This window comes from Tachyglossus aculeatus, chromosome X1 (assembly GCF_015852505.1).
Source record: "Tachyglossus aculeatus isolate mTacAcu1 chromosome X1, mTacAcu1.pri, whole genome shotgun sequence".
Classification (NCBI taxonomy): Eukaryota; Metazoa; Chordata; class Mammalia; order Monotremata; family Tachyglossidae; genus Tachyglossus; species Tachyglossus aculeatus.
Genome location: NC_052101.1, coordinates 95,058,523 through 95,119,470, shown reverse-complemented (window position 1 = coordinate 95,119,470; position 60,948 = coordinate 95,058,523). Strand labels below are relative to the sequence as shown.

Genomic DNA, 60,948 nt, shown 5'->3' with positions numbered 1-60,948 from the left:
ATACGATTGAATGAATGAATAAGCAAACCAGACCCTTTCTATTCCATTTCATTTTGACTTCACCATACGTTTACGGGGAAAAAAGTATTTTTAATAAGTTGGAGAAAGAAAGTTCTAACACAACTGTATAAATCATCATCATCATCATCATCATCAATCGTATTTATTGAGCGCTTACTATGTGCAGAGCACTGTACTAAGTGCTTGGGAAGTACAAATTGGCAACATATAGAGACAGTACCTACCCAACAGTGGGCTCACAGTCTAAATACAATTGAATGAATGAATAAGCAAACCAGACACTTTCTATTCCATTTCATTTTGACTTCACCATAAATTTACGGGGAAAAAAGTATTTTTCATAAGTTGGAGAAAGAAAGTTCTAACACAACTGTATAAATACGATTGAATGAATGAATAAGCAAACCAGACCCTTTCTATTCCATTTCATTATGACTTCACCATAAGTTTAAGGGGGAAAAAGTATTTTTAATAAGTTGGAGAAAGAAAGTTCTAACACAACTGTACAAATAATAATAATAATAATAATAATGGCATTTATTAAGCGCTTACTATGTGCAAAGCATTGTTCTAAGCGCTGGGGAGGTTACAAGGTGATCAGGTTGTCCCACGGGGGGCTCACAGTCTTAATCCCCATTTTACAGATGAGGTAACTGAGGCACAGAGAAGTTAGGTGACTTGCCCAAAGTCACACAGCTGACAATTGCCAGAGCTGGGATTTGAACCCATGACCTCTGACTCCAAAGTCCGTGCTATTTCCACAGAGCCACGCTGCTTCTCAAGAATAGTAATAATGATGATGGCATTTATTAAGCACTTACTATGTGCCAAGCATTGTTCTAAGCCCTGGGGAGGTTACAAGGTGATCAGCCTGTCCCACAGGGGGCTCACAGTCTTAATCCCCATTTTACAGATGAGGGAACTGAGGCCCAGAGAAGTGAAGTGACTTGCCCAAAGTCACACAGCTGACAGTTGGCGGAGGCAGGATTTGAACCCATGACCTCTGACTCCAAAGCCCGGGTTCTTTCCGCTGAGCCACGCTGCTTCTCGATAATAATAATGATGGTATTTGTTAAGCGCTTACTATGTGCAAAGCACTGTTCTAAGCACTGGGGGGATACAAGGTGATCAGGTTGTCCCACGTGGGGCTCACAGTCTTATATCATAAATCATAAATTATAAATCATAAATACGATTGAATGAATGAATAAGCAAACCAGACACTTTCTATTCCATTTCATTTTGACGTCACCATAAGTTTACAGGGAAAAAAGTATTTTTAATAAGTTGGAGAAAGAAAGTTCTAACACAACTGTATAAATACGATTGAATGAATGAATAAGTAAACCAGACACTTTCTATTCCATTTCATTTTGACTTCACCATAAGTTTACGGGGAAAAAAGGTTTTTTCATAAGTTGGAGAAAGAAAGTTCTAACACAACTGTATGAATACGATTGAATAAATGAATAAGCAAACCAGATGCTTTCCATTCCATTTCATTTTGACTTCACCATAAGTTTAAGGGGAAAAAAGTATTTTTCATAAATTGGAGGAAGAAAGTTCTAACACGACTGTATAAATACGATTGAATGAATGAATAAGCAAACCAGACACTTTCCATTCCATTTCATTTTGACTTCACCATAAGTTTACGGAGAAGAAAGTATTTTACATAAGTTGGAGAAAGAAAGTTCTAACACGACTGTATAAATACAATTGAATGAATGAATAAGCAAACCAGACACTTTCCATTCCATTTCATTTTGACTTCACCATAAGGTTACGGGGGAAAAAGTATTTTTAATGAGTTGGAGAAAGAAAGTTCTAACACAACTGTATAAATATGATTGAATGAATGAATAAGCAAACCAGACACTTTCCATTCTATTTCATTTTGACTTCACCATAAGTTTATGGGGAAAAAAGTATTTTTAATAAGTTGGAGAAAGAAAGTTCTAACTTCCTATTCCATTTCATTTTGACTTCACCATAAGTTTCTGGGGAAAAAGTATTTTTCATAAGTTGGAGAAAGAAAGTTCTAACTTCCTATTCCATTTCATTTTGACTTCACCATAAGTTTAAGGGGGAAAAAGTATTTTTCATAAGTTGGGGAAAGCAAGTTCTAACATAACTGCATTATAAATTAATTGCCCCCGTTTGCCCTCCCCTCATCACACTCACGAGGCTTTTGCCTCATCATTCCAGCCATTGGATGACTGAACCTTGAAAGGAGGGGAAGAGGAGAAGCAAATCTAGACTAGTGCAATTACGGTGTATATATGTTTGTACATATTTATTACTCTATTTATTTATTTATTTTACTTGTACATATCTATTCTATTTATTTTATTTTGTTAGTATGTTTGGTTTTGTTCTCCGTCTCCCCCTTTTAGACTGCGAGCCCACTGTTGGGTAGGGACTGTCTCTATATGTTGCCAACTTGGACTTCCCAAGCGCTTAGTACAGTGCTCTGCACATAGTAAGCGCTCAATAAATACGATTGATGATGATGATTTCGCGCCTCAGCACCGGCTCCTCAAATAAGAGGCACTAGTGGCTCCGCCCACTCGCCTGGCTTTTGCGCATGCGCCTTCTGGCCGGCAAGGAACGACCTGCCTGTGGCAGGCATGCGCAGTACAGTCTGGGCGAGTCAGAGGAGGAAAATGGCGGCTTCTTCTGTGTGCCGGGCGGGCGGTGCTGCTGGTAGGTCCTTCTTTCGGGCCTGCCGCTCGGTAAGTTATTTCTTCTTCTTCTTCTTCTTCTTCTTCTTCTTCACGGGAACCGTCGTATTGATTTTGGTAATGTCGGAATTCCGCCCAGTAGCGCACCGGAGCCCCTTGGCGGGTACGGGGCCCCGCTAGGCCCAGCAGCCCTTGAGGGAAGGTCATGGCGGCCTGAGGGGGTTCCGAGCCCAGCTTTCGTCCTGCAGTCATTGAGGGAAGGTCATGGCGGCCTGAGGGGATTCCGAGCCCAGCTTTCGTCAGAGGGGCTCGGGAAGCTGGCTGCCTTGGCCGCCTCGGCCCATGTGGCCGATTAAGATCATCAGGTTTGTGCCTCCCTCTTTCGAAACCCTTAGGGGTCACTCGGGTCACGGTGGGGCCTCGCCTCCCTGGCGCTGCGGGACACACTGAACATATAATAATAATAATAATAATTATTATTACCAGAAGCAGCGTGGCTCAGTGGAAAGAGCACGGGCTTTGGAGTCAGAGGTCATGGGTTCAAATCCCGGCCCCGCCACTTGTCAGCTGTGTGACTTTGGGCTGGTTACTTGACTTCTCTGGGCCTCAGTTCCCTCATCTGTAAAATGGGGTTTAAATCTGTGAGCCCCACGTGGGACAACCTAATCACTTTGTATACTCCCCAGCGCTTAGAACAGTGCTTTGCACATAGTAAGCGCTTAATAAATGCCATCATTATTATTATTATAATGGTATTTATTAAGCGCTTACTACGTGCAAAGCACTGTTCTAAGCGCTCAAGGCGATCAGGTTGTCCCACGGGGGGCTCACAGTCTTACTCCCATTTTGCGGATGGGGTCACTGAGGCCCGGAGAAGTGACGTGACTTGCCCAAAGTCACCCAGCTGACAAGTGGCGGAGTGGGATTTGAACCCATGACCTCCGACTCCAAAGCCCGGGCTCTTTCCACTGAGCCTCCCCCAAAATCCATATCCTCCCTCACCTCCGTTTTTGCAGGCACCTTTTCAAGTAGGTTAAAGATTTAGGAAGGATTTTATACCTATTAAGTAAGGGCCAGGTGTATGCCCGGGGACCCGGTTCCGACATTTCAGCGTCTCCGGGTTTAATACACATTTCCTTGCTTTTTCAGTGGTGTTTGGCGAGGTGTCTCACCCCGCCTAATAAGATATTTTTTTCTTTTGCCTCCTATTTGGCTGCCTTCTTGAAAGGCCCGGTAGAAGCATTTGAAGGGGTTTGGTTCCACAGGGTGACCTTTTCTGAACGTGGTTGAGACTCATCCTAAGGCCTGTCCGAGATTCAGCTATTTTGACATTAAACGCCTTTTCATTTTCCCTGGTCTCTCCCAAAAACCTGTAAAGGAAAATAATTGAGGATTAAATTAAAATATAATAGAAATTTTGGATGTGTTAACCATTTTGGAATATTGCTACGGAATTCTCTAGACCCAAAGATTTTAAAAGGATTCAAATACTACAAGCCCTAGAATGGTGAGCAAGGCTATAAGTCATTGGGAGATCACTGTGGTCTGCTTTTTCCCCTAGTAATAATAATGATGGTATTTGTTAAGCGCTTACTATGTGCAAAGCACTGTTCTGAGCGCTGGACAGTTGCCTGACTTATGAAAACGCTATGAAGCTTGTATTAAGCGAAATATATTCTTCCGACTTGTTAGTAAGGGGATACAAGGAGATTCTTGCATGTGCTGAAAATCCGGAGCTCGAGTTTGGGGCCTGGATTTGGCCTGATTTGCTTGTGGACAGGAAGGGTGGGCATTTCCACGTGGGCATGCTGCAAATGGCGAGGCTGAGCAGCTGCTGCACAATTTAGGGGTCGTTGTCTCTCCTGGCCTGAAATAGGAGGGAAGTGACTGGTGGTTTTAGGTCAACCTGTTTTTCCCTGCTCTGAGAGTGCGGGCCACTTCGGCGGATTGATGGTGTTTTCTGCAGCCATTAAATAGAAATGATTATTGAGCACTCCTGTGTGCAGAGCGCTGGACCAAGTGCTTGGGAGAGAACATTATAATAGGCGTGAACCTGTGATTTTCAAGGAGCTTACAGTTTGGTGGGAGAGAGGGCTTAAATTCCACAAAGGAGTATAATGATGAGTAGGTAATAATAATAATGGCATTTGTTAAGTGCTTACTATGTGCAAAGCACTGTTCTAAGCGCTGGAAGTGCCACAGGTGGTTGTATTTAGCTGATTAAGTGGGGCAGAACTGCTGAAATGAATAGGGGAAAGCTTCCTCCCCTTAATGTTTGAAAAGTGCATACAGGAGGAGAAAGAAATGGGGAAGAGACTGTGAGCCCCATGTGGAATAGGGATTGTGTCCAACCTGATTATCTGTGTCTAATCCAGTGCTTTAGTAGAAAGAAGTGGGAAGAGACCGTGAGACCTGTGTGGAATAGGGATTGTGTCCAACCTGATTATCTGTGTCTAACCCAGTGCTTTAGTACAGTGCCTGGCACATAGTAAGCACTTAAATACCATTAAAAAGTTACAGAAATATACAGCGACCTGTATATTTTTCCAAAGGAGTCATAATGATGATAATAATAATAATGGCATTTGTTAAGCGCTTACTATGTGCAGAGCACTGTTCTAAGCACTGGGGAGGATACAGAGTGATCAGGTTGTCCCATGTGGGGCTCACAGTCTTAATCCCCGTTTTACAGATGAGGGAACTGAGGCACAGAGAAATTAAGTGACTTGCCCAAAGTCACACAGCTGACAGGTGGTGGCACCAGGATTTGAACCCATGACCTCTAACACCCGAGCCCGGGCTCTTGATTGTATTTAAGCTCTTACTCTGTGCCAAGTACTAAATACCGGAGTAGATACAAGATAATCAGGTCAGACACAGTCCCCATCCCACCAGGGGCTTGCTGTCTAAGTGGGTGGGAGGGAGAGCAGGTATTAAGTCTTCAGTTTATAGGTGAGGAAACTGAGGCACAGAGAAGTGAAGTGACTCCCGCAGTTATACAGCAGGCAAATGGTAGAGCTAGGATTAGAACTCAGGTCCATGCTCTTTCCATTAGACCACGCTACTTTCTTGGACCTGTTTTGGGCAGGAACTAACAATGTTTTTAGGTTGCTAGGCCAAGGTGAGTGTGATGGAGGCTTTATGATGATGGCTTCTTGGGATCCGTTGCTCATTCATTGTCGCATTTATTGAGCGCTTACTGTGTGCAGAGCATTGTACTAAGTGCTTGGGAAGTACAAGTCGGCAACATCTAAAGATGGCCCCTACCCAACAACGGGCTCACAGTCTAGAAGGGGGAGACAGACAACAAAACAAAACATGTAGACAGGTGTCAAAATCGTCAGAACAAATAGAAATTGAGCTATATGTGCACCATTAACAAAATAGAATAGTAAATATATACAAGTAAAATAGTGTAATAAATCTGTACAAATATATATATACAAGTGCTGTGGGGAGGGGAAGGGAAATACAATACAATTTTTATTGTATTGTATTTTTTTATTGTGTTTTTATTTTTTATGGCATTTGTTAAGCACTTACTACATGCCACGCATTGTTCTAAGTGCTGGGGGAGATACCAAGTAATCAGGTTGGACACAGTCCATGTCCCACGTGGGGCTCACAGTCTTAACCCCCCACTGGAGAAGCAGCATGGCATATTGAATAGAGCACAGGCCTAGGAATCAGAAGGTCATGGGTTCTAATCCCAGCTCTGCCAGTGGTCTGCTGTGTGACCTTGGATAAGTCACTTCACTACTCTGTGCCTCCGTTCCCTCATCTGTAAAATGGGGATTAATCAATCAATCAATCGTATTTATTGAGCGCTTACTGTGTGCAGAGCACTGTACTAAGCGCTTGGGAAGTACAAGTTGGCAACATATAGAGACAGTCCCTACCCAACAGTGGGCTCACAGTCTAAAAGGGGGAGACAGAGAACAAAACCAAACATACCAACAAAATAAAATAAATAGAATAGATATGTACAGGTAAAATAAATAAATAAATAAATAAATAGAGTAATAAATATGTACAAACATACAGGTGCTGTGGGGAAGGGAAGGAGGTAAGATGGGGATGGAAAGGGGGACGTGGGAGAGAGGAAGGAAGGGGCTCAGTCTGGGAAGGCCTCCTGGAGGAGGTGAGCTCTCAGTAGGGCGTTGAAGCCCCTGCTACCTGTGTGAAGACAGTTACCTAGAGGGGGAATGCCTAGGAACTTTGGGCCACAATCATGAATGTAGGATGGTGTTTCCCCACCCCTTCCACCCAAAGCAACAGTTCAGATACCATTGTCCAACTGCTCAGACAGTAATAAAATAGTCAGTAAATCCTTTTATGTCATTCATTGTTCTTACTATCAATTTGCTGAAAGGAAAGGATTTAAGCACTGAAAGTGAAGATTCCGCTTCTAACTTTTTATAAACACAATGAACGTGGTGGGCCTGGGAGTCAGAAGGACCTGGGTTCTAATCCCAGCTCCATCATTTGCTGTGTGACTTTGGGCAAGTCACTTCTGTGCCTCAGTTACCTCCTTTGTTTAAAAAAAAAGGGGGGGGGTAAGAATGTGAGCCCAGTGTGGGGCAGGGAGGGACCATGTCCAACCTGATTAATTTGTATCTACCCCAGTGCTTGGCACATAGTAAGCGCTTAACAAGTACCATAATTTTTTTAAGATGTCCCCTCTGCCTTTCCTTTGGGAAAATACAAATAGCAAACAAGTAGGTGTATTTGGGCTTTTAAAATAAGTGAAAAAACTAGATTTCACTGTACAGTACTTTAAAAGACCAAGTTCTAGAATCATTTTGATATGTTTTTAAGTAATCCTTTGGTGAGGTCAGTTTACTGTGTGACATTAGTACAGTGCCAGGCACTCTGTTAAGCACTGGGGTAGATAAAAGCTAATCAGGTTGGACACAGTCCTTGACCCACACGTGGAGCTCACAGTCTTAATCCCCATTTTACAAATGAGGTAACTAAGGCCCAGAGAAGTGAAATGACTTCCCCCAGGTCACAAAGCAGAGGAGTGGCAGAGCCAGGATTAATAATAATAATGTTGGTTTTTGTTCAGCGCTTGCTATGTGCCAGGCACTGTTCTAAGCGCTGGGGTAGATACAAGGTAATCAGGTTGTCCTTCGTGGGGCTCACAGTCTTGATCCCCATTTTACAGATGAGGTCACTGAGGCACAGAGAAGTGAAGTGACTTGCCCAAGGTCACACAGCTGGCAAGTGGCAGAGCTAGGATTTGAACCCATGATGTCTGACTCCCAAGCCCAGGCTCTTTCCACTGAGCCACGCTGCTTCTTACAATAATGGTATTTAAGTGCTTACTATGTGCCGAGCACTGTTCTAAGTGCTGGGGTAGATACAGGGTAATCAGGTTGTCCCATGTGAGGCTCACAGTTTAATCCCCATTTTCAGATGAGGTAACTGAGGCACAGAGAAGTTAAGTGGTTTGCCTGAGGTCACACAGCAGACAACTGGCAGAGCTGGAATTAGAAGCCATGTCCTCTGACTCCCAAGCCCATGCTCTTTTCCACTGAGCCATGTTGCTTCAACCCGTTAGAATTAGAACCCAGGTCTCTGACTCCCAGGCCTGTGCTCTTTCCCCTAGGCCACACTGCTTCTTTTTCAAAGCGGGGTATAAATCCAAATGCATATAGTATTGGGAGGCATAAGGGTTGTAAACTGGACTGTAGTAGTGACTTCAGTGGCTTCACCAGACCTTTGCCCCATTGTTTCATTGGAGGAGTGTGATTTGTCCTTTTTTCTCCTTGGACTGTAGTTGTCAGTCATCTGACTTGTTGCCCAAAACAATACTCCCAGGGGAATGTTAGGGGGAATGTCTCCTGGCTGTAACATTCCCGCCTAGAGTGAAATGTGCTGGGAGCTGCCTATACCCTCCTGCTGGGCACCCTGAGAGCTAGATCTTCCCCACCCAGAAGCCAAGAGTGTGGGCAGGAGCCAGGTACCACCTGGCCTGTAATCTCTCCCCACCCCACTCATTGGAGCTCTTTGGGTCCTTTGAGGGGTGGCTTGAGAGCTAGGACTACCTCCACTCTTCTGCTAAGTCCTGCCTCCAGGATGATGGGCAGAAGCCTATTATCCCAACATTGGGAATGTTGAACGGATTGTAGCCGTTTGACCCTGCCTAGAGTCAAGGGGACAGAGCACCATCCCTTTGAGTAATCCACAGTTGTAATTCTTAATTTACTTTATCTTAGCTTTTTTTCCCCTTTTGTCGTCCTTGTATTCATTCAATCGTATTGAGCGCTTACTGTGTGCAGAGCACTGTACCAAGCGCTCGGGAAGTACAAGTTGGCAACATATAGAAACGGTCCCCACCCAACAATGGGCTCACAGTCTAGAAGGGGGAGACAGACACCTATCCACCCTATCCCCTTTAGGTTATGAGCCCTTTGTGGGCCAGAGGACTTCCTGAATGATTCTGTTCTGGTGATTTTTCTGAAGCAGTTTGTTTTGGACTTCGCACGTTGCAGGTGCCTAATCAGTATCATAATATATTTATTTGAGCTGGTTTTGATCGTGTCCTCACTGAGTCATTTTCTGATGATTTTCTTTCTTCAGCCATCTCTTTTGAAGCTGCCTGCAACTCGTAGCACTGCTTCCTATGTCCAGGCACTCCAAAACATTCCAGAGACTCATGTCAGCACTCTGGACAATGGATTCCGTGTGGCATCAGAGAACTCCAATCAGCCTACCTGCACAGTAAGTAGGGTGGGTTCAACAGGAAGCTGTGGTCTGCATCTGTCCTCTTGGTTTAGATTACACTCAGGCTTCTGAGTTAAGCCTCCTTTCCAGTCTTCTGATTAAAAGGGTAGATAGGTTTGGGACCCTGCCAGCCTTATAGGGAAGAGCACTCTGTGATTTGGGAAAGGCTGCAGCTGTCCTGCAGCCAGACTTATCACTGAACAAATCAGGCAAAAGTGGCAGCTTGCTTTAGAATGGGCCTGGAATGGGACATCACTGTATGGATTTTTCTGCCCTTGCAATTATGTATATGCTCAGCCTGAATAGCGTTACGATCTATATCCTTTTATCCTGTGGTTGGCTTGACATGATTAATAGCATTGACTAAGTTGAAGGCAAAATGTAAAAATGTGGCTTATTTTGCCAGAGATGAGATGTTGTTCTAGCCTAGTTCTTGGTGACAGGGTCAATTGTGAGACGCTGGGCAAGCTAACGATCGTTTTGTTCATTCCTCTGCTAGGTGGGTGTGTGGATTGATGTAGGTAGCCGTTATGAAAATGAGAAGAACAATGGAGCAGGATACTTTGTGGAACATCTTGCATTTAAAGTAAGTCAAAGCCACATTTGGTACTTCCATGTGGCTTCTGAACCTTTAGAGCGTCTAGTGTTTGGTGTTTCATGCCAGTATCAATCACCTTTTACTTAAGTAGCCATCGATTGTCATTCAGTTCAATTCTGCCAGAATATGTGTGTGTTCAGTACTTGTTTTGGCTAGACCATTATTGGAAAATGAGGGACTTTTTGTCTGCTAGTGCAGCCCTGGTTAGACCCAGGACATCAGCAGGGGGTCAGAAGAAGTGGGTTATGTGCATTGAACACCGGGAGTTTTCCTTAATGCAGGGTGTTGGATGAACCCAGCCACCTGTTTTAGGAGAACTGGGTGTAGTTAAGGGAGATATTATTTTAAATAGATTTTGAGTCCTGTTTGGGATAGGGACTGGGTCTGACCTGATTATCCTCTGTCTTCCCCAGTGCTTAGAATGGTGCTTGACACACAGTAAGTGCTTAACAAATACCACAATTCTTCTTCTTAATTTTTAAATGAGACACAGCATGGCCTAGTGAAAAGAGCACAGGCCTGAGAGTCTGAGGCCCTGGGTTCTAATCCTGGTCCCCCACTTTTCTGCCGTATGACCTTGGACAAGTCATCTCACTTCTCTGTGCCACAGGTACCTCTTCTGTAAAATGGGCATTAAAACGGTGAGCCCCGTGTGGGATGTGGACTGTGTCCAATCTGATTTGCTTGTATCTATCCCAACGCTTAGTACAATGCCTGACACCTAGTATATCCTTAACAAATACCATTAAAAAAAGCCCTACAGTAAGTACTAAGAATGCAACAAAGATACTGATCTTCCATTTTTTTTAATTAAAGGGAAGCTATTGTATTTAAATTATTTTGTGATAAATGGCTCAACTTCTGATTTATAAAAATGATTGCTCTATAGGATTTCAAATTTTGGGGAAATAGGGAGCAGTCATTTTTGTAGCCTGATAAGGAAAAAAAGGGCTGATTGGTCATCCTTTTTCTTGAAGATGAGTGTGGACACCATTTTTAATGCTAAGCACTATTTTTAAAAAAAACTCCTGCCAGCTCTCAACTTTTCCCAGGTCAACCTCTGGCCCTGGCAAACTGGAAAGTCTGGAAAATTGGTAAGGGCCTTTCATAGCTTAGACTGGTGGTTTTTGGCTCAGGCATGCCACTGTGTCAGCCATACAGGCACTCTGCTCAAGCGGCTGATGTGGTAGTGCATCTGAGCCAGAAAACTTCCCGTATTCACCGCACGAGCCATGATATTAGCTATGGTGCTGAACAGGGTGTTGTGTTCCAGGCCCTGCTCACTACGCTAGACCTGCTTGCTGTGACTTGCTGCAGAGTCTGGAAATCTCTCTGCTCCAGTATGGCTCCTTGCCTCCCTTTGTGTCATTCTCTCTCTTCTTCCCCCCATCCCTCCCCATTCCCCCCCACCCCCCGCCCCCAAAACGAGAGCAAGGATGATCTACTCCTGTATAATAGAAAGTACACTGTATTTGGTTATTCTGACTATTCTTCTCTTTACCCACCTGAGTTAAATCTGTGAAAGCCTCCAGTTCATAAGTGGTATTCCATCATGAGGGGAATTCAGTAATAGCTATAATAGGTGACAACTTGTTGCTGAGAAGTAGCTGTTAACGTGGCAGTTCCCACTGAGCCTCATCTGAGCTCTTTGTGATTATCCAAACAGGCAGGAATTTTTTAGTGATAGGATGTGTTCGTTTCAATGAGTGTTTTGGTAGCAACTAAAGTTATTTGAATTAATCACTGGCTTCTTTCAAAAAGGGTAACCCTTAGAGTGTTCTGGCAAAAGTAATATCCAGACTGAGGGTAGTTCTGTCTTGTGCTAGGCATCTTGGAGTAGAGGTAATATGTTTTTATTTCTCTCTTGGTTTCTTTCAGGGCACAAAGAATCGCCCTGGTAATGCCTTGGAAAAGGAAGTGGAGAGCATGGGGGCCCACCTCAATGCTTACAGCAATCGGGAGCATACAGCGTACTACATCAAAGCCTTGTCCAAGGACCTTCCCAAAGGTAGCAGCATCATGTCCAAACTATGGCCACCTGGGGATTGGATGGCGGGGAGATTAAGGCTTCCATTTTAGGTAAATAGCTCAGGTAGGCTTTGGTCCTGTGGATCCCTGTTCCCTTCCATCACAAAAACCTCTTAAAAGACAAGAATGGAAGGTCATTTTTTTTTTTCTTAAAGAGCTAGATGTTGCTGACCTAGGCAGTTCCATTAAGTTTTAGACCATGGGGGAGAGGTCCAGAATGGAGTAGTTAGGCATTTTGAAAAGTAACACCACTAACCATGGGGTGGATTTCAAAAGGGCAGAGAAGCAGCGTGGCTTGGTGGAAAGAGCACGGGCTTGGAAGTCAGAGGTCATGGGTTCTAATCCCAGCTCCACCACCTGTCAGCTGTGTGACTTTGGGCAAGTCACTTCAGTTCTCTGTGCCTCAGTTCCCTCATCTGTAAAATGGGGATTAAGACTGTGAGCTCCACGTGAGTCAACCTGATTACCTTATATCTCCCCCAGCGCTTAGAACAGTACTTGGCACATAGTAAGCACTTAACAAATACCATCATCGTCATCAATCATCACACTCCAAGCCTCCTGTGGGGGGCCACTGTTGGAGGCAGACCACTGGCCTAGGTGGCCCATTGCCATATTGGTTCAGACCCTTGGTTATGTTCTCTCCGAATAGCCTTCATGTCTTCTTCCCGAGGTCTTCTACTCTTCACCTAGTGTGTTTCTTTCAGCTGTAGAAATCTTGGCTGACATCGTGCAGAATTGCAGCATGGAGGATTCTCAGATTGAGAAGGAGCGAGATGTCATTCTTCGGGAGATGCAAGAGAACGACAATTGCTTGCGTGATGTTGTGTTTGATTATTTGCATGCAACCGCCTTCCAAGGCACTGCACTTGGTCAGTCTGTTGAAGGATCCAGTGAGAATGCCAAGTGAGTAGGCAAACCTCGAGTGACAGGTACCAACTTTGCAAGTCCACGTCCACTTTGTATTTCTTCTGTTGAAGGGATTACCGAGTTAGTTTCACAGCTTTGCCTTAGTATAGTAATTCAGCTAATTTAGCTGTCCTGCCTCATCCCCCTTTTCCTTTGTAGTGGTACAGGTGCACTTCTGTGTGTGTTTATTCTCAGCTGCCAAGGCTAACATGACTGGAATTTCAGTCAGCTAAGGTAAATTGTTGCTTGGAGGAGTGAAAATTTGGATAGCCAGGCCTGTCAGACCAAGGAGTAGTAGACCATTCGTTTTGGTGTCTGTTCTGAAAAGATTGTTCATATTCTCAGACAGTTGACCCTGGAACAGCCTGGAATTTGAAGAGCTTTTCTTTTATTCTTGTGATTAGAGGGGGGAAAAAGAATTCCCTCTACGGGGGGCTGAACTGAATTATAGGTGCCAAAGAGTATGTTCAGAGAGGCTTATTTCCCTGAACAATATTGTTCTGTTTATCCATAAGTGTAGATGAATATCACACTCAAAAACGAGTCTGTTGCTGGTGAGATCTTATATCTTTTACTGCAGATGTCCTAGAGTGGCACCAGAGAGGAGCAGTGTGGTTTAGTGGGAAGAGCACGGGCTTGGGAGTCAGAGTACTTGGCTTCTCATCCCAGCTCTGCCACTTGCCTGTTGTGTGACTGGGAAAGTCACTAAACTCCCTTGTGTCTCGTCTGTGTTACCTCATCTGTAAAATGGGGATTCAGTGCCTGTTCTCCCTCCTACTTAGACCGTGAGCCCCATGTGGGACAGGGACTGTGCCCGACCTGATTAATTTGTATCTACCCCAGTGCTTCAAACAGTGCTTGACATACCGTAAGCTCTTAACAAATACCAAAGTAATAATAATGATAATAATAGATGTATTTGAATGCTTGCCTATGGTATTTTCCCTTCCCTACTCGACTGTGAATCATTTTGGTATGCTTTTGAACTTCGAAGATCTCAAACTTGCCACCGCCATTTTTGTCCCCCTTCAGGAAATTGACCCGGGCAGATCTCACTCAGTTTATTAATATTCACTATAAGGCCCCTCGGATGGTTCTGGCTGCTGCAGGAGGTTAGTATCTCTTCTGTTGCTACCAACTTCCAACTTTCCGCACAAGGTGACTTTAGGTTGGATGGCCTATTTTTACAGCCACTTAATACACTGTAAATTCCTCAGTCGTGCTTCTTGCTGCTTTTGTATGTTCTCCAAGGGCCTAATACAATGCTCTGGACACAGGACCTCAATTGGTACCGAAGGTGATATTAATGTTGAAAGGTATTTCTGTTCCTCTTAGTTTTCTAAGAAGCAGCTTGGTGAGTGTAAAAAGAATATATTACATGTGGTTGCAGTTCTTTCTGAGCCTGTTGGAGTCTCTTCACTCTGGAAAGTAGAGGTGAATTTCCTTGAGGGAAGAATTTTTTCATGGGGTGTGCCTGGAAACCTGTCAAAATTGTGGCATCACTCTAGCTTCTGTCCTTTTTCTGTATTCCCCCATGATTTCTCTTGGTCAGATCCCCTTTTTACTGTGTTACTGCCATAAATTCTCACTTGCCCCCATCCTGACCTTCACATCTATTCCTTTTGACTTCCAAATCCCTGCACTAGCTTAGCCTAAGCAAGTGGGTATCTCTTGGGGAACCCTGCCCTGGCTAACCTGAAGAAGTGTGTTGTTGCCTACGTGAAAACTCCACTCCACATACCTTGAATTCATGTGTCTCCCCTTTTCCTAGTCCCCCACTTCATGCAACCACCACTCCTATTACCCAGCCCCTTTTGGCTGCCTCCCAAGGGCCTGACCCAGGAAGGAGTTTGTGAGGAAATCAGTGTTCTCCTGGTTTCTCTCCTGGCTCGTGTGATGCAGAGTGTGGATTCTTTACTTTTTCCACTCTGCCCCCTCACTCTGCAAGTGTCCCATCCATATTGTAGTGCTTCTGACTGGGCCACTGTGCAACAATGAGAATTCATTGCCCAGTAATTATGGCATCTCTTGGAGCTTATGGTTTGGCTGGGTGTGACATCAACACCACGGGCCTGGGCGAGGCCATGTGACCTGATGATGGATGCCTTGTGGACATGTTTTCTGGATACGTATTTTTTCATCAGAGCGCTAGGTGACGGGGCTGGTTTTGTAGTCGGGTGATGCTGCCCCCTGAAACAACTGCCTTTGCCCACCTGCTTATACCCTGTTCTGATGCTCCTGCTAGTCACCTGCTCTGGTCCGTCTAATTGTGTAAGGGACAACAGCATGGGTTTATAGGTTTGCATCCCCCCTTTTTTCCCAATTTTTTGTCTTTGGCCTTTCCCTTGGTTTACACAATAAAGTAGAAATGGTCCTGCCTTCCCCCCACTACCCCCCTCTAAACCACTCTGAATATCTTATTCAATGATGACTAACCAAGTAGGTGAAAGCATAGTGGTGACCGCTGCCATTGAGGTCTCAGATATCCTGTGACCGAAGACTGCACCTGTTCTTCTTGCAAAGTTTGCTGCAGGGCACAAGTGTTCTTGGTGAGTGTGGGTGATTCAGTGCAAGCCATCACAGCTACTGCAAACGTAACTCAAGCGCATGTCTTCCTGGTGGTAGAGCATACCTCTCTCTTCTTAACACTGGTGTCTGAGCAGTGCTCACCCAAATGGCAGGGAACCAGACAAGGTTTACCATTGTGTTTTCGTGGACAAGTGCAAGAAATTCTCGAAGACGTTGGCAGTGACATCTTTGAACCAAAGGACAACTCTAACATATCTTTTTACTCCAGAGTATGTAAATGGAGCCCTTAAACTGATTTGAAGGTCATTGAGATATTTTCTCTGGGGTAGGGATTGGGACTGTGATATTAAAGTGAAATCTATTCAAGTAGTACTCGGGGTCAGAAGCTCTTCTTGACTTGTTCCTTTGCCAGGTGTGGAGCATAAGCAGCTGGTAGATCTTGCCAGTCAGCACTTTAGCGGAGTCCCCGTGGAGTATGCAGAGGATGCAGTGCCTGTCCTTCCCTTGTGCCGTTTCACTGGAAGTGAGGTAAACTCCTCTGGAATGGCGTTGTCTTAAAGAAGTGTACACAAGTGTGAAGCGACTCAGGCTTCTATTGCAAGATCACCTTACTCCTGAGGCCTTATAGAGTAAATTTGGTGGTCGAAATGCATGATTTTAAGGAAGCGGCTATGGACCTTGGTGTCTTATGCTTCAGACCCAGGATTAGGCAGAATAGGGCTGCAAGCAGGGTATGCCCCCTCTCTATTCCTTTTTCTTTTGACTTCCATATCTCCATGCTGGCTTAGCCTAGGAAGATGGAGGCCTTCTGGGGAACCGAGGTCCCCCCGCCCCAAGCTTCCTGGCTAACCTGGAGAAGAGTGTGGTGATGTCGTTGTGAACACCCCGCTCCACATATCTTAAATTCATTTTTTCCCTTTTCTCACTCTTCCACTCTATGCAACCGCCACTTCCATTACCCAACCCTTTGTGGTTGCCTCCCAAGGGTCTGACCCAGAGTGGAGGAAATTGGGTGATGCAGAATGTGGATTCTTTACTTTTTCCACCTTGCTCTCACAGTGTCTGCAAGTGTCCCTTCCATACTGTACCTCTTCTGATTGGGCCACTGTGCGATGATGAGAATTCATTGCCCAGTAATTACGGCATCTCTTGGATTGGCTGGGTGTGGCGTCAACACCACAGGCCTGGGTGAGGCTGTACGACTTGATGATGGGTGCCTCGTGGGCATGACCTCTGGGTACATCTTGTTTGAGAAGTCTGTTCTCATCGAAGCACTGGTTTTGCAGTCGGGTGACGCTCTGCTGCTCCTGAAATGACTGCCCTTGCCCACCTGCTTGTGCTCTGTCCTGATGCTCCTGCTATTCACCGGTCATGTCTGTCTATTTTGTAAAGGACAACAGTGCAGTTAATTTTTTTCCCTGTTGTTCTTGACTCCCCCTGCCCCCTTCCCCCTTTGGCCTTTCCCTTTATTTTTTATAATAAAGTGGAAAAGCCCTCTGGTTCTCAACCCTTACTCAGCCCCACTGAGTATCATACTCACCAGTGGTTTACCAAATGGGTAAGCACACAGTGGTGGCAGCTGCTGCTGGGGGTCTCGCGGTTACCCTGCGCTGACTATCGGCAACACCCGACCGTACTCCCTGCCAGCCATCTCATTGTGCATGCCATGGATGATTCAGTGCGGGTCCTGCTGACAGTAGGACATATCTTTCTTCCCTTAAACATTGGTGTCTGAGCAATGCTCACCTAAATGACGGGTCCAGAAAAGGTTCACTGCTGAGTTTTCATGGAGTGGAAGATTGTCTCTTGGATGCCATCTTGTCACTAGCATCATCTCTGCACCGAAGAACAACTCCCTATAGCTTTACCCATCTAGACTAATTTCTAAAACTAGTGGAGTCAAAAACAACTCACTGCCACAATTCAAAGGCATGAACAAACAGAAATTGTATCATCCGAACATACTGAGCGTTGGGCCGGGTTTCCGTCACCGAGGAGGAAAAGGCTGGAGTCAGGGAGACGAGGGAGGAGACGCTTGAGAGGCCCCTGACCCGGAACTGTCATCTACATATTCTTTCCCAAAAGAGCTCTGCACTTGGGCGCTTAATAAATACTAGAACTACTAACTGCTGTTAGGGTGGTAGTTGTTTGGGAGGAGAGGACCTTGCAGATTCAGGTAATGTGGAGGAATACCAGCAGCATTTAGCAGTTGAGTGAATGTGAAAACTGAGAGTGAGGAGTTGTTTGATTCCCCCTCTGTCACGTTGTGTGACCTGAGACACTTGTCATTTGGAAAATAAAGATAATGGATGAATATCCCTTAATTACCTCAGGAGGATACTAAAATGCATTAATTCAGCATATTGCAGGGTTTTTTTACGCGAGCCACTTAAAAAGCTTGACAAACATTGGGAGTCAGGTCTGAATTTTGCAGAAGTTGACATCGTGCCAGTGTGGTAAGTGGCAGGATGTGGTGAGTAGGAGAAGGTAGTGGAACTTCACCAAGATAGGATAAGTGTGAGGAAGTGATGATGGTGAGCTCATGTGAGAGTGGTGAGAGAATCCTCCCAAAATTGTGTTGCAATTTAACAGTCTAATTCAGTGGTTCCCAACTGTAGCTTACCAGGTAAATCAGTACTAGATGCTATTACCGATGCATACTTGTCTTTCTCATCAAATTCTGTTGGAGAATTACTGTAAAATTTCTGACAAGTGAGCTGTGAGCAGGGTTACTCCATATCTTGAATCTGAAATCTTAACTTTCAAGTTGAGAGCAGCATGGTCTAGTGGAAAGAGCATGGGCCTGGGAGTTAAGGGACCTGAGTTTTAATCTTGGCTCTGCCCTTTGCCAGCTGTGTGACTGTGGACAAGTCACTTAGCTTCTGTGCCGCCTCAGTTTCACCATCTCTAAACATCTGTTCCATCTCCCCATTAGACCCTGAGCCCGGTGTAGGACAGGGACTATGCCTAGTCTGATTATCTTGTTTTTACCCCAGTACTTAGTATGGTTTTTGTCACGTAGTGAATGCTTAATCAATCAATCGTATTTATTGAGCGCTTACTGTGTGCAGAGCACTGTACTTAGCGCTTGGGAAGTACAAGTTGGCAATGTATAGAGACAGTCCCTACCCAACAGTGGGCTCACAGTCTAAAAGACTTAACAAATTCCATTAAAAACAAAAATCTGAAATGGAACATTTCTGTCTGTGTGACACTCTCAATATTGCTGGCTATTTCACAACCAAAGAATCTTTTTAGGGTGTGGTGAAATACCCAAGATTGTGTGTGAGACTGTAGGATGCCAGTAAAAGGCTAGGAACTGTATTTTGTAGCGCCCAGGGTTACGCTGATATTTTTCTGTAGTTGTTTTTCATATGCTTTTGAAGAGACTAAACTCCTGACTGCCCCCTCCATTTTGGGGTTGTCTCTCTTTCAGATCCGACACCGAGATGATGGTTTACCTCTGGCTCATGTTGCTTTTGCGGTGGAGGGACCTGGCTGGTCCAATCCAGACAATGTCGCCCTCCTTGTTGCCAACTCTATCATTGGTCATTATGACCTTACCTATGGAGGAGGCCCGGTAAGAGACTGTTCTTTAGGGTGGAGGGTTTGAAGGTTCTGGAACAACTTTGGGGCATTGGTGTGGAGAAAAAAGTAATTAGCTGGGCAGTCACTTTGAGTTGTAACATTGGTTTCTTTCCCCCTTTGGAAGATTCCTAAGAAACAGAGGAGACAGGGCAGACACAATTTGTACGTATAGCCAGTAGAAATGAGAACAACAACAAAAGTAAACCAAAAACTGTAGTGAATGAGACTGTACAGGCAAACCCATGAGTGCCAAAGGTGGCTGATGGAATGAAGAGATTATTGCTCCCAAGCTGTCTAGTGTTTGTTCCTGATGCAATTTGAGAAACCCAAGTTTAGAAAATATGTGACCTCATCTGGCTTGGACATTCTTCAAGCTGAGCCCTCAAAGATGGTACTTGAAAGAGGACCAGAAAACCTACAGGTCATCCCATTTAAGGAAGAAAGAAAGAAACACCCACTGTCACTGAACAAGTGCTTATTCCTAATTTTTTCATGGCAGCCCCAAGCTGGGAGGGAGAGTGGGAGAGACAGACAGACCCACACTATATAGGAAAGCCTGCACAAATTCTGTGGAGGCAGGATATCTATTGTAAGAAAGAGAAAATTCGATCAGAACTTGTATGTATTTGGTTGCTTCAGCTCTCTTAGAGGCGGATAAACGGTATTAAGGTGACACTGCGGCAACATAAACTGATTCTGACTTTTTAAATTTGGTTACAGCATCAATCCAGTCCTCTGGCCGCAGTTGCTGCAGCGAATAAAGTCTGTCAGAGTTTTCAGACCTTCAACATCTGCTACTCAGAAACGGGTCTTTTTGGAATCCATTTTGTCACTGATAAAATGAATATAGATGACACAATGTTTTTTGCACAGGGCCAGTGGTAAGTGCCTGATCAGTTTCCATTTTGGGGTTTGTTGGTTTTTATACTGTCCGTCTCCTTATAAGCTCCAAGGGGGATTGTGTGGGCCTTTGTTTACACGCAGCCCCCTCCGCCAAAGAAATCATCCTGCATAAATGTAAGTTGCTTTTAGCTGAAAATTTGTCAGTGTGCTGCAACCTCCCTGCTCACCAGTGCTAATGTTTTAGATGCCTAGCAAAAAGAAGGGTAGCAATGTTATACATAAGAGCCTCGGGGTACATAGTGCTTTTCTAGGTTTAATCAGTTCTTCCATAACATGTTTTTATTATGCATTTTGAATATAATACTACTAGGGAATTAGGAACAGCCTTCCCAGAACATCTGTTAATCTGGAGAGAATGTGATGTTGAGGGGGGAAAAGCCACATGCACAAGCATACGGTTACCGATTAAGGGTCTCTCAGAGCGTAACCCCTGTGTTATGGAGCTGTGTGTTCTATAAAAATAATGTACAGATATGATTCCCGCTCTTCTGGAGCTTACAAAAACCATTCCTTTATTACTTCAACTCACCCTTGCCAATGGGCTCCAAAAAAAATCATTCATCTAGTAGCTACTTCCCTTTTTTTCCTACATTTTGTGTCCTAACGTACACTCTGGTTGTCTTCTTTCTGAAGCAACGTTTCTGCTGTCTTTATGGTAACTGGTTAGAATGCTGAACTGATGAAAAGGGTATTTCATAGGGCTCATAAGAAAAGCCTTTGGATTGTCCTCTCCAACCTGGCCAAGGTGTCTAAGAGCCATTCTTCCCTTTTCTCCCACCTGTTTAGGATGCGCCTGTGTACCAGCGCGACAGAAAGTGAGGTGACCAGAGGCAAGAACATCCTGAGAAATGCCTTGTTGGCCCAACTGGACGGTATGTTTCCAGACACCGGAAAGCCATAATGGAAGGTTTTTGGTTGGATCTGAGTTTGTTTTAAAGAAGGAAAAGTGTGAGCCTGGCTGCTGATCTGTGTTTAGTGTTAATATGCCTGGCCAGAATAGTGCTACATTGTAGGGCTATTCCGGGCATCCTAAGAAAATGTTGTTTCTTAAGCACTGTGTTGTAGAGAAGTAAAAAGCTTGATCGCTACTTGATGCTCAAGTCCGCTAGTTACCAGCCACATTGGTTAGAGCTGAACAGCATCTCTGCTACTACAGGTTGACTCTCTGCCAATCTTTCTGTGCCGCCACCCCCCACCATCTGCCCTCATCTCCCTCCTGATCATTTTTCCATCCTGCTCCCATTAGAGCCCCCCCTCCTACCTCCCAGTTCATGTTGGTTTGGCCCAAGGCTGAACCTGACTGGGCTTCAGGCTGGTTTTGAATGGCCTCCAGCATCCCACGCTGTAGGACAGAGGGCCAGGGTGCTGCCAGAGTAGAAGAAAGCCTGACCCAAACCCACAGTGGATAAGCATTCACTTTGGAGAGACTTGCAGCAGAGCCCTAGTGAGTTGTTGGGCCCATGTGCAGCAGCACTCTGAAAGTGAGTTCTGGGTCACTTCCCCTCAACTGTCTCACTGCAGGACTCTGGTAAATTCTGAACCCGGCCAGGTTGGGCCTTGGATTTCTGGCCTGTTTAGGGCAGCAATCACTGTCTCATCCCCATCCTCCTCCCACCAGCTTGCCTGTGAGTTTGCAAGAAAGGAGGCGGGGGTCAAGATTGCTAGAACAGATGGATGCTAGACAACTCAGGGAGTTAGAACCTTCCCTAATGGGTTCTTTAAGTAAGAGGTGAGGCGGGGGCGGGCGTTGCCATTTGAGAACTAGAATTAGCTGTCACAGCTTGCTGTTCTTACCTTTCCCCCATGTCCCTTAGGTTGCCTTGTTGCCCCTCTGAGCACTCCAAGGGAGTGGACGAGAGGACTCCTTCCCCAATAAAACTGACATAGCTTACTGCCCCGAGCTCCCCCATCTCAGCTTCACAAATGAATTGTGAAGTTGAGGCCAGAGATATCAGGGCTGTTGGCTCTGTTGGTTTTTGGTGTCAGGTTCCTTGGGTTTCTGTAACATCTGCTGTTAAGTAAGGTAGGGGGAAGAGATTTGGGCAAAAATCTCTCCCCAGTTCAGGAGCCATCACCCGATGGATGCCCTGAGTTGCTCAGGGAATCTCCAGAGCTCTTTAGGAGATTGCACCAGAGACTCCAGCATTGTTGACCAAGTTGGCCACCCTCCAATCTTCCTTGGCCACCTGCAGCATGGTAGGGAGATCCAAACTTGTAGGGGCCCTGATCTGACCCACCCCTTGTTCTCAGGGGAAGTTGTCCGGAGAGTAGGGTCAGGGATCCCATTTGAACTGGAAAAGCCCACACAGGCTTCTTGACAAGCAAACACACTGGCTTTTCAACTTGGGGGTGAGATCTTGGGGGCCTTCTCCCTTAATTGTCAAATCAACTAAAACAAGCAGTAAGCAGGGAGAGAGAGCATCTGAGGGTGGTGCTAAATCTGAAACTGGCAGAACCGTCAGCCGTGTTTGGTGAACTAAGCTATTGGGCACTGGCTTTGAGACCATGGAGTCGTTCTGAGGTCCTGGGATATCTGGCTGAGCCTGGATGCTCCGGTCTCTCTTGCGTTCTCCAAACAGGTGGGAATTCAGTTTCCCAGAACTGCAGTGATCCCCATGAATGAGAGCTTTCTCGAATTTGGTTATCAAGCAGGCTTTCCCTGGGCATTTCTTCAAGGTAGCATTTGTGGGTGATAAAAAAGATGATAGTAATTATTCATTCGATCATACTTAATAATAATGATGATGGTATTTAAGAGCTTACTGTGTGCCAAGCACTGTTCTAAGCACTGGGGTAGGTACAAGGTAATCAGGTTGTCCCATGTGGGGCTCACAGTCTTAATCCCCATTTTCCAGATGAGGTAACTGAGGCACAGAGAAGTTGTGTCTTGCCCAAAGTCACACAGCTGACAAGTGGCGGAGCTGAGGTTAGAACCCACAACCTCTGACTCGCAAGCCCATGCTCTTTCCACTAAGCCATGCTGCTGCTTTTATATTTTAATTTATTTACATTTATTGAATGCTTTTGTGCAGAGCACTGTACGAAGCTCTTGGGAGAGTACAATATTACAGAAGCTTTCGAAGAGGTCCTCCAGCAAGGACCCCCATTTCTAGGCTATACTGCTAAAGGCACGTGTACCCCTGTTGCAGGTACCACCCCAGTATGTGAGGACATTGGACGCAGCCTCTTGACCTATGGCCGCCGCATTCCCTTGTCGGAGTGGGAAAGCAGGATCGCTGTAAGTATTGGCTCTTGCCAGAAGAGTTGGTTAGAGCTCCTCTTTATTCCGGGATAGACGTTTCCGAAGAGGACTGTAAACCTGTGTCCCATTTTGGGGCCACTGTTTGGGTCTGTGCACTCTCATTCATTCAGTTGTATTTATTGAGCGCTTACTGTGTGCAGAGCACTGTACTAAGCGCTTGGGAAGTAGAAGTTGGCAACATATAGAGACGGTCCCAACCCAACAGTGGGCTCACAGTCACTTGCCTCATCAAGTAGCGCACCAAGGTTTGGCGTGTGGGGGAGTGATCCAGATTGGACAGAGGTCAGAATTTAGCTGCCTACAAACGTAGATTGTTGATTTGGAATCCATTTTTGAAAACATAGCTTCAGGGGTCTTTGTTTCTGGGTGTGAGACTTGTTGCCAAGAACCATAGGATGCCTATTGGTTACAATCCTTGGCCTGCCTTCAAGAACCATTTGACGTTAATGACTCAGTGAATGCCCTTGAATTAAGACCTATTCATTCAACGCAGTCCAACATACCCCTGTGTTCTTCTGATTTGACCTAATCTTGTCATAAACCTTCAATTTCTTTCTCCCTGCCTCGTATTTTTCTGGACATTCTGACAGGGCTAACTTGGCTGTTCATCAAGATGGCCAATTAAAAGAAAAATAGGACTTAGATGCCAAAATACGTGTATGGAGTAGAAAATGGATTATTCAAACCATGGTTATCTTCATTAGTAGCTATTTGAACTGGGGCCATTTGAGGTAACTGAGGAAAGAATCTTGGATAATTGAAATAGATACATTCCTCCAAGGTGGCCAAACTCAGCTAAGGTTACTTGAACTCTCAATTATCTGAATTAACCTGAGTTTCATTTAGTCTGAAAATCAATCTCAGATTTCTACTTTGTAGAGCCTTTTTTTAACCTGCAAAGTCATGCAATATACTTGTCTATAATTTCATAGAACAGGGGTGTCAAACACATGTATTACTGAGCAGAATTTTTTATGAATAGCTGGTAGACCCAGAGTGGAGGCAAGATAAGGGAGTGGCTATCTTTCTCTTTTGGTCTCCTGAGGATATGTGCACTGCTATCATCACTTCAGAGCTTTCATCGCTTCCTTTCAGAAAATAGGTGGGGAGAACAGTGAGAGTAAAACTCAGTCATTCTGTCTGCAAGCCTGGTCCTCTGGGCTCTGTTCTGAGCAGCAAGCTGACCTTGCAGTATTTTCAAAAAAAGGGAATGTTCCATACTCCTCCTCCCTGTTAACCCAGAATTGTGGGTCTCTATGTCCCAAGAAGGCTTAGCCAAAGACCTGAGTAGGCACAAAGACACACCCTCTCAACTTCCCTCTGGGTCCGAAGGCCCCATATTCTAGTTTACACTCAGCTCCTTGTATCTGCAGGTGCTGCCCAGACACTTTCCCTGACCTGTGATGGCTGCTGTGCTGTGCTCTTGGCAACCATAATGTTGCTAGGCAACATGCCTGACAACAGTATAGTTTCTGGTTGGATAATAGGGGATATGGAGTTATACCCTGGAGCTGGAGGTAGGGATAGGATGGAGAGGGAAGAGAGAGAGCAGCTCCGATTGCTCCTGATTGCCGACTTGGGTGAGAGCCTTTGGGCCTGTCTAGGTCCGGTGGCAAACATCTGACATCAAGCAGTCTGGCCTTAAATTATCCCAAACCTATTAAAGAGCAATAGAAGAAGTGTTGTAAAGTGATTGGTGTCTCAAGGCAGATCAACTCTGCAGTGTGGTAGGGATTTTGCCAATTCTAGGTGGGAACTGGGATCAGCTAGAGTAGATACAAGATATTCAGTTCAGACATAGAGGGAGAGGGAGAACGGGTGTTTAGTCCCCCATTGTTTCAGGTGAAACTGAGGCCCAGAGAAGTGACTTGCCCAAGGTTCCACAGAAGGCAAGTGGCAGAGTCAGGATTAGAATCCAGGTCTTCTGATTCCCAAGGCCATATTCTTTCCACCAGGGCATGTTACTTCCACTTGGGGTTCAAGAATTCTGCTTTCTGAAAGGGTGCCCTGTGATAACCCCATAAAGCATCCGGAGAGAATAAGGAGGTGGCTTAGGTTTACTCGAGCTCAAAAGCATCTGTGGGGCCACAATCCTTTACCTTATCAGTGGCTTGTGGGGAACATCTTGGGCCGCTCGTTTCCTAGTTCCTGCACAAGGGAAAGGCGGCTGCAGGGAGGGACGACGACTGATGCCAGGGGACACCTGCACTTCAGCGATCACACCCCTTTCAGCATTGCCAATGTCATTTGCCTCATCTCATGCCCAGCACGTGCCTGGGGAGGGTGATGGCAGGTGAGGGTGGAAAGAGAAGGGAGCCAAGGAGGGGTGATGGCGGGTAGAGTTGCAGGAAACGGGGTAGGTAGGATAGAAGCTAGTGAGAATTAATGAATTGGGCTTCTGGAGAAGTACTTTGCAAGGACTTCTGTGATCACTATTCCACCTGCCTGACATTTCTGTGATCAATTAAAAAAATTATATAATGGGCTTTCCACCAAGCTAGTTCTCTTCCTCCCTTCAAGGCCCTACTGAGAGCTCACCTCCTCCAGGAGGCCTTCCCGGACTGAGCCCCATCCTTCCTCTCTCCCTCGTCCCCCTCTCCATCCCCCCATCTTACCTCCTTCCCTTCCCCACAGCACCTGTATATATGTATATATGTCTGTACATATTTATTACTCTATTTTACTTGTGCATATCTATTCTATTTATTTTATTTTGTTAGTATGTTTGGTTTTGTTCTCTGTCTCCCCATTTTAGACTGTGAGCCCACTGTTGGGTAGGGACTGTCTTTATACGTTGCCAACTTGTACTTCCCAAGTGCTTAGTACAGTGCTCTGCACACAGTAAGTGCTCAATAAATACGATTGATTGATTGATTAATAATGGCGAATGGTTTGAAGTTGATAGTGTTTAGGTAAACAAGTTTTATAAAATACATGAAAAACTGTATCGTCCTTGAAAGGGATAGTTTCATTCTTTGCATTTATTTGATTATCTTGCTGGTAGCGCTCTCACAATGGTCATGGATACACTTCAGAACCACTGACTCCAGCTGTTGAACTGTTTGTAGTAATCACTTGCGTCTTCAGTGTAATGTTGAGGTTGGCAAAGGAGGGTAGTTTATAATTATTCACTTTGTAGTAATTAGTCTGTAATTGGGTGGTTCTGACAGCATTGCATTCTCTTCCTCCTCAGAGATGTTAGGAGTGGACAGAAACTGCTTTGCCAGAGTTAGGAGTAATCTTCAGCAATATCAATTTATAGGCAGATAACTCTTTACTTTTATGTGTGTATGTGATTGATTCTCCTTTAGGCTATTGATGCCATCACCGTCCGGGAAGTTTGCTCTAAATACATATATGACCAGTGCCCTGCAGTTGCTGGAATTGGTAAGTGACTCTGTCCTGTGGGAAGTCTAGAAAAACTGGGCAGTGCCAAGCTTGCTTCTGAAGTTGTATTAAAACCATCAGCCCCATTGTGACTTTGTGGGAGAATTGTATTTCTGTGAAATGGAAATTAATTCAGGGTTGAGAGGTGTGTGTACGTGCGCCCGTGTGCACACCGATAGACAACCTCCACTCCTGTCCCTGCACAATCCAAGCTGCTCCAGTTATTTTATAAAAAACAGCTAAGGTGTGAGGCTCCTCACTGTGCTGCTCTGACCTGCTCCCTTGTCAGTCATGGGGAGTTCCCTCTCAGGAAACCTGCCCCAGCGGATCCCCTTCCCGCCAAAGTATGTGGTGAATTCTCCTCTCCCACACTCACCTCCTAGGGTAGAACTTGGCTCTGTGAAAACAGAGCAGAGCCCATTAGTATCCTATTAGTTGGTCTCAAGTGGGGTTTGGTGGGGGCTGGGGGTGTCTCGGGGTTTTTGTGTCATCTGGGACTTTAGTCATTGTACAGTTGGAGCAAGCAGGAAGTGATCTTGAAGGAACAAAGCTAATGCCTCTGGGAAAGCTGGCCTGCCGGGCCATTGAGCATTTCCTGGGGCCTCTTGTCCTACATTGTGTCCCACAGTGGTGGGGAGAAAGCTGTTATATCATGAGTTCAGCAGCAGTGAACTGGGGTTTTGTTTTTTCTTTCCCCCATCTTGGTCTGTGCAAACTCCACATCATGTTTTCTAACCCTGCTTTGTTCACTCAGGTCCCATCGAACAACTCCCAGATTATAACCGCATCCGCAGCGGCATGTTTTGGCTTCGCTTTTAAACTCCAAGCTCACCCAAGGGCAGGAATAGTGACATCGTGGTCCACGGAGGCCCTTCTAGGAAAGTCTGTCTCTTCCTCCCTCTCTCCCTCCCTCCCTCTCTCTCTTTCTTTCTCTCTCTTGCTAAATGTCCTTTCCTGGTTAACTGAATCCAGATCATGGAGGGGAGAGGGGATGTGGGGGCAAACAAACCAAAAGCTGTAATCACTTCTAAATAAAAATAAATTAAATTGGAGGAAGTGGTTTTTTTTTTTTCCTTTTGGCAAATAAGTACATCTGATGGCGGTAAGAGATGGAAGTTTAGCCTAAAGTAAAGATTTCCAAAATGAAGATGGGATGTCTGCAGTTCGGGATGTTTCAGCCTAAAGCAAAAGCCACAGTCCATTTAATGCTGAGGGCCATTGAGTGATGCTTTTGTCAGTACAGATATGAGTTCTTTGATATGTGTGGTAAGATTTTCCAACTCCGGGTACACAGTTTCCAGCTGACAGAGGAAGGGCTCGGAACTGGGAGGGATACGTTGGAGGGTTGGAAGGAACAGTACATTAAGTAAAACAATGGCAAGGAATCTTTCACGGACACTTTGGCCAACATCGCTCTTGAGCTTTCATCCTTCGGTAAAGTCCTGCTGATTTCTTTTCCCTGGTCAGAGCTGGGCAGGCATTTTATAGAAAAGGAATCGACTTTTGGGTACCATGCTATAATCCCGGCTTCGCCACTTTTCTGCTGTGTGACTTTGGGCAAGGCACTTCACCTCTCTGTGCCTCAGTTACTTCATCTGTCAAATGGGGATTGAGATTGTGAGCCTGATGTGAGAAAGGGACTGTCCAACCTGATTTTCTTGTATTCTCCCCCTCCCCCACAGCGCTTAATATAGTGCCTGGCATGCAGTAAGTGCTTAAATGCCGTTATTACTTTGGGCTAGAGCTTTGCCAACAAAACTATTTCAGTTGTTAGATTAAGGTCTCAAGGGGCTAGAGATACAGATGTATCTTAGTATCTTGTCTTTAAACTAAAGCACGGTCAGTTGAAGAAACCCTAAACCTTCCTTCCTTATTACTCTGACAAGTGGGAAACACCCACTCTCAATTGGTCATCATTTTGCTGCTTGGCAGGTTTGCACCCAGCTGGCTTTAGCCCTCCAGCTGGAGCTGTTCACTCAACACATTATTAATAGCAAAATTGGCAAAAATCATATTTTCTTTCCAGGTGCTGGTTGGGTTAAAGGGTAAAACTCCCAAGTACAATCCCTAGTTTCAGGGTTATGTACACAATAATAATAATAATGTCTTAATTTTAATAAGTAATGCTTACTATGTGCTAAACCCTTCCTGGGGTAAGCACAAGGTCATCAGATTGGACATAGTCCCTGTTCCACAAGGCTCTCTCATCCTAAGGGAATGAGAACAAATATTTTATCCCCCTTTTGTAGGTGAGGAAACTGAGTCACAGAGGAGTTAAGTGACTTGAGAAGCAGTATGGCCTAGTGGCTGGAGCACAGGCCTGGGAATCACAGGACCGGATTCTTATCTGGCCTCTGTTGCTGTCTGCTGTGTGACCTTGGACAAGTCACTTCACTTCTCTGTGCCTGTTACTTCATCTGTAAAATGGGGATCAAGACTGAGCCTTATGTGGGACAGGGACTGTGTCCAACTTGATTTACATGTATCCACCCCAGCACTTAGTATAGTGCCTGGCCCTTAGTAAGTGCTTAACATGCCATAATTATAATTATTGCTTGTCCAAGGTCACACAGCAGACAAGTGGCAGAGCCAGGACTAGAACCCAGGTCTCCTGATTCCCAGTCCCATACTCTTTCCATTAGGCCATGCTGCATGGCCTTATGATGGAGACTATAATGGGAAAGGTGGGACCCCAGCTGTGCCACACATCTGCTGTGACCTTGTCCAAGTCACTTAACCTCTCTGCCTCAAGGCTGCTGATCTTAACCTCTCGACTTTAAGGAGGCTCTGAGGACAATGAGGTGATTGATGTAGCAGTGCTCTGGAAAATAATAGTGGTATTTAAGTGCTTACTATGTGCCAGGCGCTGTACTAAGTGCTGGGGGGGCAGGGGGGAGGTCATACAAGCAAATCAGATTGTCGTCTTATGTGAAAGCTGTGACTATTTTTCCCCTTCCATATCTGACAGACTATCACATCCCACCTTCAACCCCACCCCCCTCCAAATTACATCTCCAAGAGGCCTTCCCTGGCTTGGCCCTCATTTCCCCTCCCCTCTGTGTGGCCTTGGATTTTGGATCTGTGTCAGGATCTGTGACACACTTGGATCTGTGCCAGGGAGTGTCAGCTCCCTGTGGGCTGGGATCCTTCCATTAACTATTGTTCTCTCAAGTGTTCAGTACAGTGCTCTGCACACGGTAAGCACTCCAATGAATACCGTTGATGAACTATCCTGACCTGTTTCGTGGAGACCACTCAGGAAGGAGTTAAGTTACCTTAAATGGAAGCTGGGGGGTTTGTGGGTGTGTAAATTGCTTGCTTTGGTTCCAGTTCCTTTTGCTCTTCCTTATCAGGCAATCCAGAGCCATAATGGGGTCATGTGGTGGGAGGTTTGCCCCAGGGGGAGAAAAGGGGAAGAATGCTTAGATTGGAGATGCAGCCTACACAAAAGGAAAATCCAAGTTTAGATCTGTCTCCTACCTGTGCTGGCTCACCCCTATCTTAAGACACCAACATTCCTGAGAACTGCCTGTGAGAGGGACCAAGCATGTGGACAAAGGCTTCGACTTTGGTTTCACGCCCATCCTATTCTTTCTCTTATATTTGTCCTCAGAGCTGAATCAGTCAGTGGCCTTTGAGCACTTACTGTGTGCAGAACACTGTACTAAATGCCGGGGAGAGAACAATACAACAGAGCTGGTAGACGTGTTCCTTTCCGTCCAAAGAGCTTACGGTCTCCGGGGAGACGAATATTAAATAAATTACAGAGATCTAAATGCTGCTGGGCTGAAGGTGGGGTGACTGTCAAGTGCTAAAAGGGTAAAGATCCAAGTGCATAGTTAACACAGAAGGGCGGAGGAGTAGTAGGGGGGAAAAGAGCTTAATTGGAGAAGGCCTCGCGGAGGAGATGTGACCCTAATAAGGTCTTGAAGGTGGGGAGAGTGGTTGTCTGTCATATACGGAAGGGGAAGGATTTCCAGAGCAGGTGGAAGATCTAGGCAACGGGTTGTTGTGGCAAGATAGATAAGATTGAGGTACATTGAATAGGTTGACCTTAGAGGAGTGAAGTGCGTGGACTGGGAAATCAGCGAGGTAAGATAGGGGGCAAGGTGATTGAGTGGTTTAAGGCCAAGGATAAGGAGTTTCTCTTTAGGGGGCAAGGTGATTGAGTGGTTTAAGGCCAAGGATAAGGAGTTTCTCTTTAATGTGGAGATGGATGGTCAACTGCTGGAGGTTTTTGAAGAGTGGAGAGGTAGGGACTGAATTTTTTGTAGAAAAATGATTCAGGCAGCAGAGTGAAGTATGGACTGGATTGAGGAGAGACATGAGGCAGGGAGGTCAGCGAGGAGGTTGATGCAGTAAAGATGGGATAGGATAAGTGCTTGAATGTGTAGTAGCAATTGGGATGGAGAGAAAAGGGTGGATTTTAGCAATGAAAGAACCAACAGGATTTGGTGACAGAATATGTGAATTGAATGAGAGAGATTAATCGAGTGTAATGCCAAGGTTATAGGCTAGCGAGATAGGGAGGATAGTGGTGTTGTCTATGGTGATGGAAAAGACAGCGTGGAGGACAGGGTTTGGGTGGAGAGATGAATTCTGATGCCAAAGCAGGACAGATCAAGGTTTCTAAATTGACACATGCCCTAAAAGTCTTTAAGAATCTATTCCGAGTAATGCAGTGCAAACGAGCCCATCCTCAAGTCTCCCTCTTTTTCCCAGGTCTTGTTCTCAGCATGCCATCAGGGCCATGAGAAGCAGCGGGGCTCAGTGGATGTTTGGTTTTATTCTCTGTCCCCCCCACTTTTAGACTGTGAGCCCACTGTTGGGTAGGGACTGTCTCTATATGTTGCCAACTTGTACTTCCCAAGCGCTTAGTACAGTGCTCTGCACACAGTAAGCGCTCAATAAATACGATTGATTGAGTCAGAGGTCATGGGTTCCAATCCCGGCTCTGCCACTTGTCAGCTGTGTGACTTTGAGCAAGTCGCTTGACTTCTCTGGGCCTCAGTTCCCTCATCTGTAAAATGGGGATTGACTGTGAGCCCCACGTGGGACAACCTGCTCACCCTGTGGCCCCCACCGCTTAGAACAGCGTTTTGCACGTAGTAAGCGCTTAACAAATGCCATTAAAAGGGGGTAACCAGTAGATTTGATGGACTTCTCGGCTGGTTTGGGGTTTTCTGACAGCGCCGCCCAGGCCCGCTGTTGGGTAGGGACTATCTCTATGTGTTGCCGACTTGTACTTCCCAAGCGCTTAGTACAGTGCTCTGCACACAGCAAGCGCTCAATAAATACGATTGATTGATTGATTGATTGAGAAGCACGTGCGAAGGTGAATAGTTTTCACCAGGTGGCGCTAAATCTCCATCTTGTTCGATTTTGGATTCTCTGGCTGATCCCAGGGAATCTACTTTTCCATTTGATTTCCAGACATTGTCCCAACAAGCAAAATTAAAAAAAAAAGTTCAGTGCAGGGAGAACATCACTGAGTCAGAGTCCAAGAATAATCTGGTGAGCTAAACTGTTTGTGCTTACCAAGACTCCGTGTCTCAGAATTTTTAGCGTGTACTAGACAAGTCAGAAACTGTTCGATTCTCATTTCATAACTGTAGTGAATCTAATCTGCAGCTTGCGCCCCAAATTAAGGGCTAGAAAGTGTGCTTTATTGTAGAGTTGTAAACTCTTTAGACTGTGAGCCCACTGTTGGGTAGGGACCGTCTCTATATGTTGCCAACTTGTACTTCCCAGTGCTCTGCACACAGTAAGCGCTCAATAAATACGATTGATTGATTTAGGACTGATGAATGATTTCACTTCAGTGGCCTTTTGGTCCTTGGTCCTGTGGCTTGATGGAGAGGTGGCATTGATCCGACACAGGGCTGTCCCCACCAGAGCCTGGCTCCTTCAGCCGGGATAAGCAGATATTTGGAAGGATAATGAACTTCAGGCAAGAGGGCCCATAGGCTCAGGCACTGATTTGTGGAGAGTGCTCAGTGTTTTTTTCATTCATTCAGTCATATTTATTGAGCTCTTACTGTTTGCACAGCACTGCACTAAGCGCTTGGGAAAGTACAATGCAATAAACAGTGACATTCCCTGCCCACAACGAGCTTACAGTCTACAGTGGGGGAGACAGACATCAATACAAATAAATACAATTACAGATAGGTACATAAGTGCTTTGGGGCTGGGACTGGGGAAGAGCAAAGGATAAATACAATTACAGATATGTACATAAGTGCTTTGGGGCTGGGGGGGTGGGGGGGGGGGGAGAGCAAAGAGAGCCAGTCAGGGTGACACAGAAGGGAGTGGGAGATGAGGGAAAGTGGGGCTTAGTCTGGGAAGGCCTCTTGGAGGAGATGTGCCTTCAATAAGGCTTTGAAGCCTTATTTCATTAGGCTGTAACCTCGTCGTGGGCAGGGAACATGTCTGCTAACTCTATTCTATTATACTCTCCCAAGCACTTAGTACAGTGCTCTGCACATAGCAAGTGCTCAATAAATACCATTGATTGATTAAGCCAGAGAACCCAGCCAACTCTCTTGTGATAAGGAAGAGCAGCCTTTCCCAAATCTTTGCTTGCACTTGGAGACGGTCCCTCTTTGGGATAGGAGAGTTCAGCCCTATGGGATGTGGGAGTTTAGCTCTTGGGAGACTGGTTTTAGGTTGAACAGTCTATGATTGAGCTTCTCGAACCCAGCCAACTCTCTTGTGATAAGGAAGAGCAGCCTTTCCCAAATCTTTGCTTGCATTTGGAGACGGTCCCTCTTCGGGATAGGAGAGTTCAGCCCTATGGGATGTGGGAGTTTAGCTCTTGGGAGACTGGTCGGAGGTTGAACAGTCTATGAATGAGCTTCTCCAGAATCTTCTCTCCTCTGCCAGTCTGCCTCTACTTACGTCATCACTCTTCAGCTCCCCCTCTCTTGCCCCTGCCCTTTGTTTCGGTAGTGTTTCTCTAACTCATATGCTCCTCACTCACCCTCCTGGATCTCTCTTCATGTGTTCCAAGTGACTGAAAATTCACCTCAAAACCCATCTTCTCCAGGAAGTCCGCCATGTTGCCCTTCTTCCAAACTCAACTGAGAAACTTAGTCAACTTTCATTAGCATTTATGGAGGGCTGACTGCAGGTGAAGCTTTGGACTAGGTTTTTGGGAAGACAGTCCCTTCCCTTAAAGAGTTTATCGATCACTTGATCAATGGTATTGATTGAGCACTAAGTGTGTGCAATTAACGCTTGACAATTCAATTCACATATTCTGTCACCAAATCCTGTTGGTTCTACTTTGACATTGCTAAAATCCACCCTTTTCTCCCCATCCAAATCGCTACTACACATTCCAGCACTTATCCTAGCCCATCTTTACTGCATCAACCTCCTCGCTGACCTCCCTGCCTCATGTCTCTCCTGTATTAAAGCACTGTACTATATACACTTGAGGGAGTACAATAAAACAGAGTTGGTGGGCACAGTCCCTGTCCACAAAGAGTTTACAGTCTAGAGGGGAAGGCAGATGTTATAATAAATTACTGATGGGGGGGAAAGGCAGACTGTAAGGACATGAACTTACATACTGTGGGACTGAAGGTGGAGTGATTATCGAGTGCTCAAGAGGTACAGATCCAAATGCACAGGTGACGCAGAAAAGAGTGATTAGGGGAAATGAGGGCTTAGTCGGGGTGGGCCTCTTGGAGGAGATGTGATTTTAATAAGGCTTTGAAGGTGGGTAGCGTGATGGTCAGTCGGTTTTGAAGGAGGAGGGGGTTCCAGGCCAGAGGAAGGACATGGACAAGGGGACTGCAGTGAGATAGGTGAGATCAAGGAACAGTCAGTGAGTGGGCTGGCTGATCAATCTCAAGGTTGTTAATCTCAGTTTGTTACATAAAGAGATGTCTTTTCACCCCTCCTCATGACTCTAACCCCTAAATCAAATATACTTGTAGCTTCTAATAACACGAGGGAACAGGTAAAGCAAGTGGGGAAGACATATACAGCTGAATGGTTCAGTGGTAGGTTTGTTATGTCTACAATCAATCAATCACTTTACTAAGCCCTTGGGAAAGTACAATAAAACAGTATATACATTTGACTAAAGACCGAACAGGGGGAAAGCATAGCAGGGTCTAGCAGGGCTCCTATAAGGCTCTTACTGGAATGATCCCCTGATTTGAAAATGCCTTGGGTTGCGGGGAGGTGGACAATTCATTCATTCATTCAATCGTATTTCTTGAGCGCTTACTGTGTGCAGAGCACTGGACTAAGCGCTTGGGAAGCACAAGTCAGCAACAGATAGAGATGGTCCCTACCCAACAATGGGCTCACAGTCTAGAAGTGGGAGACAGACAACAAAACAAAACAGCAGCATGGCTCGGTGGAAAGTGCCCGGGCTTTGGAGTCATCGGTCATGGGTTCAAAGCCCCACTCTTCCAATCGTCGGCTGTGTGACTTTGGGCAAGTCACTTCACTGTGCCTCAGTTACCTCATCTGTAAAGTGGGGATGAAGACTGAGCCCCATGTGGGACAACCTGATCACCTTGTAACCTCCCCTAAGCTTAGAACAGTGCTTTGCACATAGTAAGCGCTTAACAAATGCCATCTTCATTATTATTATGAACGGGCTCACAGTCTAGAAGGGGGAGACAGACAACAAACCAAAACATGGAGACAGGTGTCAAAATAGAACAAATAGAATTAAAGCTCTATTCATTCAGTCGTATTTATTGAGCGCTTATTTTGACTTGTTCTGGTTGCCCTGGTGTGAAGCCAGGGAGATGGGGGATTCTGGCTGCTTAAAGTGGCCTGGATCTTGTTGTGAGTCCTTTCTGAGGATGGAGCTGGAAGTCATGTATTCTGGCATGGAAGGGTGGGCTACTGGAAGCGCAGGATGGTGAGGATAGCATCTCCAAGCTTTTTCCTGGGGCTTTGGGTGTGGGAGGGGTCTCTATTAAGAAAACTTGAAGGGAGGAGGAAAAGGAGGGAGCAGCTCTTGCTCATGACTTTAACTCTCCTTGTCTTATGCCGTCGAGTCGTTTCCGACCCCTAGCAACTCCACGGACACATCTCTCCCAGAACACTCCGCTCTCCATCTGCAATCGTTCTGGTAGTTGTATCCATAGAGTTTTCTTGGTAAAAAATCCGGAAGTGGTTTACCACCACCGCCTTCTGCGCAGTAAACTCGAGTCTCCGCCCTCGAATCTCTCCCATGCCGCTGCCGCCCAGCAAAGGTGAGTTTCGACTCGTAGCAGATTGCCTTCCACTCGCTGGCCACTGCCCAAGCCAGGAACAGAATTGGTAGGCCTCTGTTTGACTCTCCCTCCCGTAGCCGAGACTGGTAGAGAACTGGAAACTCTCCAGGTGCCATCCTGAGAGGGGTTAACTCCCCTAGCCATACCCAAATGGAAGAGCTTTACCTCTTGAAGCTAAGTCCCCTAGACCCCTGAAGTTGGAGGCGAGAGGAAGAGATGCCCTCCAGATACCAACCGGCCTTTCAGCTGCAGGCGCGTTTTGGTTGACTGTAGATGATTCATCGAAGAGGTCCGTCATGTGCCAGCTTGTGAGGGATCTCGAATCTTGGGGCCTCTGGAAAAAAAAAAATAAAATCTCCCCCCAGACTGCTGAGTCAACACATCCCAATGTTGTGGTTGGCATCTGGGCTCCTCAGTGCCAGAGGGAGAGGAAACTTCTGAACCAACTGGCACGGTAGTTGATTCCCATTGGCATGAGCCTCACGTAATCCCTCCATCGGCCATTTTTAAAGGGAGAGAATTTTTCTTGGAAATAGGACCCTGATGGGTGAATGGGGGAGGGGGCGATAAAACTGTAGTCCTCAAATTATCAAATAAACCTTGGTCTTGGAAGCTTCTCTCTGATGTCCTGCAAGGGAAGGAGGCTCACTGAGGAAATGTCCCATAGCTCTAGACCTTGGACCGGATTGGAAAATCCCTATCCCAGCCAGGACATGAAATGCATCTTTTTTCTTTCCCAGGGCCCTGTTCATCCTGTTTTTAAATGCCCCAAACCAAGGGTCCTGCCGACCTGCTCCCAAGCAACCAATTCCCAGGCCGTGGTATGCCGCAGAGGGGCGATCCCAAGGGCATTTAAACAAGAAAGCGTGGCTTAGCGGAAAGAGCGCAACACTGGGAGTCGGGTGACCTGGGTTCTAATCCCTGCTGTGTGACCTTGGGCAGGTAACCTGACCTCCATTCCTCAGTTTCCTCAACTGTAAAATGGGGATAAAATGCTCATTCTTCCTCTCTTCTAGACTGGGAGCCCCAAGTGGGATGGGGACTGTGGCCGATCTGATTATCTTGTACATACCTCAGTGTTTGTACAGAGTAAGCATTTAGCAGTCACCACAGTTTTTATTTCTAGCAAGCCCCAGGACTTGAAACGTGGAGAGCAGGGTTAGGGGAGGAGGAGTTGTATCTTACTGCTGAAGAGCTTCCTGGGGGCCAGGGAGGGAAGCAGCATGGCACAGTGGATAGAGTACAGACTTGGGAGTCAGAAGGTCATGGCTTCTAATCCCAGCTTCACAACTTTTCTGCTGTGTGACCTTGAGCAAGTCACTTCCCTTCTCTGTGCCTCGGGTACCTCTCCTGTAAAATGGGGATTGAGACTGTGAGCCCCACATGGAACATGGACTGTGTCCAACCTGATTTGCTTATACCCACCCCAGTGCTTAAAACAGTACCTGACACATAGTAAGCGCTTAACAAATACCGTTGTTGTTATTATTATTCTGCAGTCCAGAGCTGGCAAATGTGCTGGTATAGCTGGGTCCCCACTTTGGCACTGGTTTGTTGCCTTGCGGCTGTAAACATGAGAATCTATATCATATTGTTCCGGCCCTGTTAACTGTACAAATTATGGGCCCCGTTGTCTGTGAACATTTTTTTAGACTGTGAGCCCACTGTTGGGTAGGGACTGTCTCTATATGTTGCCAACTTGTACTTCCCAAGCGCTTAATACAGTGCTCTGCACACAGTAAGCGCTCAATAAATACGATTGATTGAAAATATTTTGCAGTTGAAGAGACTTCAGATGACATTTTAGGGAGTTCAAATGAGCCCCTGCCCTTGATACAGACCCATTTTGATCCTGGGGGTTAGATAGGCTTAGTTTCAGGAGCAAACACACAGGAACACTGGGGGCTTTCGCGGCAGAACAGAAAGTACCAGATTCCCTTCTTCCCTCCCACGCCGGGGGCCTCTTTCCTAGCTTGTTCTTCTCCCTGCTCCTAATCGAAAGAAGCGCCAGATATTTGATTCCGCACTCTTCCCCCCGCCGCTCCAAGGGCATAAAAAAGGGTGCTAGATCTCTAAGACACTGGAGGGATATCATGAGCTGGAGGTCTCAATACTCATCCCAGCTCTGCTCCTCCAAATGAACGCCTGGGTGTGACCGAGAGAGTGAAGGCATGAATCATTTCATGAACTGTTCTGTAAATCATCCCCTGAAGCCATCTCTTCTTCAACAGCAAAACACTGCACTGCGAGGCTCTTTCAAAGACAAAACCTCGCCAGGAATATGTTTTAGGCAAGAGCTAAATGGATTAAAACAAGTCCGAAGAAAAAGGCTCTTTTGTGCTTTGTCCTGTACCTAAACTCTGACATCATTGTGAATCGCCAGGGAATCCCGCCAGGGAATCCTTCTGGCCTTTGGCGGCCGGAAAGCGTTGTATTGTAGTTTCCTAAGCACTTAGTACAGTGCTCTGCACATTGTAAGTGCTCAGTAAATACCATCGATTGATCGATTGGTGAGCTGTCACCCCAAGGCTTGACCCGGTGGGCCCAACGTGGCCACAACACCTGGCAGTAGGGCCTGGCGAGGGGGTCGATGGGGAGAACCGCTGGCTGCCAGAGTGGTCCGTGACTTGGAAAATGAAAGGAGGTGAGAGCTCGCTGTGCAGTGTCTGAGTTTTCATGTCTCCGGGCAGCAGCAGGGTGACTGGTAAGGGGCAGGCAAGAACTTGTCCCGGGGAGCTTCTGGGTGAGGAACTGAATGTTTCCCTAATGATTTTCCCTGCAGAATGGCTGAGAGCAGATGTCACACCTGGCAAGGGAAGGGGCTTGTTTCTGCGTTTTCCCCCCACAAGTCCGGGAGCAGGGCAAGGGCTCTGGAAAGGCTTGTGGTCCTCCTGGAGCCTTGGAAAGGGACTGGCCTTTTGTGGTGGGAGTAGTGGAAGAGGGCAGCCCAGAAAGATGGAACCCTTTACATGCCTTCCTGGCTGGCGCAAAAGGATGTGGTCTCCCTGCCAGGGTACCAGGGGCTCATTGGCATCCTGCCCATTTCCTGCTTGGCAAAGGGAGGAGGTTGAGCTGAACTTGCTCAGAGCTCGAGGGGACTGGAAAATCAGGGGCCCTTAGTTCTCAACCTGACTCTACCCCATTATGCTCTGTGACCCATTTGAGTCTCGGTTTAGCACCCGTAGGAGGAGGATGCTCTGTTACAACAATAATGATTCTGGTATATGTTAAGCAATCAATCAGTGGTATTCATTGAGTGCTTACTGTGTGCAGAGCACTGTACTAAGTGTTGGGAAGGCAAGTCTATGTGGAAGGGCCATTCATTGACGAATAGATGAAAAATGCGTCACAGTAGGTGTAAATGTTAAATGCATGTGGACTGAGCAAGTCTGTTCCTCATGGGGCTCCCAGTCTATGGGGGAGGGAAAACAGGTATTGAATCCCCATTTGACAGATGAGGAAACTGAGACCTGGATAAGTCAAGTGACTTGCCCAAGGCCACCAAGTGGGCAAGTTGCGGAGCCAGGATTGGAACCCACGTCTCCTGACTCCCAGTCCCATACTTAGAATGTGAGCCTCTTATGGGACAGGGACTAATTATCTGGTAGCTAACCCAGTGCTTAGTACAGTGCTTGGCACATACTAAGTGCTTAACAAATACCACAATTATTATTATTTCCTCTAAGCCACACTACTATCCGTTTTTGTAGGGTGCCCACTTCTGCGGTGTGATGCTTCCAGAATCATAATGGTGCACTCCCTTCCAGAACTTAGAAAAACGAGCAAATTACCCTTGCTGTGGGGCAAAAGAGGCCCCCTAGCCCAATATCCTTGTGCTCACCCCCAACTAGTCTGTGCCCACAGAAGGAATGCTTGGGTCATGGGAAAGAGATGGGCAGCAAGACCTCTCCTCGATGGATTTCCTAGAGATGTTGGCAGTTAAATCTGTAAAGTCGGCATAGAATGTTTCTCTTAAATGCTCCATGTACATTTTCTTTTATTCAGTCTCCTCAAGCCTGGGGCTTCATGAGCCCCCGTCCCCTGCCGTCTCAGCCCAGGGCTGTGTGGGGCAAACTTCCCTTTCTGCTCCCCTCCTCTATACTTTTCCAAAGCCAGGATCAGTGGCTGTACTGAGAGGTAAGGAGGCAGCAAGGTGCCTCTTGGCATACTTCTCTGCTGAGCAGCAGCAGTGACCAAGGAGGGTGGGAAGGGGTGAGGGTGGTGGCCACGAAGCCCTGTTCCCCTTGCCTGTCCTAGCCCTCTCAGCCAAGCCACTCTCTCCTCATGTTGAATAGACATGACCCATGGCCCTCAAAGAACAGGCTTTAGAAAAATATGTGGGGAAATAGGGGAAGGTTCAAGGGAGAATCAGTGGTATTTCTTGAGGGTTTACTGTTTGCAAAGTACCACACTAAGCACAGGGGAGAGTACAGTACAATGGAGTTGGTAGACACATTCCCTACCCACAAGGAGCTTCGAGTCTAGAGGAGGAGAGAAGGAGAGGGCGGTTTACAGAGAGCCCTGGGAGCCAGGAGAACAGTGTCCATGCGGTACACATTGAAACAAACCTGCTAATTGTCTCTCGCTCACAAGTGGCCTGCCTCTGACCCACCACCCCCAGCACCCTCTCTTCACCTTTGTCAAACCACATCCCTCCTCTCCTTCCAAGCCCTTCTACAAAGTCACTTCCTCCAGGAGGCCTTCTCTGATTCATTTTCCACCTTCCCGCTTCTTGCCATCCCTCTGCTACTGATCGCTCAGTCCACATGCATTCAACATTTACACCTATTCGTCAATGAATGGCCCTTCCACATGGGCCTCGTTCCCATCCTGCCGCACATCACCACGGCAGGAAGTACAGGAGCAGCAATTATTATGTCTACTCGCTCACCCATTTACAATGTCAACTCCTCAAGGGCAAGGGTCACATTTTGTACTCCTCTACTCCCCCAGGTGCTGGTACCCTGGTAGAGGCCTCCGCACCTGTGGGTGCTCAAATACTGGTTAATGATTGAATGAGTGCTGCACCACAGGACTGGAGTCCCCAGAATCACAGGAGTTTGTCTCTAAGACACTTGGAGGGAGATCAATAAACCTGTTTTTTGTGCTAAATAGCATATTGAGTTGACTGGATTGAATCATAGGGAAACAGTCTCATTCTTTAATAGGGGAAACAAGACAGACCCTGGTAAGTCTTCACATTCACTCTCTTGCCCTGGGCACTGAATGACCACAGGCCAGCCCGGTCTGTGAGCTTCTGGTAGGGATGATTCCTCTCTCGCTGATGCCGGGCAGAATGGGATGGTGGGAAGAGACCATGGGCATCATCCTCTACTCTATCACTCTATTACTCTATTTATTTATTTATTTATTTTACTTGTACATATCTATTCTATTTATTTTATTTTGTTAGTATGTTTGGTTTTGTTCTCTGTCTCCCCCTTTTAGACTGTGAGCCCACTGTTGGGCAGGGACTGTCTCTATATGTTGCCAATTTGTACTTCCCAAGCGCTTAGTACAGTGCTCTGCACACAGTAAGCGCTCAATAAATATGATTGATGATGATGATGTATATATGTTTGTACATATTTATTACTCTATTTTACTTGTACATATCTATTCTATTTATTTTATTTTGTTAGTATGTTTGGTTTTGTTCTCTGTCTCCCCCTTTTAGACTGTGAGCCCACTGTTGGGCAGGGACTGTCTCTATATGTTGCCAATTTGTACTTCCCAAGCGCTTAGTACAGTGCTCTGCACACAGTAAGTGCTCAATAAATACGATTGATGATGATGATGATGATCCTATTTTTAGAACATTGTTAGGCAACACAAAATAGACTATCGCCTATGGACAATTAGACGTTCAGCTTTTACCCCGCTAACAGATTAGGGTCCTATTGGAAAAAGCAGGGGATGGGAAGTCTAGATACCCAGATTCTAATCCCAGTTCTACCCCTGCCCTGCTGTTTGACCTAGAGTAAATCACAACCTCTCTGAACCTCACTTTCCTCATCTGTAAAATGGAGATTAAATACTTGTCCTTCTCCCCGGTAAGCCTGTGAGCCCGTTGTGGGACAGGAACTATGTCCAATTTGTTCGTTTTGTATCTAGCTTAGTGCGTAGCATAGAGCAGTTGATTTAATGAATATCATAATTATTATTATTATCCTGCATTCCCAATGCATGGGTTGGCCACCAAGGGGAACTGAGAAAGGGTTGGACCTAGAGGCTAAGGTTTCTCCTGGAGCTGTGGGCTTGGACATACACTTCCTTCCCCTGGAGCAGAGTCATGGTCACTTCAAAGTCATCTCTCCCTCCTCATTTCCCTCTTTTCCTCTCCTCTTCTTCCTATTCCGCCACTGCCCCCAGCCTGGAACGGAATAGCTCTGACCGCTTCTGGCTTCACTATGGCACTCTCCAGCCAGCTGTCATGAAGAGGGAAGCAGACAGCTCCCTTGTCCTTGGAGCTGCAGTTCTGGACGGGATCCCAGCGTGACTCCTCCGCAGGCTCCTCCAAAGTGTCTCCAACGTGGCACTTCCAGCTACAACCCCCTCGCTGCATCCTTCCTCTGGCCTGGAACTCCCTCCTCCTTCATATCCAACAGTCCGCCGTTCTCTCCACCTTCAAAGCCCTCCTAAAATCACACTTCCTCTGAGAAGCCTTCCCTGACTAACCCTTCATTTCTCCACCAATTCACCCTCACTTCTGCATCGCCTAGGCACTTGGGCCTGTGCCGCTTAAGCACTTTGATTCTCTCCCCACCCCAGCCTCATGGAACATAGGTGCATATCTTTTATTTATTTTAACATCTATCTTCCCCTCTAGACTTCTCCACTAGGCTACTTGAGGGCAGGAATCGTGTCTGCCAACTCTGTTGCACTGTACTCTCCCAAGCACGCAGTAGACTGCTCTGCACACAGAAAGCGTTCAATACGTGCCATTGATTGAGTGAGTGCTGCACCACAGGACTGGAGTCCCCAGAATCACAGGAGTTTAGCTGACTAAAGATCCAGGTCTCCCACTCACTGCCTGCTTGCTTCTCTGGCTCAGGGTGGTGCTTCAACAGGCCCCAGCTTGCTCTCTGCACTGGGCCAGGGCCCGCTTCTCGAGGAAGGGCCCAGTTCTGGGTCTCAAAGGAAGATGGATGGCTTCCCCCCCACCCCAGGGTCAGGCTTTCCCCCTCTCCCGAAGTGCTGACGGACTGCGGCTAATTGGCAGGAATTAGACCCAGCGCTTGGGAATTAGACCCGGAGGAGGTAAATGAAGTGAGTGCTTGAAAACCCAAAGCAGAGGTACCTCCAATCAGACCGCTCAGAAGCTGACAGGAATGACATCCAGACAGCAGCCAGTCTCCTTTGCAGGCACTACCAGGGGAAAAAGCTTGAGCGGGAGGGGAGGGGCAGCTGCAGCCATAGGCTACTTTGGTCAATTCATAGCTAGTTGGGCCAGTTAATGGGAAGGGGGTTAAGGGAGACTTCACCACCCAGATTTATCCACTGGAGATGGCTGGGGCCAGGCAGGGGAAGAAACCACCTGGCTCTGCCCTGGGCATCTTGGGAGCCAAGGGTGCCTGCCAGCTGCGCTCCAGCTGAGCGGGAGTGCCAGGGCCTGCCCGCAGTTTGAGGGTGCCTGTGAGCTCACCTGGGATGGAGTGTACATAGGAGAGGGTTCCCATGGAAACTGGCAGAGACATGCCCTGATAGGGCAGTGCAGAGCCTCTCCCAGGCCTTTCTTCTCTCCCTCAGGTGGGCAGCGGGCCAAGTTGCTGAGGGAGCAGTCGGTTGCCGGCAGCCAAGGTGGAAACGTGCGGTGCAGGCCCAGTCTCGCCAAGACTCCTCAAGGTGCAGGACCCAAGGCCAGCTGCTGCCAGAGGACCTGGGGGGCACCGCCCTTCCCCAGGGGAAGCCAGGAGCCAGGTTGTGACTGGGGGAAGGAGCCTCTCCTAAGAGGCTCTGGGGGAGGGGGCAGGGACAGCATCCCAAGCAGGGTTCCATTTGTCTTAGCTTGTGCCAAACCACTGGGTCCAGAGGCTAGATGGCCTGCTCCCTAAAGAGGCCTGGTGGTCAGTGCCCTGGCCGTTGTCTTCCTGTATTGATGCAGGGGCTGGACCCTAGAAGTCCTGCTTCTCAATCGGCAGCCACTGAGTGACTCTGTCTCCAATATCAGTCTCAGCAGAGGGGTTTCAGGAGGCTGCCTGGGGGGAGAGCGAGGTGATTTACCCAAAGAAAAACTAGCATTCGCTCTTCTTGGGCTGCCAGGTTTAACCTAGGACTGAAGGGAGAGAGACGATTTCAGCTCCGGACCCAGGCTCCTCCCATGAACCCCAGATTCCCTCCCAAGAGCTGGTTCCCTTGGAGAGGGAGCTTGGGGTGGGGCCCCTGCAGCCTGCAATCGATCAATCAATCATCTATTGAATACTTACTGCACGTGGAGTCAGAGGTCATGGGTTCAAGTCCCGGCTCCACCAACTGTCAGCTGTGTGACTTTGGGCAAGTCACTTCACTTCTCTGTGCCTCAGTTACCTCATCTGTAAAATGGGGATTAAGACTGTGAGCCCCACGTGGGACAACCTGATCACCTTGTATCCGCCCCAGCGCTTAGAACAGTGCTTTGCACATAGTAAGCGCTCAACAAATGCCATCATTATTATACTAAGCTCTTGGGAGAGCACAATCCAACAGAGTTGGCAAACACATTCCCTGCCCACAACAAGCTTGCAGTCTAGAGGGGGAGGCAGACATTAATAGAAATAAATAATTCACCTCACCTCTGCCTGATGGCCAAGCACTTAGTTCAGTGCTCTACGTGCAGCAAGCGCTCATTCATTCATTCAATCGTATTTATTGAGCACTTACTGTGTGCAGAGCACTGTACTAAGCGCTTGGGAAGTACAAGTTGGCAACATATAGAGACGGTCCCTACCCAACAGTAGGCTCATAGTCTAGAAGAAAAGAAAGATAAACGGGCCCGAGCCAGCCAGGAGACGAACCTGGATCTAAGCGCTCAATAAATACAGTTGATTGATTGATTGATTGAGTTCCTGGCAGCAGTCAATTCATGGCAGCAGGCTCCCCCTTGGTTCTCTCCAAGGGCCCACCCCCAGACCCAGTGGGACTTGGGTTTGTGCTAGGGAAAAGTTTGATTTATGTCGTGTTGTCTCCCTTTGAAGAGGATGTCAGGTCAGGGGAGGTCAAGCACTATAGAAACCAGAGCCTGGGAGAAGCCTTTGCCTCAGCCTTCCTGTCTGGCAGGGAGGAGGCTGCAGGAGCTGGGGGATCCGACCCCATCCCTGAGTAGTGTCTCTTATCTGGGGGATGGGGAGTTGGCAGGGAAAGAGATGCGTTGCAATCCTCAGTCCTGCCCTTTGCAACCCATCCCTGTTCACTCTCCTACCAGCCCCCTCCAGGCCGAGGAATGACAGCCACGGGCACCTCAGAGACATCGGAAAACTGATGCTGAACCTGTGGCTCCCAGGGGAGATGACGCCTGGACTCTGGCCTCTCTGGACCTGCACTTGATTCGTCTCCTTCTCTGAGGTAGTCTCAAGGGACAGCTTCCCTGCTTCTGCCCCAGTCCAGAATCCCCAGAGTAACTCGGTAGGAACCGGTCAGGTGCAGGCAGGGTCTCCACGAAGCCCCAGATGCCTTTAGCCTTGGTTAGGGTCTAGTCCTCATTGGCCCAGGAAGGAGCACAAGAAGACAAAGAGAAGTCACGTAGCCTAGTGAAAAGAGCACAGGCCTAGAAGTCAATAGACCTGGGTTTTTTTTTTAATGGCATTTATTAAGCACTTACTATGTGCCAAGGTCTGTTCTAAGCGCTGGGGAGGTTACAAGGTGATCAGGTTGTCCCACGAGGGGCTCACAGTCTTCATCCCCATTTTACAGATGAGGGAACTGAGGCACAGAGAAGTTAAGTGACTTGCCCAAAGTCACACAGCTGACAATTGGCAGAGCCGGGATTTGAACCCCTGACCTCTTACTCCAAAGCCTGTGCTCTGTCCACTGAGCCACGCTGCTTCTACTCCTGTCTCTGCCAATTGCTTTTGTGTGACCTTGGACAAGTCACTTAACTTCTCTGTGCCTCAGTTTCCTCACTTGTAAAATGAGGATTAAATTCCTGTTCTCCCTCCTACTTAGACTGTGAGCCCCTTATGGCACAGGGAGTGTGTCCAATCTGATTCACTTGTATCTACCCCAGCGCTTAGAACAGTGCTTGACACATAGTAACCGCTTAACAAATATAATAATAATAATAGTAATAATACTATAATAAAGGTTAGGACTTTTCAGACTGGAAAGATGCAAGCACATAATAATGATAATAATAATAATACTGAGAGAAAAAGTTAGGATTCTTCAGTCTGGAAAGATATAAAAGCATGAAGGGAGCGGGCAGAGCCAACACAGAATTGGTTTTTGCCAAATCCCACAGCACTGGTTTGAGGGAGGCAACCATTGAAGTGTGAAGCTGGAAGGGTCAAAATGAACACGAAGACATAGTCTTCCCACAGAGGGTGGTAAACAGCCACGGAGGGCAGCTGTGCCCACAGAAAATATCAGCCGATTCAAAAGGGGATTGGATAAATTCATCGATGAGTAGTTTACAGTGGTCTATTAGAGAGAAAGTTTGAGATGTAGGAGGGAAAAATGGTGCTGATCCGTCCCTAGCCACGAGGACGGATATCCAGGAAGACCACCGTCACCCAGTTCCTCCAAGCATGGAGTTGTCCCTGTGGGAGACAGAATGTTGGCCTGGAAGGACTATAGGTCTGACCCAATCATGGGCCTGCTCACGGACTTGTGAATATCCTTCAGCCATAAACTTTGTAGGGAAGGGTAGGAAGGGAGGGAGCAGTGGCAGGGAAGGGAGTGTCCATTCTCAAATCGATTCCTAATGGAACTTTGGGGTCTTTGGGGATTTGGGGGGAGTGGACTAAGCAGTGTGTCCCGGCTCCTGGTTCTTTCCCCATCCTAACGACATCCCAGCCCTTCCACGTGTCCATCTATAAAAACGCCGAGGGTCCCGGTTGCTCCCTCCCGGCGATCACTCAGGATCATCTGCCTGACATTGACAGTTGGGGCACCTGGGACCAGTTGGCTTTGGGAGCTGTTTTCCCTCTGCCCTCGGGGTCCTCCGACCAAGTTGGGTGGAGGCTAATGGTGTGAGCAGCGGGGGTGGGGTATCTGTCCTGGGCCCAGAGCTGGGGCTTGTCCTTTGGGAAGGTCAGACCTCAAACCTAGGAGTGTTTGACAAAGTAGCGGCGAACTGCAGCTGCAGCTGACAGAGCTGGGAGCTTAGTATACAAATGACTGAGTAAGCGGAAACAGGGTAGAGGCCGGGCCTTCCCGCGTAGGAGATAGAGATCTGAGTTTCTCATCAATGCAGCTGGACCAGTCCTCCTCCCCCTCACCCAATTGCTTCCGTTGGAAGGAAGCTCCTGGACAGGCATTCAGTCTAACCCTCGGTCTCTTCCCTCAGTTTTCAGGGATCCAGCTCGGCATCTCTGAACAGTCTGCAGAGAGGCCGGGCAGTGCCAGATGTGGTGAGATAGGCTGGCATTGGTGACTCCAGGCACCCTGTGAGAGCTGTTATTTCTGGGGATGCCTCAGCTCGTTGGGGGCAGGGAATGTGTCTGTTTTTTGTTACATTGTACTCTCCCAAGTGCTTAGTATATAGTGCTCTGCACGCAGTAAGTGCTCAGTAAATACGATTGACTGACTGACCACGGGTCTGGTGGCTGGGGTCCTGAGCCATGGTGGGGGCAGCCCCACCAAGCTACCCTGGTAACCAGCTGGGGGTGACCTGGAATCTGACCTTCAAACGGAATAATACTCCCTTCAGGGGAGGCTCGAGGCATGGGGCAGAGAGGCAGGGTCTCCCCACACTCCCAGACCTGCAGGGGCAGGACTTTCACTCCAGGAGCTGAGGGTGGGGCTGGAAGAGATGCTGATGAGAGGTCGGGGCTGGAAGAATCCAGGCATCGGGCGGACAGTGACCCCAGATGAGTCAGAGACGGTGAGGGTGGGGGGAGCTGGGCCCTGTTGAGTCACATTCCATAGTTGGGAAACAGTATCTCCACCTCCCCTACCTCCTCGTCTCGGAGGCTAGGGCCAGCAGGCACCTCCTGAGGCCTCAGATCTTCCAAATATCCTGCCTCATTCCTGTCCCTCTTAGGGCAGCCCGCCACCATCGTTCCCAGCGGAAGAGAGTATGCCAACCAAGATGCTCCTTGGTGACTGTGGCACAAAGGAATCTTCAGTGTTGTCATCTAGATCGCTGAGGAGGCCCCAAACTGTTTCCTGTGGCAGCTCATCCAGCTGGCCAGGCTTTCTGCCACCGAGACTTTGGGAATCTCCTGGAGTTGGGGAAGCAAGGCCCTGGGGGCGGTACGAGGGACGATGGGGGAAAGTAGGCGGGAAGCTGGGTGGCTGGAGGAAGGGTCCATTAAAGGGACGTATAGAGTAGGAGTGAGATTCCGGTTGCTGGCCTCTCTCCCAGCCACCTCTCTGCCTCTTGCAGCCTGTGGCAGGAGCAGACGGTATCTGGGATGCATGGAGCAACCCACCCATAGGCCTGCAGCCAGGGCTCTGGCATCCAGGCTAGCTATCAAACAGGCCTGCAGGGCATATCCCTTCCCTCTGCCTCCTCTCCTTTCCCTTGCCCTGGAGCCTGGGGGCTGAATGAGCTCAGCTTCAATTCAAGGCCTGCCAAAGGATCCAGTGGATTCAGGAATCACTTACTTGCCTTTCTTGGGAGGTGAAGGTTTGGCTCTGTCCCAGTTTGGCCTTGGGCCGGGAGAGCCAGGCTTTAGCTAAGGGCCCCCGTGGTTCAGGTTTGGTGGCCCAGCTGGTCAATTCATTCTCTAAATGGGCTGCCTCAGAAATCCCCTGTGATTTGGGGGCCTGGGAATTTCCAAGACTAGTGGAAAGCGCCCAGGCCTGGAAGTTGGAAGGCTTGAGTTCTAGTTCTGGCTCTGCCATTTGCCTGCTGGGTGATCTTCGGCAAATCACTTGACTTATCTGGGCCTCAGTTTCCTCATCAGTAAATGGGAGATATATTCCTGCTCTCCCTCCTCTTTAGACTGTGAGCCCTACTTGGGACAGAGATTGTGACTGATCCGATTATTTTGTATTGACCCCGGTTCTCACTACAACGCTTGGCCCGTAGTAAATGCTTAACAAATACCACAGTGATGATGATGATGATTCCCCCATTTTACAGGTAGGGGAATTGTGGGGAAGCTGGCAAGTGGCAGAGTTGAAATTAAAACAGACTTTCCAAGCCTCATGGCTGCTGCTGCCTGACTTCTGCCTGACTGGCTGGCTCAGAACCCCTATGTTGTACTAGCAACATCTGTGTTAGACCTGTGGATAGTTTCCAGCCCTAATCCAATCTGTTCCATTGTTTTTCTAAACACATATACACACGCACCCACACACATTTACACATTTGTACCTATGACGTGCCGGGCTTATAACTCCGGGAATTCCATGGCTGAAACTCAGTTTCTGTAATTCAGGATCCCCAGTCTTCCACTCCACTTTAGGGAGTGTTTCCCAGCTAGAGCACTCTGAGATGACATGGTGGTTTCTGCCACCATCCAGTGATTTGAATGATTTGCCCCCTTTCCTCTGGCCTTCCTCTTTCCTCTTACCTTCTCACCCCCAGCTTTCATTCATTTAATTCATTCAATTGTGTTTAATGAGCACTTACTGTGTGCAGAGCACTGTACTAAGCACTTGGGAAGTACAAATCAGCAACATATAGAGACGGTCCCTACCCAACAATGGGCTCACAGTCGAGAAGGGGGAGACAGACAACAAAACAAGTAGACCGGAATCAGTTGGGGTTCCGTTGTCTAGCCCAAAGCCATGGCTGAAAAATACCTGCCCTCCTGAAGTGCCTTTTTGTTTCCTCTCCTGGTAACATGGATGCCCAGAGAACAAGACACACAGGTCTTTCTTTTTATGCAGGGAGGAAAAAGCGAAAAAAGTATTTTACTCAAGTGTAGGTTGGAACATTAAGTAAAAGTACAAACAAGGGCTAGGCAGTTGAACCATTCTCAACCGCGTGGGTTCCTAGGCCAAGAGCCTCAGGTAAAATCCTCTTACAGAAAGCAGTCTTTCTCTTTCCTAGACTCTTCCCCAAACTAGCGTTCCATCATCCTGGAATTCTCGAATGGTGGCTCAGCCCGTCCAGAGCCGGCATCGATCCAGCTCTCCTTCTGCCCATTCACCTCCACATCAAACAGAAACTCCTTACCATTGGCTTTAAAGCAGTCAGTTAGCTCACCCCCTCCTATCTTACCTTGCTGATTTCCTACTACAACCCAAACCTCACACTTCACGCCTCTAAGTGCCAACCTATTCTCTGTACCTCAATCTTATCTATCTCGCTGCCAACCCCATGCCCACATCCTCGGTCTGGCCTGGAACTCCTTCCCACTACATATATGACAGACCACCACTCGCCTCCACCTTCAAAGCCTTATTAAAATCACATCTCCTCCAAGAGGCCCAAGAGGCCTGCCCCAACTAAACCCTCATTTCCCCACATCCCTCTCCCTCCTGTGTTGCCCTTGCATTTGGATTTGTATCCCTAATTCACCCCACCCTCAGCCCCACAGCACTTATGTACATAGCCATAATCTATCTTCATATCTCTTTTCCCCCTCTGGACCGTAAGCTCCTGGTGGACAGGGAACATGTCTACGAACACTGTTGCGTTATACTCTCCCAAGTGCTTAGTTCAGTGCTCTGTACACATGAAGTGCTCGATAAATGCCACTGATCGAATGATTACTGTCTTGGGCCATGCAATGTGCTTCAGTCTCCAAGTGGCTTCTCTAGGCACCTCACCCGGGGCCCCCTCCTACTTCAACAAGCCGGGCACAGCCAGAAAAGGCTCAAGGCTTCCTGCCTGGCTTCTGTTTGGCCCTTGGTCTGGTCCTAGCCAATCCCAGAAACTGCATTTCTTCAGCCTATTGCAATGTTTTCTAAAGAGAGAAGTCTCTGAGTTGTCCCCTAGGAAGCTGGCAGAAGCTGGGAGCCTACAAAATTGCCAATTACTTCTCTTAGGGAGCATTTAAGAGGCAAATCCCAAACCTTACAGTCCATAGATTCTAGAAAATATACTCCCACACTAGGCAGTAAGTTCTGGAGAATCTGCTTATCCCTAACTGGATTTTAAAGGAAGGGGCCTGGGTTTGCCAGTCAGAGAAACCGATCCAAGGACCCAGGTGTCCCAGCTACTCTGCTTTTTCCGGTTGGAACTGAGCCAACTGAGACTAGGCTGGTTAATATAGGAGTGAGGCAGGGCTCAGCTTCTTTAGCTTTGCATCTCTTCTCTCTTTAGGGCCCCAGCACAGGCCTGACCCTCCTCCTGCCCTCATCTCTCTCCTGCTGGGCTCACCCAGATGGTTTCAGAGGTGCAGAGAGACGGAGAAGGGAAGCCCTTCCTGCTTTCTTTGTTGATATGTGGGATTCCTCCAGGATGAGCCTCACTATGCTGAACTGTGTGGGTGGTCTCAGTCCCACAGTATCTGGGAGACAGTCCTGTCCTCCAGGCATAGCTGGAGGTCAGCTTCACTGGCCCAGGGGGTCCTGGATACTGGAAGATGAATTGTGATTTGGAGTCTGCCCTTGGATACATATCCATGTGTACACACATGCACACGTAGATGTGTGTATGTGGAAATGCAAAGTTCTAAGGCTGAATAGTCCTTGGCTGTAAAATTTTGCATAGGCTTAATCCAGACTGTGGAAAAAAATGTTGGTATTTGTTAAGTGCTTACTATGTGCCAAGCGCTGTTCTAAGCACTGAGGGGATACAAGGTAATAAAGGTTGTCCCACGTGGGGCTCACAGTCTTAATCCCCGTTTTATAGATGAGGGAACTGAGGCGCAGAGAAGTTAAGTGACTTGCCCAAGGTCACACAGCTGACAGGTGGCGGAGGAGGGATTAGAACCCATGACCTCTGACTCCCAAGCCCATGCTCTTTCCACTGAGCCAGCAAGTAGGGGCCAGTAGTAGTAGCAGTAATAGCACTTATTAAGCGCTTACTGTGTGCTGAGCACTACTAAGTGCTGGGAAGGAGTACAAAGGTGGGAATTAGACATGGTCCCTGTCCCTCTGAGGGCTTGCAATCTCCAAAAGAAAAAAAAATCAGGGAGAGGGGACTGGTGACAGACAGATAGGAGGGGCCATTGGTTCAGGTCACTGAAGAGTGGTTGTGCCTCTCTTCACTGTCTCCCGTGTCAGACCTGCTTTTATTGGGTAGAACTGTGGCAACTGTTACAACACCATGCAGTCTCCTGTGGGCACCACTTGTAGCCAGTCGGTCAGTCAGTCGTATTTATTAAGTACTTACTGTGTGCAGAACACTGTATTAAGTGCTTGGGAGAGTGCAATATAATAATAAAACAGAGACATTCCCTGCCCACAGTGAACATACAGTCTAGAGGGGGAGACAGACGTTAATACAAATAAAATTACAGATATGTACCTAAGCACTTTGGGTGGGGAGGTGAATAAAGGAAGCAAGTCAGGGCGACGCAGAAGGGAGTTGAAGAAAAGGAAAAGAAGGCTTAGGGAAGGTCTCTTGAAAGACATGTGCCTTCGATAAGGCTTCGAAGGAGACGAGAGTGATTGTTTGTCGGATATGAGGAGGGAGGGCCTTCCAGGCCAGAGGCAGGACATGGGGAAGAGGTTGGTGGCGAGACAGACAAGACAGAGGTACAGTGAGAAGGTTAGTTTTAGAGGAGCGAAGCGTGTGGGCTGGGTTGAAGTAGGAGAGTAGTGAGGTGAGGTAGGAGTGGGCAAAGTGATGGAGTACTTTAGAGCCGATGGTGAGGAGTTTTTGTCTGATGCGGAGGTGGATGGGCAACCACTGGAGTTTCTTGAGGAGTGGGAAACACGTCCTGAATGTTTTTGTAGAAAAATGATCCAGGCAGCAGAGTGAAGAATGGCCTGGAGTGGGGAGAGACAGGAGGCTGGGAGGTCAGCAAGGAGGCTGATACAGTAATCAAGGTGGGATAGGTTATCCCACCTATGTATTCTCTCCCAGCACGGTAAGTGCTTAATAAATACTATTACTACTACTACTGCCCTTAAAGAGCTTACAATCTAATGGCAGAGATTTAGGACAAGTCACTTCTCTGTGAAATATGCTGAGACCCCAGTCCCAACCATTTCGCTGGCTCCTCTCTGGAAACCAATGGCAATGGAGTGGAGTCCTCCTTCTTGGCTTGAAGCCCAGCCCTGCCCAGCCCAGAACAGCCCAGACCAGCCCCAGGCCAGGAGCACCAAAGGCTTCCTGTCCTGTCTGGGGCAAGAGGCTCTCCCACTGCCCTGGGGCATTTTCTTGAATATGTGTGGATCTAGCTGTTGGGGATGGTTTCCTGCTCCCTGGTTGAGTCACCCCCTGCTGCTGGCTCCCCTCCCTCCCTGAGCCAGACTGTCAATCTGTGGGTCTGTCTCCAGAAAAGACCAAACCGCAAGGTGGGATGACCTGAAACTCACTTGGAGTCACTTAGAAGAGAGGGCCGGAGGGGTGTTGGTGATGATGTGGGCAAAGAGGGGAATGGGGACCCGGGAAGGGAGAAGAGAGAGAGAGATAGAGTGAAAAAGTCAGTCAATCGTATTTATTGAGTGTTTACTACGTGCAGAGCACTGTACTAAGTGCTTGGGAGAGTATAGTATAACAACATGAGAGAGAGAGAAAGAGAGAGACACAGAGAGAGAGTTCTTATCCTCCATTATGGCCCTAGAAAGCATTCAGTGAAAACTAGAATCACCACGGAGCTCTCAGGTGACTCTTTGGCAGCTGAGATTTCTTCTCCCCATCTCCTTTCCTCACTGGTCCCAAAGGTGGGAGACCTCATCTGGGGCCCCCTCTACTCCCTCAGGCCTGACCCTCCCTTTGGTGTTGGGCACCCGGCCCCACCACGCCCCAGCTCAGGGACCCCACCTCAGGCGCCTGCCAGTCTGAACAAGCCAAGGAGACAGAATCCTCCTCCCCTGGCCCCTGTTCCCCTCCTGGCCCGCCGCCCAAATTGGCCCCTTTTTCAGAACAGGGAGTGGGTCCAGCCCCTCCTCTCCCTTCACAAGGCCCCTGCCCTGTTTGCATCTCAGACCTGGGGGGTTCCCAACTAGGGCTGTCAGCACAGCCAGAGAGATGGATGCCTTAAACTTTGGGCTTTTCAGATCTCGGCATTCCTACCCTCCGAGAGCGATATCTTCCAGGGTGGAAGCCAGTCTCTCTAGCTGCCCTACCCCAACACCCCACTCCAGGTGAGACCCAGGAGCCCAGCTGACTGGTCTCAGGGGACCGTTGGGAAAAAACTAAAGGAAGGCATCCCAGGCCACTCAGACACAGAGACCAACAGAGGCAGGCAGAAAGAGATGTGTCAGAGAGGGGACTCCAAGGAGCTTGTCGATTCTTCCCTTCTGTCACTTTCTCTTCCTCTCAGAGTAGATGGAAGCAGCTGAGGTTTGTCTCCCATCCCTGGGGCCCTCTCTGCTGCTTCCCACCATGGCTGGGGGTTTCCGAAGCATTTTTGGCAGCACGGAAGCCCCTTCTTCTTGGACCTGACTGCCATCCCCTGAGGCCCCCAGTCTCTGCTCTCCCTTTTTCTACCCATGCCCTGGTCCCTGATGTGAACTCTGCTTAGAGTGCAGGGAAAAGTCTTTGGCCACGGTTGGAAATTAAGGAATTGAATGTGGGAGCCACTAATGGGGCCGTCTGCCAGAGTGGATCCAGTTTCCCCCTGAAAGCCCAGGGATGGGATTACTCTGGTCTAGTGTGTCGGGGATCGGGGTGGGGCTGTCACTACCAACCCTGGGGGTGCACTTTTGGGCTCGCCAAGACCCATTCAGGAAGGAGGCTTCCTCTACATGCAGGTGGGGCATTGCTCTGTGTCTCTGCTGGCTCTTTGCTTGCCCAACTCCTCACTTCCAGCCGCCCCCCACCCCGTGCCCTTCCCATGCCCCAGTTTCCCCAGCCTCATGACTTTTCCCAAGTTCCTGGGATCCTCTAGAGGGGAGAGCTGCTGGAGAGGAAATCCCGAGTCCGTCCTTGAGACCTTTTGGGCCAGGTTGGGAGCTTGGCTCTCCTGTGAGGCTGAAGGCTCAGATGTCAGGCAGATGCACTGGACAGGACTCCTAGAGGTGACTTAGCCTCCTCCTGTGCCAGGAGTATAATAATCATAATAATAATAATAATAATGGCATTTATTACACGCTTACTATGTGCAAAGCATTGTTCTAAGCACTGGGGAGGTTACAAGGTGATCAGGTTGTCCCACGGGGGGCTCACAGTCTTCATCCCCATTTTACAGATGAAGTAACTGAGGTGCAGAGAAGTGAAGAGACTTGCCCAAAGTCACACAGCTGACAATTGGTGGAGCCGGTATTTGAACCCACGACCTCTGACTCCAAAGCCCATGCTCTTTCCACTGAGCCATGCTGCTTCTCAACAACAGGGGATCAGTTTACTGCCTGGCACTCAGTGGCACGGTCAGTCTGCCCTATCCCTGATCAAGCCTCCATCTGAGGTCGTTGGGGCAACATTTTGACAGACGCTTTCCCCAGGAGTGCCTCTTTTTGGAATTAAACCTAGAAGCTTGTAGCTCTATTATTATGTACTACTGTATTTATTGCATATTTTGAGTATTTATTTTATGCAAAACATATTAACAATAACAACAATAATAATAATGTACTTGTTAAGTGCTATGTACCAAGCACTATACTAAGCCCTGGGTTAGGTACAGGATATTCAGGTTGGACACAGTCCCTGTCCCACATGGGGCTCACAGTCCAAGAAGGAGGGAGAACAGCTATTGAATCCCCATTTTACAGACAAGGAAAATGAGGTACAGAGCAGTTAAGTAGCTTACCCAAGGTCACTGAGCAGGCAAGTCGCAGAGCTGGGATTAGAATTCAGGTCCCCTGTTTTCCAGGCCCAGGCTCTTTCCACCAGCCCACGCTACCATTCACTGGGGAAAGGTACAGGAATCAATCAGTCAATCGATCATTGGTATTTATGATGCATCTTCTGAGTGTTAAACACTGTTCTAAGTGATTGGGAGAGTACAATGGCAGCGAGACACCCATTTCCTGTCCTCAAGGAGATCATATTCCAATGTGGGGAGACAGGCATTTATAAATAGTGAAAGCAGGAGGAATAATAAGGATCAAACAGGAAGTAGAACAGCTATATCAGGATGAAATAGCTAAATAACTGGTTGAATGATATGAATCCAATCAGTCAGTGGTACTTATTGAGCACTTACTGCATGCCGAACAAGTACAATATAATAGAGTTGGTAGACATATTCCCTGCCCACAAGGAGCTTACAGTCTAGAGTGGGAGACAGACATTAACATAAATTATGGATGGGTGCATCGGTGCTGTGGGGCTGAAGGAGGGATGAATACCAAGCATTTTAAGGGTACAGATCCAATTCAGACACAGTTCCTGGCCCACAGGGGGCTCATAGTCTAACAGGGGACCTGCCAAAAGATACAGAGGGAAAGAAATAATCAGGGAAATAGGGGAAAAACAACAGTACAACACCACCGCTACCACCACCACCACCAATAGCAACAAGAAGACACAGAGCAAATGTACTTTGCTATTGGAGGGAAGATTCCTCAGGCTTTTCACTGCTCCTGCCTGGGCTGACATAAGTCTGAACTGTCACAACTCTAGATCTAGCTCTGCCATGGAACTGCTGGGTGACCTAGGAAAAAAATCATTTGTCTCTCCTTGAGCTGGAATTTTCCCCTCAGTGGAGAGGGAGGCCACCTTTGGTAGCGGAAATTCCAGAACAATTAAAGGGGAGGGGTGGCAAACCCCCTTCTCGGTTGGAAAAGCTGCCACCCCAGTACAATGGGATGCTGTGACTCCCCAGCAAAATGGAAAATTCCAGCCCAGAAATCCTGCGAATGCAGGGATGGTGAAAGTGGCCACGGCATTCCTGAACTTTGACAACACTGACCTCAGTTTTTGAACTCTGGGGGACAACAGAAAACTCCTCATCTTCCCAACCAAACTCTGTCCTTCCCAACTTTCCCATCGCTGTAGACAGCACCACCATCCGCCCTGTCTCGCAAGCCCATAGCCTCGGCATTATCTCCAACTCATCTCTCTCATTCAACCCACATATTTGATCTGTCATAAGATCCTGTAGGTTCAACCTTCACGACATTGCTAAAATCTGCTATTTCTTCTTCAACCAAACCGCTACTATGCTGATCCAAGCACTTCTCCTATCCTGCTTCGACTACTGCATCAGCCTCATCACCGACCTCTCTGTTGTCTGTCTCTCCCCATGCCAGTACACACTTCACTCTGCTGCCTGGGTTGTTTTTCTGAAAAAAAGTTCAATCCCCTTCTCCCCACTCTTCAAAAACCTCCAGGGGTTGCCCATCCACCTCTGCATCAAACAGAAACCCCTTATAATCCGTTTTTAACCATTCAATCAGCTCTCCCCCGCCTATCTCATGCTGCTGATTTCTTACTCCCACCCAGCTGGCACATTTTGCTCCTTTAGTGCCAACTTATTGTACCTTGATCTGGTCTATCATGCCACCGACACCTAGTCCATGTCCTTCCTCTGGCCTGAAACTCCCACCCCCTTCATATACGACAGACCACCACTCTCCTCATCTTCAAAGCCTTATTAAAGTCGCATCTCCTCCAGGAGGCCTTCCCCGATTACTCCCTCTTTTCCCCTACTCCCTCTCCCTTCGGTGTTGCCCTTGCATTTGACCTGTACGTTTTAAGTACTTGACAGTCACTTCACCCTCAGCCCCACAATACCTATGGGCATTATCGGTAGTTTATTTTAATGACGGTTTCCCCCTCTAGACTGTAAACTCCTTGTGGGCAGGGAATGTGCGATTAGTACGGTGTCTTGCACATAGTAAGTGCTCAATGAATACCACAGATTGATGGGTGGCACCGGTGTCTTTGCAGCTGTCTTGTAGGGTGAGAGAAGAAGACTGGCCAGACAGAGGAGGCCTGGGAGAGACGGCTGCTTGGAATGGAGCCAGAGAAAGAAAAGTGACTCCTTGCTTTCTGGGGCTGTGGTGGAACATGTTGGGCCCAGGGCCGGGGTGGGTTGGAAGAGGAAGAGGGCCTGTCAGGTCTGCTGGGCCCCTTCTGGGTTAGTCATCCCCACCTGGTGTCTGAAGCGCGCCCCAAAGCTCCAGGTTTGGGGGCCGGGAGTGGCCGAGGCTCTCTGGGGGGTGGCACCCTGAACGGTGGGAGGGAGCTGAGAGGGCTTGAGTCTTCAAGGTAGGTGGTGGAGCTGGTGGCTGTGGCCCTCCCAGCCTTTCCAAGCCTGCTGTCTTTTGATTTTCCACCCCACACCACCCCAAGCCCTCGCCTCTCCAGCTCTGGGCTCATGGCCAAGGGATGAATTCCTGGCCCTGGCTGTCCCCTCTGCTAATTGGGGCCAGGTCTGTGCCCTGGGCTCCATTAAACGGAAGGCCGCTGGGAGCAGGGATGGGAGGGAGGTTAGGGAGAAGCCTGGATCCAGGGCCCCTAAGTTCCCAGCGGCCTCTCCCTCTAGGGAGTGAGGATGCAACCAGGCTGCCTTCGGCACTGTGCCTTTAAGAGGAAGATAGCTACCCCTCACCCTCCTGGGAAAGTTTCCTGGAGCCAGGGGGGCTGCTGAAGCCCAGGGTAACTCACTGGTGGGATGGGCTTAGCCAGTCCCTGGGCAGGCCTGGCTCTGCAGGAGCGGGAAGGTTCTTTGAGGAGCATGGTGGAAGACCCCGGCCCCGTGTCTCCAGACAGAGCCAGGGAGCCAGGTAAACCCAGGAAGCTTGCAGCAGCAGGACCTATCACCATCTTACCCTAGCTAGGTTCCTGTCCTCCCACTTTGGGTTTTGACTTTGGCTTCAGGATCTCCCCGAGACAGACAAGCCCATGGTGATGAAGAGGAGGCATGGCATTGGTGCTCTCCTGGGAGAATAGAAAGGCCTCTTTCCCGGCATCCGTGACCAGCAGCTTCATCTGAGAATTGAGTGGCCGGAGATGGGACCCGCTGTTTGTTTTCCTTCCAGGGCTTAATCCACTGAGTGGGGGGGCCCGGAGCCTGTTTGTTTGTGGAAACCGCTTCTCTTGGGCTTTGGTTTCTTGTGACCATGTGGATGTTGGAACAGAACCTCTTGCTCCAGGCCTTGGGAGACCTTCTAGCCATATCCTGGTGACTGTGTATCTGGGAGCAGCCTGGGCTTCCCCAGAAAGCAAAATTCCTCCAACTTTGGGGACAGAGGAGAGCTTGGGAAAGAGACTTTTTCGGACCAGAATCTGAAGAAGGCAGAATCTTTGCTGGCTCTCTGCTGACTGTCGTAGTGATTGTGTGCAGTGGGGTGAACCTGACCCCTTTTGCACCTGAGGATACCAACCTGGGGGCCTAGATTTTGACCAAGGATGACTCCAGGATAGCCAATGACCCCAACATCATCATCATTTATACTGAGTGCAGGGGCTGCTCCCCTCGAGTGCAGAGGTTCCTGGAGACCCTGGACTGATCAATCAATCAGTGCTATTTACTCAGCACCTACTGCACGCAGACTACTGAATTAAGCCCTTTAGGGAGTACAATAGAGGAAGTAGATAGAATCCCTGCCCTCAGGGAGCTTACAATCTAGCAGAGGAGACAGACATTAAAATCAATTACAGGTAGGGGAGGCAACTGACTATCATGTTGACAGAAGTATTGTGGGAGTAGGTGAGGGATAAGTATAGGGGGCACAGACTCAAGTGCATAGGTGACACAGTAGGGAGAGAAGTTAGGATGAGGAGATGAGAGATTAGTCAGGGAAGGCTTCCTGGAGGAGATGTGATTTTAGTAGGGCTTAGGATGAGTTTAAGTCTGGGAACCCCTTGTCTTTTCTGTCCTGGCATTTGGAAGAACTGGATCCTTTTCCCCCTGACAAGGAGGGAAAGGAAGGGCCAGTGTGGTTCAGCCATCCATTTTAAGCAATCAATGGTATTTATAGAGTGCTTTGAGTGCAGGGCACTTTACTAAGCGCTCGGGAGAGCACAATAGAGTGGGTAGACAGGATTCTTGTCCTCAAGGAGCTTACAATCTAGTGGGGGAGACAGGCATGGAAAGTAAATTACAGATAGGGGACACAGCAGAGTGTCCATCACCGACACCTGCCGGTCTCACCTCCGCAACATCGCCAAGATCCGCCCTTTCCTCTCCATCCAAACGGCTACCTTGCTAGTTCAATCTCTCATCTTATCCCGACTGGCTTACTGCATCAGCCTCCTCTCTGATCTCCCATCCTCCTGCCTCTCCCAATTTCAGTCTATACTTCACGCTGCTGCCCGGATCATCTTTGTGCAGAAACACTCTGGACATGTTACCCCCCTCCTCAAAAATCGCCAATGGCTGCCAGTCAATCTATGTATCAAGCAAAAACCCCTCACTCTCGGCTTCAAGGCTGTCCATCCCCTCGCCCCCTCCTACCTCACCTCCCTTCTCTCCTTCTCCAGCCCAGCCCGCACCCTCCGCCCCTCTGCCGCTAACCTCCTCACTGTACCTCGTTCTCGCCTGTCCCGCCACTGACCCCCGGCCCACGTCCTCCCCCTGGCCTGGAATGCCCTCCCTCCGCACATCCGCCAAGCTAGCTCTCTTCCTCCCTTCAAAGCCCTACTGAGAGCTCACCTCCTCCAGGAGGCCTTCCCAGACTGAGCCCCCTCCTTCCTCTCCCCCTCCCCATCCCCCCTGCCCTACCTCCTTCCCCTCCCCACAGCACCCGTATATATGTTTGTACAGATTTATTACTCTATTTATTTTACTTGTACATATTTACTATTCTATATATTTAGTTAATGATGTGTATCTGGCTTTATTTCTATTTATTCTGATGACTTGACACCTGTCCACATGTTTTGTTTTGTTGTCTGTCTCCCCCTTCTAGACTGTGAGCCCGTTGTCGGGTAGGGACCGTCTCTATATGTTGCCAACTTGGGCTTCCCAAGGGCTTAGTACAGTGCTCTGCACACAGTATGCCCTCAATAAATACAATTGA

General features: G+C 47.8%; 1 protein-coding gene and 1 non-coding gene across 2 annotated transcripts; one reads left to right on the top strand and one right to left on the bottom strand.

Moving 5' to 3' along the window:
• The first annotated feature begins 2,676 nt into the window (after positions 1-2,676).
• On the top strand, positions 2,677-27,690 carry LOC119950306 (cytochrome b-c1 complex subunit 1, mitochondrial). Its single transcript, XM_038772579.1, has 13 exons — positions 2,677-2,756; positions 9,291-9,431; positions 9,934-10,020; positions 11,911-12,040; positions 12,768-12,966; positions 14,002-14,081; positions 15,911-16,026; positions 18,935-19,078; positions 19,807-19,967; positions 20,776-20,861; positions 23,139-23,227; positions 26,563-26,638; positions 27,393-27,690. Exons 1-13 carry the CDS (start codon positions 2,688-2,690, stop codon positions 27,455-27,457), a joined length of 1,443 nt encoding a protein of 480 aa, XP_038628507.1. The 5' UTR covers positions 2,677-2,687; the 3' UTR covers positions 27,458-27,690.
• An 8,185-nt stretch (positions 27,691-35,875) lies between these two features.
• On the bottom strand, positions 35,876-36,013 carry LOC119920074. Its single transcript, XR_005447841.1, has one exon. It is a non-coding gene; the product is annotated as a small nucleolar RNA SNORA7 (small nucleolar RNA).
• Positions 36,014-60,948: the final 24,935 nt, after the last annotated feature.

Coding starts and splice junctions, on each gene's coding strand:
- LOC119950306 (XM_038772579.1), top strand. CDS start 2,688: ATGGCGGCTTCTTCTGTGTGCCGGGCGGGCGGTGCTGCTGGTAGGTCC. Junction 9,432..9,933: donor CCAATCAGCCTACCTGCACA/GTAAGTAGGGTG, acceptor TTCCTCTGCTAG/GTGGGTGTGTGGATTGATGT. Junction 14,082..15,910: donor GGTTCTGGCTGCTGCAGGAG/GTTAGTATCTCT, acceptor TTCCTTTGCCAG/GTGTGGAGCATAAGCAGCTG.